The following is a 72,089-nucleotide window of genomic DNA, read 5'->3' on the forward strand; positions in this document are numbered from 1 at the left end:
TGCTCAGCTATATGGGTGGTATAATTCAGACGGTGACCTTTGAAGACATCCTTCAGTTAACAAACGTGACGTGAGCAATATTCGCCGGTTGAGTACTCATATAACTGGTTTAACTGGTTTAAACCTCCGGTGCACTCCTGTTTCACTGCCAAGGCGGTAACCCCAATGTTGTGGCAAGTGACAGGTTGAGTACTCATAAAGTAGTTAAAACCCCAGAGCACTCCCGATTCACTGACCGATCCAAGGAGGTAACCCCAATGCTGTGGCAAGTGACAGGTTGAGTACTCATAAAATAGTTAAAACCCCAGAGCACTCCCGATTCACTGACCGATCCAAGGCGGTAACCCCAATGTTGTGGCAAGTGACAGGTTGAGTACTCATAAAGTAGTTAAAACCCCAGAGCACTCCCGATTCACTGACTGATCCAAGGAGGTAACCCCAATGTTGTGGCAAGTGACAGGTTGAGTACTCATAAAGTAGTTAAAACCCCAGTGCACTCCTGTTCCACTGACAGATCCAAGGCGGTAACCCCAATATTTGCTAATAAATTCATTTTGGTCTGTGGTGTTTGTATGTGGTATGTTCGAGTTTTGAACATCCTGTGTACCTTGTGTAGTGTATGTTAAGCTCTGACCGTACATGACACTGAACAGGTTTTTGTAAAATGTTTGACTAATTGGCTTGTTTTGTCTACACATTTTTATAATGGATGAAATGCTTAAGATAAAATGCAAATTGCAAAGCTGCAGAGCCGATGTGCCATAAGTCAGGACTTACGTAAGCGATCAGACAATTTTTAAAGAAAAAAAGTAGTATTCGCTGCAATAAATCATAACCAGAAGATTGTTCGTATGAAATAAAATTTGATGCCATAAGGATCAGTGAATCACAGAAGGCCCGCAAAGTATGAAATACTGAACCGGCCCAATTCCAAGATGATTTTACCGCCTTTTTAGCCCAGTGCTAACATCGAAAATCCTGATGGGTATTTTCCTGGGATTTACTTCGGAAACACTCACTAGACAGAGCCAGTTGGGATATATTTTTCCAAGTAGAAAGTCGTACCATCGGCGGATTAACTCGATATGTAGACACGAATAATATTCGATAGCTTATATTTTTGTCATTGTTGTTTTATTCTACTGGCATGTTGTTTTAGTTCAAAAAGTATTTAGTCAGTAACATCACGAGTAATAAATCAGCATACATGTATTAGATGTTTTGGATCGGGGAACCAGCTGTACAACAGCTTATGTAAATCACTTTCCACCGTTTGGTATGATTACAGACACTTGGTAACTTATTTGAATTGGCCAAGATTAATATTGTATAAATTACTTTTGCTATTAAGCAACATACGCCGATATAGCTTTAGGTCAATATCTAACTAAATATGTACATGATTTTATTTTGTAAATTTAAATTTTGTGCTGCATGGTTTTAAAATTTGGAAAGGAGAAAAATAGAAAATGGAACGAAAGGATAAACGTAAGAAAAAGTTATTCTACTGCACGTGTGGCTTGTACTGTGTTACCAGCCATAATGTTGTGCTAACACGTTTTGAGGCAAGAATGTATTGGTGAATAGTGAGGTACAAACTTTATTTTTGCTCGAGTGTAAGGTGTTCATTTCCACGAAGAAGGTTGTCTTCTACTGTAACCGGACAAGAAATACCAAGTATATATTAATCCTTATTGTGTTATATGTATTACACTCCAGAATGAAGCATTTACAACTGACCGACATTCACGGAGATGCGAGTCATCTATTTATTGGCGATGTATGTCAAAACTAAGAGAAGTACATCCAAGTCGCAGGCGAGTATGGAGAATCTGTCCCATTCTGCGGCCAACATTTTAGTGTGGTGGCGGTTTACGATTGTTCACATTCAGTTTTATTCAAAACTTGCAATCGGTGGGTATGTCGTATATGGTGAGAATTGAACAACTGAGTCCTTGCGGGGATATGAGGAGTGTTGCTAGCATAATGCAGGCGATAGCGATTTTGAGTTTGGATCGGAATTAAATAAATCGATAAATTGGAAAAGTGCAGTGTTTCATTTTTTAGAAAAGAGGTTGTCGGTGTTTCCTTCGTCTCGATGTCAAAGTTTCCTACCCCAAATCAGAAAGAAGGTTTTGAATATTACATGGCTTCGTTGCACTGCATACTATCATGGCTGGTTAATTTTATACATTTGAATATCCTTTAATTCATTTTTACAGTTGTCCCAAACAACATCCGAGTACTCATGAAAGGGCCGAATGAGGTATTTATACATTCTTTCGAGATTGACGAATCTAGTTTAAACTTCAATGACCTCATAATACCGATCCTCTGTATTGCCTTTTGAAGAGATGTAGATATACATGTATCCCTTGCCCAACGCCCGTCGCCACTAATTGTGAGACCAAGATGTTTGTGGGATTTTCCTGTTGTGATTAGCAGTTGTTAAATATGAGCGGAGGATGATACGGCTGATGATTTCTTTTGAGAAGATCATAGAGTCAGTTTTGCTGGGTCTTTGGAGCGTAAACAATAATGTGCAAATTAGTATCGCCAGCAAAGAGACGTGTCTTAGACTGAATATAATTTACAATATCATTACTGTAAACCAGAAAACATAAGGGCCTGGGATCGGGCCTCGAGGAGCTCCAGCGGAAATAAAACACCATTCGGATGAGGCATTTGCAAAGACAACATGTTGTTCACAAGACGACAAATACGATTCGAACCACCACATATGGCTTCCCTGAATACCAAAGAGCGCAGGTTTCTGTAGAAGACCCTTGTGCCAAACCCGATTAAACGCTTTAGACATATTACAGAAGACTGCTCTTACCATCTTTCCTTGGTCAAGGGCAGAACACAAATCATTGTAGATATAAACCAATTAATTGATTGATGGTATAATCACCTTGAATAAAACAAGATTGGAACGATGTAAGAATGCTATTCGATATTAAATAGTTATAGACCAATGGCCTTACTTGAGTCCATGGACTAGATTGCATCTGAAATGTCCTTATGAGTGATATTTAATGAACGCAATGATGTACCTGAGATGGGAAGATCCGTTAGAGGGATGTCTTGAGCGTCTACATGACAATGTGCGCAGAAAAAAAAACATTGAGGCATTCAACTTTATCTTGGTCATTGTCTGCTTCTTTACCATTGTATAAGACTGTTGGTTTAATATTTTGCTGTTGCTTATTGGTTAATTACTTTGTTAATTTGAACCATGTCTTTACATAAGTTGTATATAAATTTATTTTATCCATGACTCTACTCGTATGTTAATATTCAGCTTAAGTTTTTTTTTATTAATTAGTAACTTCGTTGTGTACTTTTCGACAGTTTGCCCATAAGGTTTCAGATTTCATAATTCAATCATGTAGTTAATTTCGTTCTCTTATGAGTTCTCTGCTATCATAAATCATTCAATGACTACCTAACGGGTGGATTGTAGCTAATTTGTTAGTTATAGTCTCTCATGCGAATGTAAGTGTAGTGTCGGTTATATTTTGTTCTGTTTCTTCTGCATTTTCAATCAGTGGCAATGATTCCCAATTTGCTAGATGAAGTTTTTCATTATAGGCAGCTTAATCGCCTCTGCCAAATAGCCAGATGTGTCTTTTGAATATGGGGCAATTACTTTAATGACTAAACGATTGGACAGTGGAAGCGTATTAAGTCGGGAACAAAGGGATCTGCTACGAAGCTGGTAATAACATGAGATGTATGTTTAATAATGATTAAATGAATTAGAGATTCGAAGTGCTTTGTGAATTGAGTAGATGTTAAAATATGTTGATAAGCATTGTAAGATGTGATAAGATATTTATTTTGTTGCTTGTTGACTGATGTAGGTTGATGTTGAAATTTCCTACAATAATGCGATTGTTACATCATTCATCAATACTATGTTCAATTAGAAGCCAATCTTTGTTATTTGAGTCGGAAGGACGATAAAAGCCACCAACGAGCAGTTTCCGATGGTTGACAGTTAGTTCGACCCATAATGCTTCGATTCCATGGGGCACACATTATTTGTCATAATAAGTTATATTAGAGGTATTTCGAAACATTTAAGAATTCAATTTTCTCAGCCTGAGTCTTCCGAAGCATGCCGGAGACTACCAGTAGTTACGATTGTTTAACACCCTTATTATAAACTACATGTAAAGCGAAATATGTTAATTTTAATTTATAGCATTTAGTTGTCTGTTAACTATACTTCGTTACACCGAATGAAAGTGCGTCATACATGTATAGTACACATTTATTGTGACAATCGGCGAAATATGTTAATTTCAATTCATAGCATTTGGTTGTCTGTTAGCTATACTTCGTTACACCAAAAGAAACTGCGTCATACATGTATAATAACATTTATTGTGAAAATCAGGGTACATATTCACTAACGTCTTGCCTCGGAAAAAAAGGAACTAATTCTACTGTTTTGTGATAATTCAATATTTTATTACAAAAAAACCCATATCGAGTCCGTATAGTTGAAAGTTCAAGGTTCTTCTTAATCGTGACATGCATGGGGGATTTAAACAAAAACAAAATATAACAGTTTCTGTTTTATGTCAAACAAATGTACGCGCGGCCTTTGTATGTAACGGAGAAAAAAATATCCTGCTAACTAGATGGAATAAGCAGTTGTAACCACAGATGACGGGGGATATGTGATTTAGGGCCTCATATTGACTCTTGAAAAACCTAGCATCATTTGAATTTTCTAGTTCAGATTAAAGTGTCAGGGTATACACAATATGATTTTAGTGTTTTTTCAAAGAATAAGATTGTCTTAATTAAAACTCCAAACCTATCCTCAAACCACTGTGTTTGTGACCAACTCTGTTGTTGCGTTCAATTGGTCATCTAAGTGTAAATATATTTAGTCTGAAGTTCATTCCCCTTACAATATCGTTTATGAAATAACAAAGAAACCAGACAAGACAGAGCCCAGTTTTAAATGCACTCTTCAATACCATCAATCATTCAACTTTGTGTTTATATAAATCCGAATAGAAAATTTTGATATACCTGCTTTAATGGAAATTATGGCAAAAACTAAAGGGCATAAATTATGTTTAAGAAACACCTGGAAATTTAAGTTCAACCATTTACGTTATCACTTTAATTGGGATTGTTGGGATAAGAGTGAGGTTGTGCACACAAACTGGTTTAAACCCTCAGTAAATTTACATTTAACTGACCGTTCAAATGCGGTACCTAACCGTGAATCCTTGATAAACACCCCTAGTTGTTTTATTAAATATGTAATGTGTTGTTTATGGAGTTTTGTGCTGTTGTTCATTGTTTCTGGTTTGTGATTGTTTTTGTGTTCTATGTCTTTTGCGTCGACCCTGTAACATTAAACGGGGGTTATGTTTAAACAGTCGACTACTGTGCTTGTTTCTGTTGTTTTTAATATAGATAATGTGACCGATTTGTTTCTAAACTGCATCTCCTTCTTCTAGTATTCGGGACTGTTTTTTTTTCTGAAACTTTCATTAAAGTTAGCATACAGGAAACATAGGCAGCAAATACAAATACCTTGAAGAGTGGAAACAAAGCTTATATTAATTTTAAAAAGCACAAATGCGTTCTCTCTATATATAATCAGAAACAATACCCTTATATTTTTCACCAACAACATTTTATTTGAAAAAGATTGAAAATTCAACTGTATTAAAACAATGCTACAGTCATCATAATATGAAGTCTGTTTTACTTTAATATTTCAGTATTTCTAAAAGAGCTAGCATCAAAGTTCGCTTAGTGTACATTTCATGAAGATAAAAACCATATCAACCGACGCAAGTTAATCGCGAATAACAGCTTAACAGTTTGTATGACAATATAACAAACTTCTAACAGTTTCAGTTGATGATTGGAACTTTACAAAGATGTACGTGCTGTCAATTTATGTAAAGGAAAATAAATATACTCATAAATTAGTATAGGATAAACTGTTGTAACCAACTTTGTTGATGGGTTCAATGCTTTAATACAGTGTGTATAGAGTTCATCGACCAAGTCAAGCAGAGCCAAATATTAAATGCACTGTTATATATCATCAAATATTAAAATATGTTAATAAATGTGAGCCATGCAAATTGTGTTAAAAATTACTATGTATTTGTTATGGTATTGTTAATTATTCTTTTTTATAATTGTCATCCTCTGTTACCAACTTACCATGCTGTTTCCAATTATACAACATTACTGTGTTATAAAATTCAAATAAATCTAATATATATATATATATATACTTGTTTTTTTATTCTTCAAACATGCAATAAGAGTGATTGTTTTACCAAGACCTACTAGCTAGATGCGAAATGACACAAAAAGTATTGTTTTAAATTTTCGGATAACTATCGATTACTCGGATTATTGAGTCATTCTTCTGTCCGATTAATCGATGATATATTTCCAATCGATTGACCATCACTAAAAGTGAGACATATGCAAATGTAGCTAGACGAAATAACAAGTTCAGTGATACGCCAAAGTACTTCTCGTAGTTCATTGTTTTATAGACAATTTGATTAATATCAGTAGAACTTGAGTAATGTCTATACAAACTATTTAAGTCAAACTTCTTTTATTGTAGATAGTAAACCGCATTTTTTGTAAAGATAATGATAAGGTATTAAGTGAGCTCCGAATTAATCTATATAATGAGCCTAATCATACATATGTAAAATGAACGTTCACAAACGAATTTATACAGCTTGGTTTTTATATTTGTGATCAAATTTGTTAGGATTGTTTTAACATCATAAAAACAACATGGGCATGTAAACACAAATTCTCCGCGTTAGACATATTATTATTATTTTAACCATCGATACCTTTTGGTTGTACCCAGCTAATAGTGATTTCTTGAAGATGATTCATTATCCCTTTTTAACAGTTAAAGAGCCCAATGCAGATTATGATAGCGGACGTTCACCAGAAATCGGAACTTCAGGCCATGATCAATTATTTGGAAGAAGAAAATAGGTATGTTATACTTGGAGCATACCTGTGGCCTGCGACATTCTAAATTCAGCGGAACATTTATTTTACTAAATGAACATTTCAAGTAGAGAAAATTATAAATAAACATAAAACGTAATTGACCGAATCCCGATTAAGATTATTTTCTCATGGCATCTAAAAATGAAAAACTGAACTGTTTTCTACCATGTAGAATCGGAATAAAACGTGAAATACAAGCGATCAGCTTTAGAACAATCATGCTTCAGTTACGAGTCATTGCCGAATTATGTAAATAGAATATCATGTAAAAATATAAATAAACATTGCAAAATACGTTCTTAAAGAGCAAATATTGATTGTTTGAAAGCAAATTTCTTTTTGGACTGAAATATTTTATCTATTTTGCAAGCAGAAGACATTCCTATCAACCATCGACCGTAATTTTTTAATGTTACGAGGCCATGGTATAAATGTTTGTTACATCCACATGGTGTTATATTCTGTAAAAGGATTACACATGTACATTACCATAGTACTTTCCTAAATTGGAATGGCTCTATGTAGTTTGAATTATTAATATCAAAGGTAATAATCAAGTAAGAATTGTTTTTGAAGTAATTTACGAGGCATAAGTTACGAGTCACATGTGTTTCGTTTATACCATATAATTAATTTCTTTTCGCTAGTTGATTATTTTTCGGTCTAATGACGCAATATAGTGACGTCATATAAAGAAAACACAGTCATCCGCCATTTTTGTTATAGTTTACAGGCCGCCCAAATTTTGAACAGAAGGTATGTTTTTGTTTTATATCATAAAATTTTATTGTTAAATAATATTCAAATAATTTTGTGTACAAAATGCTGTGATTGTATGTTTATTTAAAGTATGAAGTCGATGTCAGCTGCATTTTACTGTTTCATGTTTACATGTTGTATTGAAATGTTGTCCCGTAACTTAAGTCATTGTCCCGTAAATTACCCATTTTCATTGATCTTTTAATAAAGTAATATTTCATGTTTCTACATTGGTACATGTGTTAAACCCACTGATCACACCAATAAAGACAATGGTTTGTATAAAACACAGGATATTATTAAGTTTTTTAACCTTAGAAAATTTCATTGCACATAATGGTACTCTATTTTCTAAATGACAATGTGTATTCAATGTTAATGTACTAAGAGTAAATCAGGTATGTTTTCTTAAAAAAAATTAATTAAACATTGTCTAATGTAACAGTATATGTGTGCAATTAAAAAGAAAATGATTATTTTAACTAAATGTCCGATATGGTCCATAAAGGGACGCTGTCCCGTAAATCACCCCCATTTGTCCCGTAACTTATTCATCTTTTTATTCCGAATTTTAGATTGATACGCACATTTTCGTTCTTTTAAACGATAGTTTAATAATCAGCTACATAATATATACATATATAAGTTATATTTAAAATATTATATTGCAAAATATTATCATAATTAATTAAGATATTTACATATTTGAAATTGCAAACATATTTTGCTAATAAAATAATCATACACTATTTTCAGCATGGCAAAGTCAAAATCACAGCGAATGAAGGAGTACAGGGCAAGGAAGAAAGCTATGTTGGGAGATGAATGGCTAAGAAGAGAAAACCAGAGAGTTAAAAGTTATTTTGTGCCAGTGTCAGAACTCCCATTAAGGAAACGAGAACACAAACGCGAGCTTAACAGAAAACATGCTCGGACACACAGGAGGAAGCGAAAGATAGACACAAACTACATTGAAGGCCAAAATGACAGAGAGGAAGCCATGTTGGAACAAGAACCAAGTACCTCACAAGAAAATGAAATCAATAGCACAACTGATATTAGAACACCACTGGCAATTAAGATGTCATTTTCTTCTTATCAGAAAAGTTCAAGAGAGTCGCGCGGCCGCAAAAGAGTATCAAGGGCCCTTGCAAAACAATATAGGACAAATGAGACACTGAGAGACCAAAATGAAGACTTACAGAGAAAGCTGAATAGTGCAAGAAAGAAACTTTATAGGCTTAAACAGAAGCAATTGGCAGCCCAACAGCCATCTACACCTAAAAGTAAATCAGAAAGTTTATTGCGCGAAGCAGGCATTGACCCGAGTGACCCGTCAGCATCTAAAGTCAGGCAAAAGGTGCTGTTTGCCGAATGTATTGGAAATGAAATAAAGGCAGCACTACAATCGAACAGAAAACATGTTGTCATGCGCATTGCATCAGGCAAAATTATAAAGAAATATAGAATGAAATATTCGCTTGCATCGTTGACGGGCCTTAATCGGAGAAAAATGAATGGGCTACAGAAAACCGCTTCAATTTGCAAACGAGCACGAAACAAAGTCCTTAATCAACGAGTAGAGAATGATATACAAATATTTTTAGAAAGAGATGATAACTCGCGATAACTACCTGGCAAAGCAGATGCTGTAAAAGTTGGTAAAAGCAAGGTACAAAAGCGCGGTCTCAATGACTATATGTACAACCTTTTTGACTGAGTCAAGCTACAAGGTGTCACATGCTACGTTTTGTAGGAAGAAACCGGCGAACATAACGCATGTTAATTTCTCCGCTCGGAGCGTATGTTTATGTCAAAAGCAATAAAACTTTGCGTTGAAACTGCGATGTCTAAAAAATAACAAGGTCATAAGTATCACAAGCCCTGACAAGTTCATGGAAACGTTCGATAGTGAAGACAAGCTGAAAGCAATGTTGCAAAATATTAATTGCACGACCATTAAGTACCAGGAATGGAAACGAAAGAAAATGAGTGACGGCAAGGAGCGTATGAGAGTTGTTGACATCGAGTTACCGAAAGGGGAGTTCATCAATGTAATGATAAGCACTTACAATGAGTTTGCAAAACACATTAGTAGAGTCATTGATCAATATAAGGGATTGAAACAAATGAAAGAAAAGCTTTCTGTAAACCACGTATTAGTACAGATGGACTTTTCGGAGAACTATACTAGTCAAAGTTTAGAAGAAATTCAGAGCGCGTATTGGAACGCAACAGCCATCACCCTACACCCTACGGTAATTTACAAAAAGGCCACGGACGGAAAACTTACACACGACAGCATTGTTTTTGTCTCTGAAGTTCTTCAACACAATGCTGCTATGGTCCAAGTAATAATCCAGAAGGTGATAAAGTACATCCAGGAATCAGATAAAAGTATTAAAGAAATTCACTTCTGGACTGACTCGCCCACGAGTCAATACCGTAATAAGACAGTATTTGACATTGTAAGTCGTCTGGAAACAAAGTTTGGAATCAAAGGGTCATGGCACTATTTCGAATCAGGTCATGGGAAGGGCCCCTGTGACGGCGTTGGTGGCACGACCAAGAGGAATGCAGATAATGCAATAAAGCAGGGCAAAGTAATCATTCAAGATGCGGAGGATTTTTACAAATGGGCAATACAGACAGAAGGTCAAATCAAATACAAAAAGATATTACCAGAAGAGTTTGACCAAAGTAAGGAGGCTGTGGATACGCGAAATATAGAGCTGAAACCAGTAAAGGGAACAATGAAGTTGCACAGTGTTATTGGTGTATCACCAATGAATATCCTATCGAGGTAGACCGTTTGTGTATGTGATGAATGTTTTCAAGAGGGAGGTTTCAGTGAAAATTGAAAAATGGTGAAATTGTATCTGATACAACAAATGAAAGCACTATCCAGAAGGAAAACCCAGAGATTGATATCAATGTAGAAGATTATGTTGTTATCGCTTATGACATGAAATACTACATCGCAAAAGTCACAGATATTGACAAAGAAGATGGTGAACTAGAGGTAGCATGTATGGAGTCGTGTGGTAAGACTGTAGGTCGATACAAATGGCCCAGAAACGAGGACAAGATATGGATTAATCGCCAAAGTATTTTGAAAAAGATCGCAGAGCCTGTAGCCACTGGAAAGTCTTGCAGAATTTTCAGCGTTGATGCAGAAATACTAACATTTATCAATACACAATTTTGACAAACGTTTGTCAGTTACGGGACATACAATGGCTATGCACTTATAGCGTATGCTGAATAGTTTATGACCTAACAATGGACAAAAATGTTCTAGTTAAAACTGAAATTAGCATGTGAAATTGACAAGTTAATGAAAAATCTTGTGTTGTTAATGTATAATAGTTAATTGTTCAAAACCTGTTTGTAATTGCTTACAACGCAAAATGTTATATCATGTTATGTATCTAGTCATATGTTAACCAGGTATATATAGTATGTATGTTAAACATGATACACCCTAGCCTCTAGTTTAATGTTTATGTATATATATAATGTTTAAATTCATTTTATGATGTTCAAATGAGATATCTTATTAAGATAATTTACGATACATTTTCTTGCAATTTACGGGACAATTTTTTAAATCAAATAGAAATTGATTGTTTATTGACAACATAATCCATGTTTAACATGTTAAAATAAAATGATTTGATGTATCAAAAAAAGCTACTGATATGATTTAAACATGTTTGTTTGATTTACTATTGTTATGTTACAGTTAGATTTTCAAATTAAAATTAGAAAAATAGAATAAACGAGTTCGGTTTTTTTTTTTGCCAGTTTCATCAAAATACACAATAAATAAACATAAAGTATATTGATTCATTTCAGAATATATATCTAGTTTCAGAATTTGACACAAAATGACACTCATTTAATAGGTAACAGTGGTTTACTTTGTACTTGTTTTTTGAAGGTGTGACTCGAAAATTACTGCAAGAAACTCGACAGTGGCTACCTTAAAATGGCTATATATTTAGTTTCAGAACACTTGTACTCATAAAATTTTGCCAAATGATCGGATATATACTTATTATCATTGCAAGCAATACAGATAATGTAAATACTGTTGTTGAAATTTTGACATTTTGCTGTATGCTATTGTCACCTTTAAGTGAGACTGACTCTTTAGTACCTTTAAAACCATCACAACGTTTGTGTAAGTGATAAAGTATATTGATAAAGTGTCTACCAACAGGTTGTTGGTCTTAGTCCTATATGTAACAGGGGACATGTTATTCTTGCCTCTCGCTAATGAAAACTGAAGTGCAATATATATATACAGTCGAAACTCGATGGCTCGATATTTTAGGGACCGGCCAAAGTGCTTCGAGCCTCGAGAATATCGAGCCAAGCGGGATTGCTTACAGAATGTTATTTTTCTACGTCATTTTTTCCACAAACTCATTATTTTAGGTATGCAAGAAAAAATATCAATCATGTTTTTCCGGTCCGGACTGAAAAATCCGACCCTCGGGCACGCTGCGTGACCGGTAACTCGGCAAGCCTCGTTACCGACTTACGCGCGTGCCCTCGGGTCGGATTTTTCTATCCGTACCGGAAACGCATGATAGATACTTATAATATAACCTTTGGTGGCCCACCACACTTATATGTATTGTTACTTATAAGGGGAAAAGTCACACAAGGTGTCGAGGGTTCACATATCTTTAATGTCCAATCAATACGTGCATGTTATAACAGTAATCAAACACTCGAATAGTCGAATACTCAAATAGTCGTAGTCGAATATGTCAACACAAGATTTATGGAATCAAGTGCCATCAACAACAACTCAGCACAACAACATCTCTGGCTCTCACTGTCACGCTACATCTCTCACAGTGCTGTTATGGTCAAATATAAAATGATCCAAGATCCTTATTAAAAACTCATAAAACAAACATGTCTGCCACAATGACATGTTCTGGACAAAGGCTCTCATCAAACTGGTTTTCTAAAAATAGCGTTGTCCACTCAAAACTGGTTTTGGAGTAAGTGGTCAATTTACAAAAAGGGAGATAATTGGTCAAAGGTAAGTGATAGGTTGTAAACCACTAAAATCTCACTGGGCTACAGTAACTAGGAAATCCAAATCAACAAACCTTACGCCAAAAAAGGCACACTCCATTTAATTGAACAATTAATGGCTTTGACTGAAATTTACTTCTTATAAGAAACGTAAGATCAAGATTAAGACAAAAATACAGATATCACATACAGTATACACATTTAAAAACTGGGATGCTGGCGCTAATCTTGACCGTAGTCTAAAAAGATCTTAAGATGAAAATTTATAAAAAAAAAAAACTGAGAGGAAAAAATAGCACAAGTGTGCGTGTCTTAAAAAGATACTAAAACACATATCAGCTTGAATCAGATTCAAGATGACCTGATTAGCACCAGCCTCTCAGAAGTTGCAGCAAACATTTATGCAGTGAACATGCAAGCACATAAATATAATGCAAAGCAAAGGATATCTATGACAAAAGCACTGATTAGAAATAGATATGATTGATGTAATACAGGCTAAGTAAGCACTAAGCATAACTAAACTAAAAAGCATGGCAAAAAGCAAAGCTTGGCAAAAATCAAAGCGTGGCATAATGACAAAAACAGTCGGGGTAGAAACAAAAGAGGGGAAGGTTTAACTATGAAAAGCGCAACAAGAACACCTGCATCTCTGTCCGTTCCATGCGTTGACCAAAATCCGAAACTGACTCAGGTTTGTTTCGTCACGAAAGTGCTGAGGGAGTGAATTCCAGAGTTTGGGCGCTGTTGAACGGAAAGAGTTGAGGCCATACTTTGTGGTCCTTACCTGGGGTACCTCTGCGGTGTTACTATATCTAAAAGAATAAGAGTTATTTTTTTATTTTAACTAAATCTTGAAGATAACCTGGTGTTTGTTTGTTTATGATCTTAAAAGTTTCTAATGCAATAGTTCTTAGTCTTCTAATTTTTAATGATGGTAGATGTGACTTGATTAATAAAGAAGAATATTTTGATGTATGGTCATTGTAGTTAAACCGTAATGTTCTCTCTTGAATCTTTTCAATCTTATTAGTATTTACTTCTCCAGAGAAATGCCAGGTTAAGGGACAGAAATTGAAGTTTGACATAATAAAAGAGAGTATATGTTAAGTTTACCTAATTTGCAGAGATTTTTCCCAATGCGTTTTAGCACATTTAATTGCCTTGATGCTTTCTTACAGGTGTTTGAAACATGGGTATAAACTGGGAGACGGATTTATTTGTAATTGGTTCCAAGCGAAAGAACTTGTTTCAAGCTTTCTGTCTATATATGGTGTTGGGGTCGTGAAGAGCTAGAAATTTGGTTATATGTTTGAATGAAAAAGATGCGTGTGTTTTTAAGTAGTGAGTAACCTATATACTCTTTTGGGATAATTGTTATTTAGTTTAATTTAACCTGTCTAATATAAGCGTTTGTTCCGATTGGTCAGTGTTCGTCCGTTCTATTTTTAGCAATGACATGTGTATCCCTGCAACAGAAACAAATAGTCCGTTAATAACTGTCGATATTCCATCCTATGCCTTGTCTCTATATGAATAAGTTTATTTCCAACGTAATAACATACAATTTTTATAAAATACTCATATAATTTTGAGTGATCTGAATAACAATCTTTTAAAAGTGTTTTCAATTTTCCGATGGATTAATACACACACGTTCTTCATACGATTTCAAAATGGCGGAGGTTACGGAACAAAAGCCAGGGGCAACAATGGAAAGAGACTTCAGTACTATCATTTTGACTCTAGAAAATGTGTTAATTCCAGACGAAAAACTATCCCCGACCCCTTCTTTGTTAGATGGACTGGATTTAGACACCGAAACGGATCTCAGAATCCTAGGATGTGAACTTATTCAGACGGCCGGAATTTTGCTCAAACTTCCACAGGTTCCGCCATGTTTAATCAACAAAACCTCTTCTGATTTTCCTATTTGTCTTGTTATGTTCATGATATAATCGCCCTGGTTGATCTGTTGTTTTAAATATTTAAATCTAAATAAGGGCACAGATAGTGAAAACATGTGAATAGTCTGAAACAAAGAAAAACATTGGTAGTAAAGCTCAAAGCAATCTAGTCTAATCTAACGGACGCTCAAGAGTCTTAAACGATTTTTGTTTTGAAGTGGAATGTAATAAATGTCCAAATGTTAAAAAGTTCCCTTATCCCACATAATAGTGCGGCTTGAAGCAAAGTAGCTAAAATTTTGCCAATCAATGAACTGTACACCTCTGGCTGGCAAAACGGGGAATGCAGGGGATTATTCCTTACCTCCCTGGTGCATGATATTGTTAATACATTTTTTTTACTTATTTCAGGTTGCAATGGCTACTGGACAGGTCTTGTTTCAGAGGTTCTACTATTCCAAATCTTTCGTCAAACACAACATGGAGGTATGGTTTATTTAGGTTGAATTTTACAGTCTGACAGTGATATTGGAGGAAGAAAGCAATTAAGAATCCTAGTAAATTAACAGTTTTGTCAGTAAAAAAGCTAGAGTGGAATTTTTTTTATCGAACTGGTGGTTCAAACCAGCAAATTGCAAACACATTTATTTCCAGACTTACAGAGCCAAGAATTAGGCTTAAAACAGTTGTCTTATGTTCAAAAGAAACAAATCAATGTTTAGTTTTTGGAACATCCAAGATTTTTAAATATTTCTTATCGGAAAAAACAACAACAAGAAATTTGAACAAATCATAACATTGTAAATGTGATTTTTTCCAGGTGCTTGCTATGGCATGCATCAATTTAGCCTCGAAGATAGAAGAATGCCCAAGAAGAATAAGAGATGTAATCAACACATTCCACCACGTCAAACAAATAAGAAATAAAAAGTAAGCAGTATTTCGGATATCCTAATTACAATTCAACAAGCCAGAGCCCTTAAATTACTATTTTGATCTAAAAAAAATAGCTATTTGTAATTTGTTTAAAAGACTTGATGCATACATACCAGTAAAACTGATATTTGTACTTCATTCAGGAATATGTAATTTTTTCTTTGCTTCAGGAATATCCATCCCCTTGTTTTGGATCAAAACTACATCAATTTGAAGAACCAAGTGATCAAAGCTGAGAGAAGAGTCCTAAAGGAGCTTGGATTCTGTGTACATGTCAAACATCCTCACAAGGTGTGTAGCATTTCAATTGTTGTGTTAAATATTTGGTATCATGACTAAACCTTGTATACATATAAATGGCTTAATCAGTGTTTGCATTAATCTTCTGGGTTTGTTTTGGTTTCTAGGTCTGTGTATTGGCTGTGAAGCCTGTTATGACTTCAAAGTTGATAACCTCAGTTATGATTTTCAGTTGTTTTTAAGCGAACAGACAGCATTGGATGTAAATGATTCAAATAATGTTTTACTTTGGTTTTAGATCCAAACTCTTCTGTGTCAAGGAAGCAGCCAACACACTATTATTGAACAGTCTTAAAATTTTTAGGTAGGGAGGGCAGTACACCATAGATACAATGGAATATCTACTTCAAGTCCATTGCAATCAAATCAAGGTCAAGGTCACATGGGCTGGTGTTGGGCTTGTGCGACTGTTCACATATAATCACTGTACTCCTGTATTTCAGGTGATTGTGATGTTCTTACAAGTGCTGGATGCAAACCAGAACCAAAAACTGGTTCAGTGTGCATGGTAAGTTGATAGCTTCATATTTCTATAATTCAAATGTGGAGATGTTCTGTATAGGGCATGATGGATCTGTACTATGAATTGTTTGTTTTTCGGTCTGCAAAAAATATGGGTAGGACAAAATTCCTGGACATTTTTCATGACTTTGGATGTGTTCTGTACCTTCTGTGTCAAATTGATGTTTTGATTCATTGACCGGCTGTGCTGGCCTTTGTCATGACATTCGTGTTGAAAGTGTAGATATCCATCATGGGATATACAAATCCATATACAAATACATATTCGTGTTGAAAGTGTAGATATCCATCATGCTTAAATTCCATTTAAACAGTATGATTATGGATTTTACAAGAATTGTGCTTTTGTTTTTTTCTAAAAGCAAGATTGTTGTGAAATCTGAAATTGTTATGTAAATATGGTTTAAATTGCTCTTTTCGCTTTAGCTTTGATGTTTAGAATTGCAGAAACCCTTTATATAGTAAATGTAAAAAAGACTGCAGTCGATTGGCAATATTGTGTTTGCCTTATTGTATTGTTAGAAATAACTTCAAATAAGTGTAAAAAGTAAACATTATATGGAGAGCATCGTAAGTACACAGTCTAAATTATTGATACTTTAAAAGTTTAAATGTCTTTGTTTTCAAAGAAGCTTATGCTATTATATCATAATGTTCATGCATTTTATATTTGATAAGGACTGAACCATTTTCACATGACTTTCTTATGACATTTGTATGAGTTGTTTGTATGGTATTGTACTGAATCTGAATATATAATTGTGATCTTGCGATAGATTTTGTATAGATGTACGCATAACTTGTAATGATTGTGAACTTGTGTGAACATATGTAATTAACATTAACTCTTCCTTTTTGCCTACCCCAGACTAGGTGGGGGTAGCCAATGTGCACTCAAAGCAACCATCAATTCCACTGCTCTTGATCAGAGCCCTGCCTTTCACCGCCTGTCAGCCCGACGGCCTGTCGACGCTCTTGTAAGAAGTCGGAGTGTGTAGAGCAGGGATGTGTCTCGTTGACAACTCTTGCTCGGCCTAACTTGCCTGCCTTGAAGATGTTAGCAATATGTGGACTGAATTTGGGACAGTGGTTGGAAGGTAGATCTTCGTTAAGCCATGTGTGTGTACTACTAGTGACAGAAATGTGGAGAAAATCATGTGTGGAGATTATATCTTGTTTGGAATGGGAAAGAAACTTCAGTGAAGCCAATACTGGATGCAAAACCCATTCAATTTTGCATACTTGCTCAAGAGTTTCCAATTAACTTTGATATTGATAAACATAAGTTTCCATTCTATCATTTAACTGTCCAAATGATCATAAAGTCATTTTCCATGCACAGTTATAATGGAACTTGAGTTAAAAAGGTAGATACATATATCTAACAAGGGCTGTAATTAGCACACTTAATATCAAGTGCTTCTAATCTTTCAGTCCTTAGATTTCAGGCGAAGATTTCAAGAAATGTGGATGGAGGAAAGGAAAATGTTCAGACAGGGAAAAGTTCACTAATTGATGGGACAATATTTGTGAGGTGGACAACGTATGTTCGGACATGACCAGGCAGCGTGGGCTAGTTAATATCATTTGTTTCAGTGATTTGTTGTTATAATACCTACAAAATTTGTTTTAGTTCATAAACTGCAGTTGTGAAATTGAAGGTAAGAATGTATTCTTGATTTGTTCAGAGCTCCTGATAAGGTTTTAGATTGGAGAGTGGCAGTATGTTTTTTTAGAAGAGCATACAGTAATACACCCTGAATAATTTTTTTCCAAGGAGAATTCATCAATTTTCAGTAAATTTATATCAACTAAGCTTAAACCTTTCAATAGCTTTTGGTTGTCCGCAACTTATTTTCGCTCCATTTAATTGGTACAAGGAAGGCCAGACTGGTTTCGGTGATATGGTATATGCACTGTTTTTCCCTAACACCCGTTTAAAGAGAAATAAAAGCTGCATAGTCTATTTCTAAGCTCAGATACTTTATTCCAAATTTGCTATATTATTACCTTGCGCCTGATACACACTGGCAGAGGGTAGCTTAAGCCCTCTTGTTTAAATGTTTCCCCCAGGCTTTCGCAAAATCTAGATTTTAAATAGCAGGGCTGGATACAAAGCACTTGTGCAAGAATTCAGGCTTGTTCATCTGAAAGTCTTTTTTAATGGCGATAATTGATTTGAGTTGGTTTGTGAGAAAAATGTTTTGACTGAACCAAAAGCATTTTATTATGCCGAATATTTACATTCAATAGGTGTTTCATAAGATTCTATTGACTTGAATGAACTGGAACACCTTATCTCGAGCTTTGTTGCTGAATAATTTGATAATTGTTTTCATCTATATGGTCATGGAATGTCTTGTGAGATTGGTTCAAAAAACCTTACTGTTAAGAAATTTTTCTTTAATGAATAGCTTTTTGAACTTTTGAAAATATTGTGATGATTTCATTGCAATTACAGTAAATTACTCAACTTGCAGTTGCGAAGGCAAAATTGTCAGCTCAGTCATTAAAGGAAAATTTCATATGATCAACATTTACTACTTACAAATTTCTTTTACAGGTATAACCGAGGCATAGAGCTTGTGTACTAGAGGGGATAATTTGTGTTTTTTCAGGAACTACATGAATGACAGTTTCCGGACGGACGTGTTTGTGCGTTGGCATCCTGAGACCATAGCCTGTGCTTGTATTTGGCTGGCTGCAAGGCAACTCCAGGTAATCAACTCAGAAATTAAGTTAATGCATAAGTAGTATAGAATGATTTTTTAACCCAACACACATCAAACAAATATTTCAAAATCATAAAAGCTATTGACGGAACTCATATACTACTACTGCATATTTATTATAAGAACTTGTTTACCCTTCCTACCTTATAAAATCTGTTTTGCAGTGCTGTAAGTAATCCTAAAGACTACCTTTAATAAATGTAATGTTCCAGTTAATGTCTGAAATTATGTCTTGTGAACCTAATTTTTATGTTTGTTTGTGTCAAATTTTATTTTTGTTTGTGTACAGTACTATCATTACAGTGATCAAAAGAAATGTTAGCACAATCCTTGGCTTGAAAACAAATGTGGATTACTCTGTCTTGTTAAAGAATATCTTTGCCTTGATGACTGTCATGGATGATGATCACATTTTAACAATTCTCAACTACTTTCTATCAACAGGTGCCCCTGCCTAACAGTCCACCTTGGTTCGAATTGTTTGGTGTTGATGAAGATGAAATCAAAGAGATCTGTCTAACAATCCTCAGACTGTATGCCAGGAAAAAGGTAACTAGTATGGCTGACTGATTTGATGACGTAAAGGCATCAAATGTACCAGTAAGCTTATTGTTTATTCGGAATATCTCGGCCATTTTCCATCGAAAATATCCTTGAATGTATAGAGCCAAGGTGTCAGTAATCTTAACATTTAATTACACTGCAATAATAATATCAATAACAATTAATTTTGAGAAAGTCCTTTTAGTTTAAAAAAAAAAACTAGTAGGCATTTGTAACTGTAGCTCTTGTTCCCCATTAGAAACAACATGTTATGTTCAATACTTGTCTCACGTTTCAGCCCAACCCAGAAGCCCTGGAGAAGAGGGTGACAGCTGCCCGCAATCTACAACTAGAGGCAAAGAAGAAAGCTCGGGGTCTGTTCTCTGAGGCTGACACTCCAACTTCTTTCTCCAGAAATGGTATATAGTTTGCACAGATCAATGGATCTGCATATCAAAATGCAGAAGCTACTAAATTCTGAGTTTTCAGTAGCAACGTTTTTGGCATTTTCCTTGGAATTTTGATCCCACTTTTACTATTTACAAAATGCCGAAGTTAAATTTTTTGGAGGTTGGACACTTCTGTTACTCTGTAAGATGTCCAATCATGGTTTGACATTTTGATAACATGATACATCACCATTTTTAGCTCAACTATTCGAAGAATAAGGAGGGTTATCCTAGTTACCCGAGCGTCGGCGTTGGTGTCGGCGTAACCACTCATGTTAAAGTTTGCGTACCACCTCAAATATTTTCAAAGTCCAATGACATATGGCTTTGAAACTTTGCACGCTTGTTCACCATCATGCCCCCAACCTGTACACATGAGGGGAAAACTCGATCAAGCATTTTGACAAATTATGCCCCTTTTTCGACTTACAATTTATGTTAAAGGTTGCATACCACCTCAAATATTTTCAAGTTCACCATCATGCCCCAAACCTGTACACAGGAGGAGGTCACTATATCAAGCATTTTGACAGAATTATGACGCTTTTTCGACTAAAAATTTACGTTAAAGTTTGCGTACCACCTCAAATATTTTCAAAGTCCATTGACATCTGGCTTTGAAACTTTGCACACTTGTTCACCATCATGCCCCGAACTTGTACACAGGAGGGGTAACTCTATCAAGCCTTTTGACAGAATTATGCCCCTTTTTCGACTTAGAATTTACAATAAAGTTTGCGTACCACCTCAGATAATTTCAAAGTCCATCAACATAAGGCTTTGAAACTTTGCACACTTGTTCACCATCATGATCTCAACTAAAAAGCGGCAGAAAAGTCGAGCGCGCTGTCTCTGTGACAGCTCTTGTTTATCGGACTATTTATTCGGCATTTTGCAATTAGAGTATATGTGGCTTATCTCTATTATTTTAGCAATGTAAACATGCTGAAACAGGGAAAAAATGCAGCTTCAGCATTTTGAAGTGAGGCCATCAATATTTAATGGTACTAAGTCTTGTTCTGGAAAAATGTGATTATTCTATCTAAAAGAAATATAATATTCAGGACACATGAAACTGTCAATGAATTATAAGTTTTTCAAACAAATGATGTCTTATAAAGGGTTGTAAAGTAAGAAAACTGGTAAATCAGATGTCTTAAACATGGTTTAGATGAGTTTTATATGTTTGAAATTTAAAAAGTTCTTCGAAATCTAAACAGAAAGTCTTGGAAGCAGAGCTCCAATTAATAAGATTTTTCAATGCATTGGGAATTGACAACTCACTTTCTTTAAAATTTGGGTATGCAGTATTTTGCTTTGAGAAAGTGTTTTTTAGCTCTACTGGCCAAAGGCCAGAAGAGCTTATGCGACGGTAATGTGTACATTGTATTAGGGTCCGTGCCTCTGTAAACAATTGCTTGTGAACACGATACAGTCTTCAGTTTTGATTGTATCTCGATGAAACTTGTACAGTATCTAGATGTCCATTAAAGCTCGGTTCCTTTCGAAAACCAGCCAGATCCTCCCATGCATGCCTAGATTATGGCCCTTGATAGTATAAAAAAATTTGCTATTGTGTAAACTCTAGTTTTTAGCTCGTCTGTTTTTCGAAGAAAAAAAGTCGAGTTATTGTGATAGCCTTGGCGTCGTCGGCGTCGTCTGCGTCTGCGTCTGCGTCGTCGTCGTCGTCCAAAAACTTTAACCTTACCTCATAACTCAAAAACCGTTCAACATTTTCACATTAAACTTGCTACACGTGTTCCTATTAACACTATGCATGTTTATAGCAGGTCATATAATTTTGCCTTTAATTAATATTGAGTTATCCCCCCTTTTCGACTTGGAATTACAGACGAGCGTTGGCACCCACTCCGCGGTGCTCTTGTTTACCCTGTGATTTGAAAGCCAAATGGGTAAAAGACGAGACTTGCAAAATTGTATTTCTTATGTCATTAATTCTTAACTTTAAGTTTGTATTAATCCTGTAAGTGATATTTTCAGGGTCACCCAAGAATGTTAGCCCCAACCCCCACACCCTGATAGGAGAACTGAAGAAACGCATCAAGAAGGAGGAAGAGGAAAGAAAGTAAGAATCAACTATTTATATTTTTTATCTGGGGAGCTGTTTTATTAAGTATACTAGGAATGACTTCGTGTCTTACAGATTTTTTCATTGTGAAATACTATTGATGAAAATTATTTGTAAAGCTACAATTTGCTTCCATGATTCTTGATGAAATGACCTCATGGATTGTTGGAATTTATTCTTGGAACTTTAATCAAAATATATATACAGTGTTGTTTTTTCGACTGAAAATTGGGGCGAAATACATGATCTATAAGGACCCTATACTATTTTGCTTGATGTATCCTATGGTTGATTAACAATGTTGCCTTTTTCACAATTTTATGGGCCCTGATCTCGTTCACAAAAAGGTTGAAAAAAAGCCACTGACATATATAGGCTACAATTTAGTTTATTTTCATGGCTTTCCGATACGTCTATATACCAAAATGTTTTGTTGGACATAATAACTTGCCAAAATCTATTGTTATAGGAACTTATGTTACATTGATGTGTTTTTTTCGTTTCAAGTGAGAAGTCAAAGAAGCGAAGAACGAGAAGTAGATCAAGGTTGGTCACTCTTATTATTCTGTTGCTTAGTAGAATTTGTTTGTGTGTATTTACTTGCATCTGTGATTAAGAATGAAAACTGGAAATTGCAAATCTTAATTTGATAGTACAATCTTTACTAAAACAGGCAATGATGGTATACCTGGTAATATAATATGATGTAATTACAATGCAGGGTTCTTGGTGACCGTCCCAAATAGTGAAGTAACCGAGCAGCTACTACTTAAACACCTTAAAATTCTTTTATTAACTTTGAACTGGCCCAATCGCCATTTGAACTGTCCATTTAGGCCGGCAGCCTGCTCTTATTGAGAACACTGCAATTTTTAACAATTATTTACATATTTTCCGTCAAAAAAAAAATAATGTATGAAAATTTAGAATTCACAGATATGAAAAATTGTTTGCATATAGATTTAAGTTCAGCATGACTTGAAAATCATGAATGTCTAGGTAGGGTCATTATATCAAGAAAACCTTTACATTTTGAAAAATTGTCCAGTAATTTTTGATTCAATTGCTACATGTCCCAACTTCTTGTTTCCACAGGTCATCTCATTCCAGTAGAAGCTACAGCCCTGCACCAAAAAAGCGGAAACACAGATCTCCTGAGGGCGGATCTCGCAAGGTCAAGAAGGAGAAATACTCTCCAGAGAGGCGCTCCAAAGACTCGCACAAATCGAGGAAACGTCGACACAGATCGCGAAGCCGAAGCTACTCTTATTCCCCAGCGGAGGATTACAAATCAGGACACAAGAAACGTGCAAAAGACAGAAGCTATGATTACAAGGATAGAGATTATAAGGAAAATAAAGACAGATATTACTCTCCAGACAGGCACACTCGGAAACATCACCGGAACGGACACTCGAGTCCATCGCGGCTTGATAAATATGAGAAGTATCGAAGATGATGTTGGTTTTCATGTTTAGTTGCTGGTGCCTTAAAACTTTTTAAGTGTCATTTTAATCATGGCTAAATGAAGTGTCTGTATTTATGTGTTCAGGAAATGATTTCAAGCATATAATGAATTGCGGGTATTTCTAATTTACTTCCAAGTTGTATTTTAATGTCAGTTTGTAGGGATGTGATATCTCATGGCTGCATGGCTAAAAATACTAAACTGATTTAAGAAATTTGACTGGTTGCCCAAGGGTGTTACTTTAACATATGTTTGTATTGGCACTCTAGTTTGCTTCAAATTAAGTTAGGAGAGACCACAAAAGCGCATCTGAGAAGCCAGTTTTGCTCAAGTTCTGTGACGGTGCTCCATTTGGGACCTGAAGCTCCGCCCAACCCAATCGCCAAAATGGTTTTAGCAGTTAATCTGCCAGGTCAATCACATCCCTGTTTATTTGTGTTGGAAAAAAAATGGGAAGAGCAATTTGTCAATTTTACTTGTGTATACATCGATCATGATTTTCATCTACAAGTCATTTTTATAATGTAATTATGGAGAGAAAAATTAATTAGAATAAAAAAGGTGGATAATAGTGTTGAAATAAAAAGATAATTGGAAATGTCATCGTAGACAAACTATTTCTCTTTCACTTGTTGAAATTATTGTATGATGAATGTGTACATAGTGAAGGTCTGTGATACAGAAATTGATGTGTATGACTTTAATAAAGTTTCTGTGTTTAAGTGCTGCACATGGATGTTGTGTTAACTGAATGTCTGGGTATCTTGGAAGATGCATATTCTGAATGTTGATTCAAAAGCTTTATTGTATAGTTTGTTTTATTTGTAAGTATAACACCTAGATGGTTAAATATTTAAATCATGTGTATATGAAATGTACAAATATTTTGCTATTTGAAAAAGTATGAAATAAAAAAAATACTTTGTATATAGTGATATAAAAAAATAAAATAAAAACATGCCAAGTTCACAAAAGTCTGTATTGTATGTAAAATTGATATCGGTATATTAATTGGAAAATGGCAAAGAAAATAAACCATTTTGCAATAACCTTGCACACTGTTCAAATACACCTGAATAAAACAGTGTATTATCATTAATGTGAATTTGGAAGGAATCGAAGAATATGAAATAAGTTTTGGTGGGGGAATTGAGGGAAATCGATGATAATGGATAAATACAAAGAAAACGAAAATGTGTTTACTAAAATACAGTGTCTTAATTTCTTCAAATAGTCAAAATGTCCTCGGTCTATATCAAGTTTATTTTTGTGTCACCTGAAAAGGTGGCATATAGGGGTTACTTTTGTCAGTGGCTGTGGCGGCGGCCACTAACTGTTTTCACTTGTCCGGGGCATATCCCTTAAACTATTAGTGGTATCACCTTGAAATTTCATATGTATATAGATCTCATATAGGGAAAGTGCAGAGCATAAGAACTGTTACTCTTGCTTCCATATTTTCGGAGTAATTTTCGCTTTTTTTTTCCAAGCTTGAAGTTTTGTCCGGGGCATGTCTTGTAGAATATAAGAGTTATCAACTTGAAACTTCATATGTAGATGGATCTCATGGAGGGCAAGTGCAGTGCATAATAACAGTAACTCTTGCTTTCTTAGTTTTAGAGTTATTGCACTTAGTTAATTTTCATGCTTAAAGTTTTGTCCGGGGCATATTTTGAAGAATATAAGAGGTATCAACTTGAAACTTCATAGCTAGATAGATCTCATTGAGGGCATGTGCAGTGCACAACAACCGTAACTCTTAAAGGGCTATGTTTAGAGTTATTGCCCTTTGTTAATTTTCAAGCTTAAATTTTGTCAGGGGCATATCTTAAAGAATATAAGAGGTATCAACTTGAACATTCATATGTAGATAGATTTCATTCAGGGCAAGTAAAGTGCACAAAAACCGTAAATCTTGCTTCCATTTAGAGTAATTGCCCTTTGTTGGCATCCGCTTCCCGTTTTCACTTGTCCGACGCATATCTGGTAAACTATTAGTGGTATCAACTTGAAATTTCATATGTAGAAAGATCTCATTGAGGGCAAGTGCACAAGAACTGTTACTCTTGCTTCCATATTTTTAGAGTAATTGCCCTTTGTTAATTTTCATGCTTCAAGTTTTGTCCGGGGCATATCTTGAAGAATATAAGAGTTATCAACTTGAAACTTCATATGTAGATAGATCTCATGGAGGGCAAGTGCAGTGCATAATAACAGTAACTCTTGCTTTCTAAGTTTTAGAGTTATTGCACTTTGTTAATTTTCATGCTTAAAGTTTTGTCTGGGGCATATCTTGAAGAATATAAGAGGTATCAACTTGAAACTTCATAGCTAGATCTCATTGAGGGCAAGTGCAGTGCACAAGAACCGTAACTCTTGCTTCATATTTTTAGAGTTATTGCCCATTGTAAATGTTCGTGTTAATTTTTTTCTGGCTTAAGCTGTTACCTTCAGTTCAAATGCCACCTACACTTGAAAGTTAAATGGGAACATCAATGTCTATATTGTATAAAATGCCAATCTTACAGCTATAATGTCGACAGTAAATAATTCATCAGGCGACACATCCGACTCGAGGAGTTCTAGTTTTTTCTAACCTGCGCGATAAAGTATTCTTCATATATCCTAGTACATAAAGGTTTATCAGTTACTGTTATGAAACTAGCTAATTGTATGATACTATAAGTATCTATCATGTGTTTCCGGTACGGATAGAAAATTCCGACCCGAGGGCACGTGCGTAAGCCGGTAACTAGGCTTGCCGAGTTACCGGCCACGCAGCGTGCCCGAGGGTCGGATTTTTCGATCCGGACCGGAACACATGATTTATATTGTTCTTGCATATCTCAATTTATCAATTTGTGGAAAAAAATGACGTAGAAAAGGAACTTCTGTACAATTACACCAAAAAGCGCGTTCGACGTTTACTGACGTCATATAGCGCAGTAATTTTAAATAACTAAAAATAGCGTCTTTGTACGATTATTTATTTTCAAATTTTATTAAAAGTCTTGCTTACATATATATTTGATTGCGCTTTATTGAAATGGCATAATATATTTTTCATAAATCATATAATAAAAAAGTGGCGCGTTGTTGCACGTGACTCATCTTACATGGGGTATGTAAGATGGGTTTTTCCAGCACTGGTCACATGACCGGAAACACGTCCGGTATGCAAGAAAATCATCGATATACATGACCTATTCTTAGATGAAGACAGGCACTTGTCGATTACTGTTTCGGGCCACTCAATATATTTTTTTGTTTGATTTTTATTGCCTGTAAACAGAATTGTATAAAAGTAATATAACGCCTTCAGCCTTCTTTCAGCGCTTTCATTTTAACAGCAATGGGATTTGCAGCTCGAAATCCAGTACCTGAGCATAGCAGTGGCACAGGCATATGTTATAGGGCTCATGTTGTCTGCTGTTATTGACCACTCGTACCAAGCGTCCATGTACAGGGATGGGCGGTATCTAGTCGTTGCACGATAATGTATCCGGGCATCGCTCTGTACCGGTTACAGAATATTTACATCACACTCGCTAGATTTGCACCATCTACCCTAGAGCCGAGGGTCATATTTATAAAAGTCCTGAAGTCATATCTCAACATGATTCGATTTTGAAGTCATATTTAATTACACGAAAAGGACACGTGTTTTAACATAAAATATATGTATATTCAATAAAATCAATGTAAACAGAGTATTTCTGATCAAATTAGAAATTGACTTAAAGTAGAAAAAGAATTAAGATATTTTATGAAAACCGTCCGGCTCGCTTCAATAAAGGTCTTATGCCATGGGATAGTAAATTTCCAGGCGTAGCCTCGTCAGTGTGTGTATACCACGTGATATATTACGTCATGCTACGTCGGAAGGCAATGTTTTGCTTAAAATAAAGACTTAAATCAAAGATAACTTTTCGCTTACTGCACCATTTTAAATGAAACAAAGGCCAATCTATGCCGCTTAAAGAGCCCCACCTTTGTTTTATAACCGGAGTTTGATAAGGTGATTAGATTCATCAAACACTTCGACAAACCTGTTTCCAAAACAATGTTTTGACAGTGCTCCGTCAGACGGCCGTATTGTGAAAAGGTCTGTCGAAGTGTTATAAGAAACTAAACTCTCAATCAAAATTTGGTAAAAGACCGAAGGCGGGGCTCCGTAAGCAGCATAGACTGCGCTATGTTGCATTTGAAATGGTAACGATAATGAAAAGTTATCATTGTTTTAAGTCTTCAATCGAAGCTAAATATTGCCTTCCGACGTAGCATTTATGACGTCATTTATTACGTGGTATACACACACTGCTCGTGTTTGGAGATAACTGCGTTTCAATAAAAAAATATCGTAGGTATATAAATGGCAAAGATTCTGCTCGTTACTTGACAGTTGTCACTGAGCACTCTTAAGGTTTCTGACTAAGATGTTTTATTGAAATGGGTACCTAATCTATTAATTTGTGGCCTGGGGTTAAACCCCCATACCAACTCGTGTCATCGCCGCCTTGTGAGACGCTTAAGACCGTCGGAAGTGCCATATACCATATAAATACTACCAACAATGGTTCAGACTGGATTTCATTGCTCAAAAACTATGCGGATGCCAAGGTGGAATGCGGAGATTTAAAATCACATCTCTGCCAAGACATCCTTATTTGGTCACCCGGCAATACTAAGAAAACGCTCCTCGTGGCAATTCTACATTGTTTTCATTAACAAAAGCTAAAATGAAAAATATCAAAAGCGATGACCTCGGACGATTGGGCGGCACCGGCGATTTACATCGATTTATAAAAAAATAATACCAAAGTTGAATATTTCATTCAAGTATTGAAAACATAATAAGTAATGTCGTCGGATGATTGGGCGGCATCAAGAATATTGAACTGTTCATTTAATACCAAGTGCAATGATTTATAAAAATATTAATAACCTTAAAAGTGATGACGTCGGACGATTGTGTGTCACCAGTTATTTAAAGCTATTTAAAAACATTTCATACCAAAGTTGAATGTTTCATTTAAGTATTGACACGTTATAAGTGATGACGTCGGACGGTTGGACGTCACTAGTATTATCTAGCTGTTTATAAAATATTTAATACCAAAGTTGAATCAATGTTTCTTTAACATATTTAACAAATCAAAAGTGATGACGTCGGACGATTATGCGCCACCTTTTAATTATGGCTGTTTAGAAAATATTTAATACCAAAGTTCGATGTTTCTTAGATATATTTAACACATCAAAGGTGATGACGTCGAACGATTGGGCGTCACCAGTTATTTACAGTTGTTAATAAAATAGTTAAGACCGATGTTTCTTAAGTATGATTACCACATCAAAAGTGATGACGTCGGAAGAATGGGCGTCACTAGTTATTTTCAACAGTTTATATATTATTTAATAACAAAGTTGAATGTTTCAATAAGGTATTGAAACCATTAGAAATGATGACGTCGGACGATTGGGCGTTACCAGTGATTTCTAGTTGTTTATGAAATGTTTAATGCCAAAGTTCAATATTTCATAAACAGGCGCTAATCATAAGTTAACACATGTGAATTCTACTGTGTTTATTAAAAACATTGAAAATTATAACGTCCGATGATTGGGCGTCACCAAGAATATCAAGTTGTTATTGAAATAGCAAATACCAAAGTTCAAAGTGTTAACCGAACATTCAATGAAGGTAAAATGAATAATATTTATAAATGCTACACTTCACAGGAAATTCTTATTTAATGAATTATTTCAGCAGCCTAGGGGAGTGTAGTCTTATAAATGAAAAACTCTTGCATCAGAGGAATGCCCGCTAGGTATAGGAAAGTAATCTTAAATTCCTAGCCTGTATACTTGAAATGCACTTGGCAGTAATCTTTAAATATACCTTATAAAATAAGGCTTATTTGGTATAAAGCAACACGTACGTGGTCTAGAGGACACTGGTATAGGTCGATGTGAATCTTGGGGTAACACTGAACACGTGGTCTAGATGGCACAGGTATAGTTCGATGTGAATCTAAGGTGGAACACTGAACACGTGGTCTAGAGGACACTGGTATAGGTCGATGTGAATCTTGGGGTAACACTGAACACGTGGTCTAGATGGCACTGGTATAGGTCGATGTGAATCTTGGGGTAACACTGAACACGTGGTCTAGATGACACTGGTATAGGTCGATGTGAATCTTAGGGTAACACTGGACACGTGGTCTAGATGACACTGGTATAGGTCGATGTGAATCTTGGGGTAACACTGAACACGTGGTCTAGAGGACACTGGTATAGGTCGATGTGAATCTTGGGGTAACACTGAACACGTGGTCTAGATGGCACTGGTATAGGTCGATGTGAATCTTGGGGTAACACTGAACACGTGGTCTAGATGACACTGGTATAGGTCGATGTGAATCTTGGGGTAACACTGGACACGTGGTCTAGATGGAACTGGTATAGGTCGATGTGAATCTTGGGTGAACACTGAACACGTGGTCTAGATGACACTGGTATAGGTCGATGTGATTCTTGGGGGAACACTAAACACGTGGTCTAGATGGCACTGGTATAGGTCGATGTGAATCTAAGGTGGAACACTGAACACGTGGTCACTGGTTTAGGTCGATGTGAATCTTGGGGGAACACTGAACACGTGGTCTAGATGGAACTGGTATAGGTCGATGTGAATCTTGGGGTAACACTGGACACGTGGTCTAGATGACACTGGTATAGGTCGATGTGATTCTTGGGGGAACACTAAACACGTGGTCTAGATGGCACTGGTATAGGTCGATATGAATCTGAGGTGGAACACTGAACACGTGGTCTAGATGGCACTGGTATAGATCGATGTGTATCTAAGGTGAAACACTTAACACGTGGTCTAGATGGCACTGGTATAGGTCGATGTGAATCTAAGGTGGAACACTGAACACGTGGTCTAGATGGAACTGGTATAGGTCGATGTGAATCTAAGGTGAAACAATGAACACGTGGTCTAGATGGCACTGGTATAGGTCGATGTGAATCTAAGGTGGAACACTGAACACGTGGTCTAGATGGAACTGGTATAGGTCGATGTGAATCTTGGGGTAAACACGTGGTCTAGATGACACTGGTATAGTTCGATGTGATTCTTTGAGGAACACTGAACACTTGGTCTAGATGGAACTGATATAGGTCGATGTGAATCTTGGGGTAACACTGGACACGTGGTCTAGATGGCACTGGTATAGGTCGATGTGAATCTTGGGTGAACACTGTACACGTGGTCTAGAGGACACTGGTATAGGTCGATGTGAATCATGGGGTAACACTGGACACGTGGTCTAGATGGAACTGGTATAGGTCGATGTGAATCTTGGGTGAACATTGAACACGTGGTCTAGAGGACACTGGTATAGGTCGATGTGAATCTTAGGGTAACACTGAACACGTGGTCTAGATGACACTGGTATAGGTCGATGTGAATCTTAGGGTAACACTGAACACGTGGTCTAGATGGAACTGGTATAGGTCGATGTGAATCTTAGGGTAACACTGAACACGTGGTCTAGATGAAACTGGTATAGGTCGATGTGAATCTAAGGTGGAACACTGAACACGTGGTCTAGATGGCACTGGTATAGGTCGATGTGAATCTAAGGTGGAACACTTAACACGTGGTCTAGATGACACTGGTATAGGTCGATGTGAATCTAATGTGGAACACTGAACACGTGGTCTAGAGGACACTGGTATAGGTCGATGTTAATCTTATGGTAACATTGAACACGTGATCTAGATGGCACTGGTATAGGTCGATGTGAATCTAAGGTGGAACACTGAACACGTGGTCTAGATTTCACTGGTATAGATCGATGTGCATTTTGTGGGAACAATGAGCACGTGATCTAGATGGCACTGGTATAGGTCGATGTGAATCTAAGGTGAAACAATGAACACGTGGTCTAGATGGCACTGGTATAGGTCGATGTGAATCTAAGGTGGAACACTGAACACGTGGTCCAGATGGAACTGGTATAGGTCGATTTGAATCTTGGGGAATCACTGAACACGTGGTCTAGATGACACTGGTATAGTTCGATGTGATTCTTTGAGGAACACTGAACACTTGGTCTAGATGGAACTGATATAGGTCGATGTGAATCTTGGGGTAACACTGGACACGTGGTCTAGATGGCACTGGTATAGGTCGATGTGAATCTTGGGTGAACACTGTACACGTGGTCTAGAGGACACTGGTATAGGTCGATGTGAATCATGGGGTAACACTGGACACGTGTTCTAGATGGAACTGGTATAGGTCGATGTGAATCTTGGGTGAACACTGTACACGTGGTCTAGAGGACACTGGTATAGGTCGATGTGAATCTTAGGGTAACACTGAACACGTGGTCTAGATGGAACTGGTATAGGTCGATGTGAATCTTAGGTGGAACACTGAACACGTGGTCTAGATGGCACTGGTATAGGTCGATGTGAATCTAAGGTGGAACACTGAACACGTGGTCTAGATGACACTGGTATAGGTCGATGTGAATCTAAGGTGGAACACTGAACACGTGGTCTAGAGGACACTGGTATAGGTCGATGTTAATCTTATGGTAACATTGAACACGTGATCTAGATGGCACTGGTATAGGTCGATGTGAATCTAAGGTGGAACACTGAACACGTGGTCTAGATTTCACTGGTATAGATCGATGTGAATTTTGTGGGAACAATGAGCACGTGATCTAGATGGAACTGGTATAGGTCGATGTGAATCTAAGGTAGAACACTGAACACGTGGTCTAGATGACACTGGTATAGGTCGATGTGAATCTAAGGTGGAACACTGAACACGTGTTCTAGATGGAACTGGTATAGGTCGATGTGAATCTTGGGGGATCACTGCACACGTGGTCTAGATGACACTGGTATAGTTCGATGTGATTCTTGGAGGAACACTTAACACATGGTCTAGATGGAACTGGTGTAGGTCGATGTGAATCTAAGGTGGAACACTGAACACGTGGTCTAGATAGAACTTGTATAGGTCGATGTGAATCTAAGGTGGAACACTGAACACGTGGTCTAGATGGCACTGGTATAGGTCGATGTGAATCTTAGGTGGAACACTGAACACGTGGTCTAGATGGCACTGGTATAGGTCGATGTGAATCTAAGGTGGAACACTGAACACGTGGTCTAGATGGCACTGGTATAGGTCGATGTGAATCTAAGGTGGAACACTTAACACGTGGTCTAGATGACACTGGTATAGGTCGATGTGAATCTAAGGTGGAACACTGAACACGTGGTCTAGATGACACTGGTATAGGTCGATGTGAACCTAAGGTGGAACACTGAACACGTGGTCTAGATGGAACTGGTATAGGTCGATGTGAATTTAAGATGAAACACTGAACACGTGGTCTAGATGGCACAGGTATCTATAGGTCGATGTGAATCTTGTGGGAACACTGAACACGTGGTCTAGATGGCACTGGTATAGGTCGATGTGAATCTAAGGTGGAACACTGAACACGTGGTCTAGATGGCACAGGTATAGGTCGATGTGAATCTTGTGGGGACACTGAACACGTGGTGTAGATGGAACTGGTATATGTCGATGTGAATTTATGGGAACACTGAACACGTGGTCTAGATGGAACTGGTATAGGTCGATGTGAATCTAAGGTGGAACACTGAACACGTGGTCTAGATGGAACTGGTATAGGTCGATGTGAATCTTGGGGTAACACTGAACACGTGGTCTAGATGGAACTGGTATAGGTCGATGTGAATCTTGGGGTAACACTGAACACGTGGTCTAGATGACACTGGTATAGGTCGATGTGAATCTTGGGGTAACACTGAACACGTGGTCTAGATGGCACTGGTATAGGTCGATGTGAATCTTGGGGTAACACTGAACACGTGGTCTAGATGGAACTGGTATAGGTCGATGTGAATCTTGTGGGAACACTGAACACGTGGTCTAGATGGAACTGGTATAGGTCGATGTGAATTTAAGATGAAACACTGAACACGTGGTCTAGATGGCACAGGTATCTATAGGTCGATGTGAATCTTGTGGGAACACTGAACACGTGGTCTAGATGGCACTGGTATAGGTCGATGTGAATCTTGTGGGGACACTGAACACGTGGTGTAGATGGAACTGGTATAGGTCGATGTGAATTTTTGGGAACACTAAACACGTGGTCTAGATGGCACTGGTTTAGGTCGATGTGAATCTAAGATGAAACACTGAACACGTGGTCTAGATGGAACTGGTATGGGTTGATGTGAATTTAAGATGCAACACTGAACACGTGGTCTAGATGGCACAGGTATCTATAGGTCGATGTGAATCTTGTGGGAACACTGAACAATTGGTCTAGATGGAACTGGTATAGGTCGATGTGAATTTAAGATGAAACACTGAACACGTGGTCTAGATGGCACAGGTATCTATAGGTCGATGTGAATCTTGTGGGAACACTGAACACGTGGTCTAGATGGCACTGGTATAGGTCGATGTGAATCTTGGGGGAATACTGAACACGTGGTCTAGATGGCACTGGTATAGGTCGATGTGATTCTTGGGAGAACACTAAACAAATGGTCTAGATGGCACTGGTATAGGTCGATATGAATCTAAGGTGGAACACTGAACACGTGGTCTAGATGGCACTGGTTTAGGTCGATGTGAATCTAAGGTGGAACACTGAACACGTGGTCTAGATGTAACTGGTATAGGTCGATGTGAATCTTGGGGAATCACTGAACACGTGGTCTAGATCACACTGGTATAGTTCGATGTGATTCTTGGAGGAGCACTGAACACTTGGTCTAGATGGAACTGATAAAGGTCGATGTGAATCTTTGGGTAACACTGGACACGTGGTCTAGATGACACTGGTATAGGTCGATGTGATTCTTGGGGGAACACTAAACACGTGGTCTAGATGGCACTGGTATAGGTCGATATGAATCTAAGGTGGAACACTGAACACGTGGTCTAGATGACACTGGTATAGTTCGATGTGAATCTAAGGTGAAACAATGAACACGTGGTCTAGATGGCACTGGTATAGGTCGATGTGAATCTAAGGTGGAACACTGAACACGTGGTCTAGATGGCACTGGTATAGGTCGATGTGAATCTAAGGTGGAACACTGAACACGTGGTCTAGATGGAACTGGTATATGTCGATGTGAATCTTGGGGAATCACTGAACACGTGGTCTTGATGACACTGGTATAGTTCGATGTGATTCTTGGAGGAACACTGGACACTTGGTCTAGATGGAACTGATATAGGTCGATGTGAATCTTGGGGTAACACTGGACACGTGGTCTAGATGGCACTGGTATAGGTCGATGTGAAACTTGGTGTAACACTGGACACGTGGTCTAGATGGAACTGGTATAGGTCGATGTGAATCTTGGGTGAACACTGTACACGTGGTCTAGCGGACACTGGTATAGGTCGATGTGAATCTTAGGGTAACACTGAACACGTGGTCTAGATGGCACTGGTATAGGTCGATGTGAATCTAAGGTGGATCACTGAACACGTGGTCTAGATTTCACTGGTATAGATCGATGTGAATTTTGTGGGAAAAATGAACACGTGATCTAGATGGCACTGGTATAGGTCGATGTGAATCTAAGGTGGAACACTTAACACGTGGTCTAGATGGAACTGGTATAGGTCAATGTGAATCTAAGGTGGAACACTGGACACGTGTTCTAGATGGAACTGGTATAGGTCGATGTGAATCTTGGGGTAACACTGAACACGTGGTCTAGATGGAACTGGTATAGGTCGATGTGAATCTTGGGGTAACACTGAACACGTGGTCTAGATGACACTGGTATAGGTCGATGTGAATCTTGGGGTAACACTGAACACGTGGTCTAGATGGCACTGGTATAGGTCGATGTGAATCTTGGGGTAACACTGAACACGTGGTCTAGATGACACTGGTATAGGTCGATGTGAATCTTGGGGTAACACTGGACACGTGGTCTAGATGGAACTGGTATAGGTCGATGTGAATCTTGGGGAACACTGAACACGTGGTCTAGATGACACTGGTATAGGTCGATGTGAATCTTGGGTAACACTGAACACGTGGTCTAGATGGCACTGGTATAGGTCGATGTGAATCTTGGGTGAACACTGAACACGTGGTCTAGATTGCACTGGTATAGGTCGATGTGAATCTAAGGTGAAAGACTGAACACGTGGTCTAGATGGAACTGGTATAGGTCGATGTGAATCTAAGGTGAAACAATGAACACGTGGTGTAGATGGAACTGGTATAGGTCGATGTGAATCTATGGTGAAAGACTGAACACGTGGTCTAGATGGAACTGGTATAGGTCGATGTGAATCTTGGGTGAACAATGAACACGTGGTCTAGATGTTACTGGTATAGGTCGATGTGAATCTAAGGTGAAACAATGAACACGTGGTCTAGATGGCACTGGTATAGGTCGATGTAAATCTAAGGTGGAACACTGAACACGTGGTCTAGATGGCACTGGTATAGGTCGATGTGAATCTAAGGTGGAACACTTAACACGTGGTCTAGATGACACTGGTATAGGTCGATGTGAATCTAAGGTGGAACACTGAACACGTGGTCTAGAGGACACTGGTATAGGTCGATGTGAATCTTGTGGGGACACTGAACACTTGGTGTAGATGGAACTGGTATAGGTCGATGTGAACTTTTGGGAACACTGAACACGTGGTCTAGATGGCACTGGTATAGGTCGATGTGAATCTAAGGTGGAACACTGAACACGTGGTCTAGATGGCACTGGTATAGGTCGATGTGAATCTTGGGGTAACACTGAACACGTGGTCTAGATGGAACTGGTATGGGTTGATGTGAATTTAAGATGAAACACTGAACACGTGGTCTAGATGGCACAGGTATAGGTCGATGTGAATCTGCTCGCTACATTTCCTACATAGCTGAACCGGCGTAAGACGACCTGCCAAAGTTAGAATTTGGGTTAAGATATCTACTGCATACATAACATGTAGATTCTTTTGAAACCTGGTTATCCCTTTTCATTTTTGTATCAATTGTGCAGAAAAGGAAAACAAACACCTTATATACCTTATATTATATATATATCAGTGTGGTATTTCAAAGATTGCAATATGTGTGTTCCACGTCCGATATTAGTTGTAATAAAGTGCAATTACATACAAACTGTAGAAATTTAGTGAAAAGCCAAAAAAGTGTTGTTGTTTTATTCTTTTTTTGAGAACCCGGATAACGTTTCAAATTTAAAATGGTCAAATTTAAACATGTTCATTCATAAAACCACCCTACGGCAATAAAAAGGTTGGGTCGGGAGAAAAAAATGGGTCGGTCGGGTAAATAAAAAAACAAAAACATTATTTGTTCACGTGTAATGCATTTTCGTCATTTATTTTACATTTAGCCAGCAATAACCTTTCAACTGATACAAAAACTACATGAGTTACCTGGCATCAAGATGAATCATTACTTTTGAAAATCTGGTCCAAATTTCTCGAAACGTCTTAAGTCCCTTTCTAAAGGATTAAGCAAAGCTCACATTTTCTGTGTTGGTATAATTTGTGCAATATTTACATTCTTAACAGTTTTTGGACATCAAAAGGAAATGATATGTAAGCTTACCACCATAAGCTATGTTTTATTTAGTAAGGTCATAATTAAGAAAAGGTCAGAAATTTGGCTTAAAGATATAACCTACTTAATTTGTTTTTACGCTTAAGAGGTTTCCAGAAATTGGGGCCAGATTATGTGTGGGTTGGATTCTTTACGAAAAAAATATAACTGTGAAAACCTCTTACCACGTGTGTTTAAAGTGAACATATAATTATGTTCAAAACTTACAGAGTTGCATTTTGTGGACGTAATATTGACTAAAAAGTGATTTAAACACTTGCTTATGCACCAGTCAATTGTAACCACGGCCCCCACAGGTTCGGGGGTATACCGGGGATAGCCGGGGAAATGAGCCGTGTTTTTACCTTCCAAGTGGCACCTCAGTGCCGGGTGAATGCGGTGGTTTTGTCTTTGCGCCAAACTCGCGGGAAATGATCCTTACCTGTGGACCCTGGGGTTCGGGGGCATTTGGCGGGGATTTGACTAGCAGTTCGTCTCCGCAGGGCGGGGATTTTTCCTGGGCTTGACTGGACCGAAAGTCAAAGCCCCCGCTATTCCCCGGACCTGGGGGAGCCGTGGTTACAGGTGACTGGAGCATTACAAAATTATAAACACATTTGATTTTTTTTAGACTTTAAAATGTGATGTGACCTAAAACTCAAACATTACCAGTACACATCGGACAGACGACAGTGGCCTCGTGCGCCAAGCAAGAATCACACTTCCGGTCCTCGTGCCGCACTGCGCTCACGTGATTATTACATGCGGGATGGTAACGGCGATGGCAAGATTCGCAGAAACTGATCTCGCCTGGAAATACATAGTTGTTAATGTTATTTATCTTCTTCACGAATGTAAAGTGTAGTTTTCAGTCAAACATCTGGACTGGTATTCAGTATTAGTCTTAAAGCTGCACTCTCACAGATTTACTGTTTTGACAACTTCTTCATTTATTAATAATCAAGTGGTTTTAATTCGTTACTGAAAAGAAAGATAACCTTTAAGCTTAATTACACCGTCAAACTTGAGTAACAGCCCTTTGTCTGATCGCATTGTTTTCTCATACTATACAGGCATTTTAGTGAAGCATTTATAGGGGAATCCATGTCATATAAAGAAATGTACAGGGGTGGATCCAGGATTTGACGTGAAAAGGGGTGTATCTTACGGGCGTAACCTTTCGACTTGCGCTCCTCCCTCAGAAATTGTGCATTTTGGGCGCCTTTTATTACTTTTTTCTCATACATTGAAATAAAAAGTAAACTTGGACGATTTTCGGGTGACGCGCCCCGGCTGCGCCCCGTGGAATCGCCAGTGGTATGCATATCTTTGATTATCTCCAAAGATCAATTAAAAAATATAGAGAAACATGAACATGAACATTCGAAACACCGGAACCATCGGATCGGACAGCAATCCTCAATTTTAGACATTCAACTTTTTCATGAGTTGTAATCAATTGCTGAGAAACATACAATTTAAATCAATATTACCTAAGACTCTGCTGCAACACTTTACAATGTTCACATTCGGATAAAAGGCATGACACGCCCTGCAGTTTAATCGACTGTGCTCCGGCATTTCCGTGAAGTGACCAAATGACGCAATACATGACGTCAAAATGAAATATTACGTCGACGCACGTTGAATTTGGCGATAATAAACGCGCTGTTACAGTCTGAGGTGGCTTTAGGCCAGCGCCATGCAAAGTTAACTATTTCATTTTTACTGACCAAGATGTGAAAAATATTTATTGAAAACTATGATGGCTGAATTATTCAATCACTTTCTGGCATGTTGTCACCAACAGACGCCAACATAACGGAGCGCAAAAACGCCTTTTGTAAGGCAACAAAACGACAATATAACTGAAGTGTCGTGTTGTTGATCTGTCTTATTTTGCCTTTAAGCGTGTGTGTTTGTACACCAACACGCCAGAATGAGAAATATGGCGCCAATACAACAAAAACAGAACCTTACAGCTCAAATACAGTAGCTTGCAGCTCAAATACGGTATCCTACAGCTTAAATACAGTAGCTTGCAGCTCAAATACAGTATCTTGCAGCTCAAATACAGTATCTTGCAGCTCAAATACAGTATCTTGCAGCTCAAATACGGTATCTTGCAGCTCAAATACAGTATATTGCAGCTCAAATACAGTATCTTGTAGTATCTTGCAGCTCAAATACAGTATCTGCAGCTCAAATACAGTATCATGCAGCTCAAATACGGTATCTTGCAGCTCAAATACAGTATATTGCAGCTCAAATACAGTATCTTGCAGCTCAAATACAGTATCTTGCAGCTCAAATACAGTATCTTGCAGCTCAATTACAGTATCTTGCAGCTCAAATACAGTATCTTGCAGCTCAAATACAGTATCTTGCAGCTCAAATACAGTATCTTGCAGCTCAATTACAGTATCTTGCAGCTCAAATACAGTATCTTGCAGCTCAAAAACAGTATCTTGCAGCTCAAATACAGTATCTTGCAGCTCAAAAACAGTATCTTGCAGCTCAAATACAGTATCTTGCAGCTCAAATATAGTATCTTGCAGCTCAAAAACAGTATCTTGCAGCTCAAATACCGTATCTTGCAGCTAAAATGCGGTATCTTGCAGCTCAAATACGGTATTTTGCAGCTAAAATACGGTATCTTGCAGCTCAAATACGGTATCTTGCAGCTCAAATACGGTATCTTGCAGCTCAAATACGGTATCTTGCAGCTCAAATACGGTATCTTGCAGCTCAAATACAGTATATTGCAGCTCAAATACGGTATCTTGCAGTATCTTGCAGCTCAAATACGGTATCTTGCAGCTCAAATACAGTATCTGCAGCTCAAATACAGTATCATGCAGCTCAAATACGGTATCTTGCAGCTCAAATACAGTATATTGCAGCTCAAATACAGTATCTTGCAGTATCTTGCGGCTCAAATACGGTATCTTGCATCTCAAATACAGTATATTGCAGCTCAAATACAGTATCTTACAGCTCAAATACAGTATCTTACAGCTCAAATACAGTATCTTGCAGCTCAAATACAGTATCTTACAGCTCAAATACAGTATCTTACAGCTATATTCTCACAGATTGACAGTTTAGACATTAAGAAAAACACAATTTCACAGGATCAGCTTATTTTGCATCAATGCCTTCAAATCAGTAATGTAAGATAATTCACAATAGCATTGATCTGCCTTAAATTTCATTTTTCTTAAAACATAAGTAACGATTTCAGAAAACATCATTTTTGAAAGTAAATATAAAAAAACTGCGACTGAGCATGTATTCAAACCACCTTTAGTCTTTGCAAACTTAAACCATTTTCCTAAATTAAGTATCTCGCTAGTCAGTTGATATTATCAATATCTTAAATACTTTATTTCATTGATTTTATTGAATATATACATACCATTATACCTTTAAAACAACTATTTTTTTGCCTTTAATGTGGACTTTAATTAATCGACTTAAGTTAACCAATGGCTTAAGATGTTTTATGAATTCCGGCCCAGATCATTTGTCAGCAGTCAATTTGCGAGAGTGCAGCTTTAAACAAACTTTAAATGCTAATTATAACAATCCGTCATGTAAATACTATACTAAACACGAAATCTGTTTTTAAATATATTTAGTATACATCTTTTAAATTGCCAGTAAAGACTGATGCTGGCGTTGTATACCGCATAAAACTCATTGCGCATGTATCCTACATGTGCTCCATGCATATGCCTGGTTCAACAAAGTTGCAGGGAAACGCTGTTACGGGTATTGAAAATAAAATTGAAAAAAAAATCACGGAAGCACATCCATCCTGGACGGACTTGTAACGCACCTGCCCACAGAGACTTGAATGTATGATGCAGATCCCAACAGCAAAAAATCCACTAGGGTTATATAATTGACAATTATATAACCCTAGTGGATTTTTTGATTTTATAGAAAGTTGAAAAATCGTCGACAAATCATGTTTAATAGTTGAATTGTGTTCCATGACGTGTTAAGCAGCCCATAAAATGTTGTATTTTTTTATTTTCAGGGAAAAGACTGATTTTACCCAACTGAGGCCACAGGCAACTATTAAAAGTAAGCCAGGGGCAGCTGTTGGGATCTGCATCATACATTCAAGTCTCTGTGCACCTGCCTACTATGTCCGTGTGTTCTTGTCAGCATTTGTTATATAATCACCAGTTATTTTCATTCCTTTAGGCCTCGCTATCCCTGACATGTTTAAATTATTTAGACTAATTCATAGAAAGCACGACATACATTCATATTATTCGATTTTGTTCAGTGGTTATTTTTTATCAACATATCATTTTTATACAACATATCTAAGGTCAATATCAAGGTCACATTCAGATGTCAAAAACATGATTTGACACTTCTTACTATACGTCATTTAACCGCGATACGCATACATAGGTCGTGTAGTGAATGTGACGTCAGTGTGAAAGATGCTGTCAAACAGAATGGAGGCCCGAATGTAACAAAGGTCAAGGATACTTGCACGATTATTTATATTTCTTTTGTCTTTGTTATAGTTAGATGACCTGAATTAAAATGTCATTGATTAAGAATGGGCGGAATGAGCGTTCAATATGAATGACTGACACATTGTCAACACAAAATCTGACGCAGGGAGTGTATATCAGATGATTGGCAATGGGCGGACATTTGAACACCCGCGAATGTTGAAATTCTTTATGGTTAACCTTAGTACGTAATAATTGCCTATCTGCAATTTCATAGGCTGTAAATTTAGGTTTCATTCTTAAATTTATTTGGCATGTCATGATGATAAAAACTGACTATATCAGCAATATATGAAACAATCCATTTATGATTGTCGCGGTTCAATAAGTCGTTAATGTATCCAGTAGCCACGGCGCCTTTACAGATCAGATGGGATTTTGTAATTTTGTCCACATTGTTGTAATATTACGGTTTTTCTTTTTTTCTTTTAAGTTCATTTAATACAACTGGCAGTTTAACGAAAATGACATATCACTTGAATCGGTTTTTAAAGCGCACTGAACCATTTTTCGAAGTTCTAAAATGTTCCTAAGCGTACCAAACTTAAGTAGCTTACTTCAATGAGCCAATATTTTAACTTATTCTCGATTTTACCTAATAAACTTATTTTATAGTGATAATCATAAATATATTTCCTTTAATACAGTCCAAAACCTTTTAAGTATATAAGCATTACAAAAACCAAACAAAAGCAGAAATAGTGAGCTTAACTTGATCCTGTTTTAAAGGACTTAAGATGGTTCGAGAAAACATTCCTGTTTTAAAGGACTTAAGATGTTTCGAGAAAACATTCCTGTTTTAAAGGACTTAAGATGTTTCGAGAAAACATTCCTGTTTTAAAGGACTTAAGATGTTTCGAGTGAACATTAAGCCTTTCTTTCAATCATAGGTCTGAACCAATCTGACATTTCTGTTTAATTATTCTTAAAAAAACTGGACTACATTACATTGTATGAACTACTACCGTACTTCTAATGCACCAGTCAATTGTAACCACGCCCTCCCCCAGGTAAATGGGCCGTGTTTTTACCTTTCAAGTGGCCCCGTAGTGCCGGGTGAATGCGGTGGTTTTGTCTTCGCGCAAAATATAGAGGGGAATGGGCCTTACCTAGGGTCCCTTGGGTGCGGGGGCATTTGGCGGGGGTTTTACCATCAGTTCGTCCCCGCAGGGCGGGGATTTTACCCGGAGTTGGCTGGACCGAAAGTCAAAAAGTCCCCGCTATTCCCCGGACCTGGGGGGGGGGAGGAAGGGCCGTTGTTACAATTGACTGGTGCATAACTGAGCCAGTGACTGTTTATATCCACCCATTCCTATGATTTAACTCAATAACGGCCGACTGCTGATTTACTTAAGTAAATGTATTACAATACTTGTGAGTGCATGTTAAGTAAACAACCGGTATGACGACTTCAAACTTTGAAAAAAAAAACATTTTTAGACATTTCATAAAACGGGCAAAAATGGAAACATTGGTCGTTCGAAACATCGGATCACTCGAGGTTTCAGTTCGGGCCCCGGCGTCCTTGAATGATCGCAGATTTATCGTACTGTCTCCCCATTGGACAACATATAATGTTGACCACTAACAGTTGTTATACATGTAGTTTCTTCGCTCTTTTGATAATATGTTTTCTACGTGGTAAACCACTGACAGTTATAGCTATGCGTTTCATTGTTATGCGCTCAAATTGTCAATAAAATCCAATATTTCCACTCTAATATCAATAATAAATGATGAGTAAAACGATATGATTCATCGAAACATATATGATAATCTACTCTGATGAGGAAATCCACGCATGTGAAATATGAATACCAAAACTACGAAAAAGTAGTAGAAAGTTATAACATGCCGCTGTCCTCAATATTTAATAGCTCAATTTTTATTAATTCTTCCTCTATTAATGACTCTCCTTACTGACTGTTCTTGTTGTGTTGAAATTCACAGTATTCCTAAATAACATTTGGATCACTCACAATCTGCTTTGATACTTTTTCTTGATTTTTACGATCTAAAAATCGCCGTTTTATCAAATGAAGGAACCCATTGTTGTTGTTTTGTTGTTGGCGACGGGATATTTATAATTTGTTGTTCGTTATAACCACTTGTTGTGCCACTGTTTTGAATTGTGTCTGCTTAACTACCATATATACTTGGAGAAATAGAAAACGCAAGTCTTAAAATATAAGAAGATAATAATTATATTGTATCCCTTAGCATACAAAAACGCATGCATTTTTACACAAAAACAACACATGAATGTAAGTTCTGTTTGTTAATTTTAGCAAATACAATGTTCTTTATATACACACATATCATTATATACATTATGTACACATATATAGATACATATTCTTATTTCTATAAGTACATGGGTTGAAGAACACTTTCCACAAAATAGCATATGAGTGTTCAGTAACTAATTGTCATTCTATAAACACGATAATAAAATTTTCATAAATTTGTTTTTATCCAACATTTTTTTAGCTTTAAAAATATCTTTTAAAAGTACACTTATTTATATAAATGTTACTTCTAGAATTAAAACGGAGCTAAAATTAATAAATGCTTCTTATACATTCTTAAGAAAAAAGGTATTGGTTTCAATAACGATGATAAAATTAAAGAAATGAAATAAAAAAGAACGGAAAAGGCATAAAAAGAGAGAAATATATACAGAGCAAATGTGATAAAAAGTTAAAGTAAAAATACTTTCGGAATCCGATCGACAAATGAGGTAGTTTTTGAATAGCTCCAGTAAGTGTAATGGACATGTTACATTGTAATCCCTGTTGACCTCATATCAAACGTACTTGCTTGCTGACTATTAATACGTAAAGTCAATAACTTAAAGTACATCAAACCGAAACTTTGTACAAAGATTAAAGTCCGTATGTTTGGTCTTAATATTAACTGCAATCGGGCGTGAACTATCCGTTTTACAATCAAAAATACCCATTTTGCAATCTTTAAAGGCCGAAAATCAACAAAAACGTTTTTTTATTATAATACTTTCGTTTGAATTTTGACATTTTCTTTTTCTGCTCAAGAAATCCATTATTATGAAAAATAATGGTCACAAAGAATAAAAAATGCACATATTTGTGGGCCTGATACCTTGGGTATGAAAAAATAATGAACACATTAATTACTGAAGTGTTAAAAGCAGCTGCCCTAAATTTGGTGATAACAATGAAGAAATATAGAGTCGTTCTATATGACATAATATACAGGTAAATATATAATAAAAATAATTCATCATTAACAAACTTACAATTGATATAAAAATGTTTTAAACATGTTTCAAAACTATATTTATATAGTATGGTTAAGCAACATTGAAATGTCATAAACATTTGGCACTGAAAAAAATTCTTCAAATGACATTTGGGTCACATTTAAACTACTCTAAGAATTTAGAAAATCACGTTGAAGTTTTTTAAAATTGAAGGTAAAACCCTTATGTCAACGTCAAAATTCATTGAGGTTACTAAATGGCTGTCAAAGGTTATCGAAATGTGTGACGCCGAGATAGTCCGTTTGCGCTCTGGGGTCTGGCCTGGCCTTGATTAACAAATACAAATGGATCATGAATGTTTTCGAAAGATTCCACTTTTTCCATAATTCCAGGCGTCATATATTTGCTACCTTTTTTGAATTCACCCGGCATTTCTTTCGAATTGGCAAATTTTCCATAAAACAGGTCTCTGAACGACCCCTTAAATGGGCCAAAGGAAAGTCTTCGATTCTTTTGGTTTTCCAAAATAATACCGTTCCCCGCATGCGCAAGTTTGACGTTACCCGTTTTAATAATAAGCGTCGATGGCGGCGAAATGTTAGGGGTCATTTCCAGTTGCGCATGCGTAGTTGACTTGTGTTTTCGACTAGTCTGCATTGGAGCGTACGGCTTGTCCACGTGCTCTTCCGGAAGTTGGAACGACACAGAATTATTTTTTCTCTTCTCGCTTCCGGTGGACATCCGATTTGAAATAATTCCCGAACGAGAGCTACCGGACTTGTCACTGACGCTTGATGACCTAGATGGAGGTTGATCAGAGTCGCTTGGACGCAGTTCTTTCTCCTCGTCAAATGATTCATACACACCAGGCGGTAAGACATCGGCAACAATTGTGGGAGACACACTTTCGTCATCGCTATCAGTTTTGTATTTGTCTATCGTATAGTCCAACTGGGCGATGGCCGCCATCTGTTTGGTGGAAAAGGATTCAGTATCGCTGTCGTTCTCGTGTGCAAAATTAATTTCGTTTTTTCCTATCACAGTCCACGCCGGCGTGCTAGTCCTTGCCAATTCGCCGTGTGTTTTCGCATGCTGCGGTTGGCTTGGTTTCCGGGTATACAGCGGCACTTTTACGATCCTGTAACTCCCCTCGACGTATCCCGTAACCCTTTGCTGAAAGCCCGCCAGTTTTACGTGCATGTCATTGTGAACGTTTGTCACGTGCTTTACACGTGGGTCCATGAAACGCTGGTTTGCGTGCAGCATGTTCTGGATACGGGTGGAGTCTGGCCGCTCCCCGGAGCGAGCATGCATGTTGTTTGGCTGGTGAATATATATCGAGTCATGAAGGGTGGCATGTGACTTCTTGTCTGAAAATATAAAAGATAGTATGAAGTTAATAACTCAAATAAATTAATTTATAACTTCTGTTTAAACTAACCTTATTTCTGATCATAGTTGAGTGTGTTTTCTTTGTGTTCTTTCTGCAGTACAAACGATAACAAATAAAGCGACGTATACCCACTAGCGGATCCACCCGGTGCACCCCACCCCTCCCCTTAAAATCGTTCAAGTTTACTTTTTATTTCAATGTAGAAGAAAACGAGTTATAAAATACGCTCAAAATACAGCATTTCAGACTTGAAATTGTAAAAAAATTCTTTGGGGAGATTCGGAACGCATGGCTAGGGACAACAAATAAGCAAAACATAATAAATACAATCTGTGTTCCGTAATTCACTTTTGAACAACAAGAATCTATAACACTGCAAATCCAATATCTTTCGAATGGCGTTCTATAATAATTTTGCCTATGTCTTCTTCAGGTGGTTTATGTATTATATTATATAGTTTTCCTAAGAAACACACATACATGCACACAGTTCCTAACATGTAAAAAGGACGAGAGTGGTCGAGTGGAATAAGTGCCCGCCTCTCACACTTGAGGTTGGTCGTTCTATTCCCACTAGGGATACTGGTTTCTGTCCAGGAAACGGATACGATAGCTGTTTTCATAATCAAGTTAAATAAAATGTGTATACACTAATATGTTTTGCCAATCTTTGGTACATGTAGTGTCAGCCGTATAGGGCACTTCCAACAGCCTCGCTGTTAAGCTAGCTTTTATGGCAATGCCGTTGTGGTGTCGGCTGCAGAACGAAATGTACGGGGTTCAAACCCCCGTTCAGGCATGAACTCTTTCTTTCACAATAAACATATCAGTTGTCTTCATAATCAAGCTGAACTAAACTAGTATAAACTAACATCTTTTGCCAATCTTTGACGTAAAAAGTACTACTAGTCTAGAGTATATAATGAAAAAGATACCTAATTATTTACTGACACTGTCTGTCACCTAGGTAACATCTTACTGTCATGTTTACACGTAATTTAAACCGCTTAACTGTAATCACAATTTAACAAAACGAGAAGAAAAACATGGACGCAATCTCAGACTTTGAACTGGAGGTGTCAGCTTTTAAGTTTAATCCGTTCTTGAAAGCTTGCTTTATCCCACTTACGTATCTTAAAACGCTTGAAAGGGATAAATGTAATGCAGTGACACAATTGGCTTACGAAGCATAATCAACTTAAGAAAACAATGAATAGAAAACCACTTGATAGTTATAAGTACCCAATAAGGTTGAAATACCGTTTTGCAATATGATCAATTTAAATGCGGAATCAAATTACACTACGAAAGTGACGATATCCCTTTGACTATCATTGCTAAAATGCCCATTGTCCATCAGAAATAAAAAAACACATATGTTTCAGTGGTTAATATTATATTTTTTTTCTTATTCGAGAAGGCAGCATTTTTCAATACAATTGTGTCTGTAAATCAGACATTATTGATTTTTTGATCAGGTGAAGCGGTAGATATAACTAGTGGCTGGTCTAGTAAGTGAGTAGTTTACAAAATAGTATGATGACCACTTAAAGATTGTTCTTATACATAATAAATGCTTATACGACTGCATCGTCGCATCAAACTACTTAGTTTGTATGAAAATACGAACAATCTAAAACCGTTCCTTAATTCCAAACACTATCTATAAAATTCTATGCAAGCCGTTGATGAATTACGGATTAGTAAGAAAAATAGTGCAGTGTTGAAAAAACATAGTTTCAGGCCAAATATGCTTTCACGATTTTGAAAAAATATACATTGCTGAACTATTTACATTACACAATAACCAAGTGTTATTATTATCATCATAAAAGTGAAAATAGTATGTACACCCCTTTTAATATGCGACGTCAGAATAAAATGAAAAATATTACTTCACACTTAAAAATAATGTTGATAAAAAAAAAAATATTCAGAAATTCATGTTTACAATTTATGCAAGTAACGAACACAATAATATATCTAAATTGACAATGAGTTTATATGTTTATACTAACCGTATATTAAGCCAAAAAAAGAAACACAAAATACAATATTACTTTGTGCAAACACTATGGTCTCATGTATTACTTTCAAATAGCCAAACGTAACACAAATAATGACCTAATATTTGGTTGCTGTGGTTCAAAGCTTACTCGCTTTTGTTTAGGGACGACTGCGGGACACTTAATGGTTAATTAAACACAAATATTTTTAAAATTCGATGGAGCATTTGAATCGGAACGAAGACAAATATTTTTATAATCTGCCAACGTTTTTCACTAACTGTTCTATTCATTTTCGTAAATTTATGAGAAAATATCGGATGATTTCTGCTATCTTTGTATCTGTTACAAATAGGTCGCACTTTTTATCTGTACTTCAGCTGAACCCTGATAAAACAGATTAGGAACAAAGTTTCAACGATAGGGGATTGTGTATTTGTCCATTTACTTATTAATATTTAAAATTGAATGTCTATATATTGTTTGTATGTTATTTGTTTTATTAGCATTATATTTTTTCACATGTCACATGTTATTATTTTGTTATTTATGACGATGAACTTGGCGTAAAAAATGTGTTGATTTTGTATTCGTAATTTCCAAAAAAAGTGAACATGTTAAAATTTGACCATAGAATACTTCATTTTTCTTTAATAATGAAATGCCCTGATAGAGGTGGGTTTGGTAACAATTAATTATAAGCAATTTGCTAGTGTCCCAAATGTCCTGAAACTAATATGAATACAGTTCGATGAGATTTGGATGTTCCAAGAGTACCATTCAGTCCCTATATCGCTCACCTATACTCAATCCCTTGTGCAGACGACCGGGTAGCTAGATCGGGGCAAATGTCCCAGAGGTTGTGTCCGAGCCCCACAACAGGGACGGTATTCATAAACCATCTGAAGTCGTATCTTCAGACAGATTTTTAAATAATTTAGGTGTTTTTTTAACATATTTTTTTTAATCAAATCAATAAAAATAATGTATTTCAGATATTATGAAGTGATTCTATGTTTTGACAAGTGACATACTTAAGTTAGGAAAACTCTTGAGATGTTTAATGAATACCGGCCCTGTAACATTGTTTTCTTGTACATGTAGGTACACTTTAAGCTTAACATCAACCCGCTTAAGGGAGTCCAAACCAAAGACGATGGCATAATGCACCAGTCAATTGTTACCACGCCCCACCCCCAGGTCCGTGGGTATACCGGGGATAACCGGGGAAATGGGCCGTATTTTACCTTCCAGGTGGCCCCGAAGTGCCGGGTGGATTTTGTCTTCACGCCAAATATTCCCCGGACCTGGGGGGGGGGGGCGTGGTTACAATTGACTGGTTCATAAGTAATTCAACACCCCATTCTTCTGAAAGGATCTACGTCTAGAGAATGGGTAAATAAATTTCTCCTCTTCCTGAATATGTTTTACCACAAGGCGACGGGTATTTATAAGCTCATTCCCAAACAGTCTACATGCTCAGATATTTACACACGTACACACTCACTCGTAGCCTGCATATACTTACCATCCGGAAGTAGTTTCTCCTGTTTCCGTTTCTCCTTCCGGCTGGGTTCTGCCTCGTCTAGACACGGGGGACCACGACAACAGAACATTGTCACACGTTTTCGCGACTGTGACCGGAAGTGGACTTTTTACTCGTCTGCTTTTGGAAATCTTGAGTTATGTAATAAGTTTCTGAAAAAAATATTTAAAATAAAAAATCAATATATTTTGCATATATAAATACAAAAGAAGCATTACCAGTACGCCAAAACAAACAGTAATTTAAGTATCAACATCATTTCATTTATACATTTTTTTTCTATTCATAAAAAAACAATCTAGGCTTACTTGAAATATATCTAAAAACAACTGTGCATTTACTTAAAAGTCATTTAGCACAATCAGATTTAAAAACTCAATGGCGCGATTCAACGACATATTTGCCGGCTCATTGACAAAATGACAATATTTTCCTTACCTGGAACTAAAATCTCCTCTTAGTATCTGTATATCCTTCAGATATTCATTGGTCTTTAGTTTTAGTAATACGCCGCCATAAAAGTTTACAATATCTTTAAAATCTAATAAAATAAACGCGTTCTTCTTTTGTCAAGTTATACCTCCCCGGTCAGAGCACGCACTATATATCAGGTCAATTTCAAATGATCAAACATTCGCATCCAGGTATTTTTCACAACAAAAGGCAAACAACACATTTCCCTCGTAATTTCCAATCACCTATTGTCCACTTAAAATTAACAACAATCATCTTGATAAGTACTCTATTGTGTCAAGGTTCTTTCTTTCTCAACAAAACGCCAGGAATGTGTGAAGACATTCTTTGTTATAGTGATCGGCTTATATGTTATGGCGCTACTCCGCATTGAAAGGTATTACCTGTGGCCTTTCTGTTTTCCAGCTTGGAGCCATCGATTTTTAAATCCTGATTACAATGTATGGTCCGGTTATTCTGACATAATAATTACTGTGGCACGATGTGCTCTTAGTAGCTTCTTTGTAATTAGCGTTTGGTGTCCACATCTTAGACATTTGTGTATTGGTTTAGCTTAAGTGAATGCTCCCTTGGGCCTGGGGAACAGAAGCGACCCCTGAAAAGCCGCCGAATCTATTCGATTTCATTGTTTGGGGCTGCCCCAGCCAGGATTTGAAAAGCGCAGAGTGCTAGATAAAAAAGGGCACCATTGAATCTTTAAGGGGCACTAACAAGGGCCAATGTTCAATTCTTATTGATTTTGTGTTGTAACTAATTTTGATACTAATGGTTTGATATGAATACCTTTGATGTTATCTTTACTTTAGTGTCAAAATTATGTATACTTATTATTTCTGAAAATTTACTCTTTCAAACAAAAGGACACAGCAGGTTGTAGTAAAATGCAGCAGGGTGCTGGAAAAAGCAGTGATTCTCCACCCTGCTATTTAGGCCTAAGGGGAGAACTATTTATTATTTAAAATTTGCATTGTCAAATTGTGGAAATGTTTTTAACATTGATGTATGAACTTTCAGTAAGGACAATGAGATTAAACAAAACACCGCATCACTCGACACTGTGGGGCCACCTGGAAGGTAAAAACACGGCACATTTCCCCCGATATACCCCCTGACATGGGGGTGGGTGGGGCGTGGTTACAATTGACTGGTGCATTAATAACACAAATTACATGTACCTGTTGCCTTCAATGGAACTGATCCTGTGTTCGTCGAGAGGAATATGGAATATAAGAATTGTTCGCGAAGTGTTGTATTAAATTAAACTGGAAATTTTATTTTGAATCAGGAACATTTGAATGGAACAGCCCTTAACGTTGCACTCTCACAGATTGAATGTTTTGGCAACTATTGTTTTATTTTTGTCTTAGAACGAGCCAATTTATGCGAAAAATGGATGTAAACCAGTTATATAAGACTGCTGACCAAAAAGTAGATCGCAGGTTTTTTATATTTAAGTTAATGATGTTTTATGCATTTTTATTTAAAGCGTTACGGTTTAGGCCATAAAACATTAATTTTCGAACGTAAATATGAAAAACTGCGATCTGATCTTTTGTCAGCCATCTTTTATCATTGGTTTGCAGATATTGACGCAAAAATTTGCTCTTTCTAAGATAAAAAAATAAAAAAGTTGTAAAAACGGTATATCTGTGAGAGTGCAGCTTTAAGGCAATGAATGTTTTGTTTTCAAATGTCGCGATTATTATATTAAACCCAATATTATATGTCAACTTTTTAATACCTTTGTTGGTTCCATCTTAAATGACTCAGCAGAGGTATGGGGATTTACTAAATCTAAAGAAATAGAGAGAATTCACTTAAAATTTTGTAAAAGATTATTGAGAATTAGAACTTATACTTGCAATGCATGTGTTTATGGGGAATTAGGCAGATACCCTTTATATTTGCATAGATACACACATATATTAAAATATTGGTTCAAGATTGTTACCACTGACAATATTATTTTTTAAAACAGCATATATATATATGTATAATCGGGCTGTGTATTACTGCACTTAAGGTTGTTTCAATTGGGTTTATAATGTTAAAAAATGTTCGATGATTTTGGCTGTTGTCTTTGATAATGTTCCCAATACTGATGAACATGTATTCTTTGAAGCTTTCAAATTCAGATTATACGATACGTTTAAACAAGATTGGTTCAGAACAGTAGATAATAATAGCGTATTGGACATATATAGAACAGTCAAATATTGTTTAGCATATGAAACTTACCCGTCGAAATTTTGTTTTCAATTTTAAGCATTGAAAGACCAGATTTCCAGTGAGTTCAGGTTATAAATAGTCACAATAAATCAAACACATTTAATACATGACTATGCACACTTAGTCGAATAATCTAAGCACTATCATTCAGAACTTGCACTCCAAATCCAGGTGTGTCGGGGCTCATCTCCTTTTTCAGTTCTTCAAACTGTCCGTCACGTTTGAATGAGAACTTCACAAGCTTAGATATCGCACATACTACGTCCAATGAGAACCTTATGCACCAGTCAATTGTAACCACGCCCCCGCCCAGGACCGGGGGTATACCGGGGATAGCCGTGGAAATGGGCCGTGTTTTTACCTTACAGGTGGCCCCACAGTGCCGGGTGAATGCGGGGGGTTTGTATTAACGCAAAATATAGCGGGGAATTTGCCTTACCTAGGGTCCCTTGGGTGCAGGGGCATTTGGCGGTGGTTTTACCATCAGTTCGTCCCTGCAGGGCGGGGATTTTACCCGGGGTTGGCTGGACCGAAAGTCAAAGTCCCCGCTATTCCCCGGACCTGGGGGGGGGGGGGTGCGTGGTTACAATTGACTGGTGCATTACTGCCTCGTTTTGTATCACCAACAGCCAAGTTGAGAGCATGCCCATAGCAGTGTGTATAGATGGTCCATTATTCTTCTGCGGTGATGTTTGCAGCGACCACACGCTTTGCGCCTGACATATTACTGGTTCCGGCTCCGTCACAGCACTGCCCGTGGCACTTGGATAGTTGCAGTCTCATGCGTACTAGAGTGTCCTTAATAATATTGGTGATGGTCTGAGCATGGATAGATGGCACAACATATAGTCCGATGAAATCTTCCTGCACATTTAGCTCACTGTCTGCTTGTCTCAGTACTAGCACAACTTGCTCTCGGTTGGATACGTCCGTGGTTTCATCCACCATGATCGTGAAGAACGCATCTTCAAGCACGCTATTGACGCCTCTCCGGATTATTCATAGTGTCATGATTTGAATAATCTCATTCTGGATTGTCGGCGAAGTATATATGCCAGCTTTCTTCTCGACCCATGACAGGATGGTAGGGTCCGCTTGACCGTGCATTTCAGTAGCTGCATGAAATTTGCCCTCTTCATCGTCGTGTCCGCTGAACGCCATACCACGTTGTGGGAGGAACCGTATGTTGTGCACTATGGTCATGAGCTGTGCCCTGTCGTGGGCTTTCTCTTTCAAATGGGCTGCGGAAATTGTTTCTCCGATGTCTTTAGTCCGTGCAGGTAGGGTAGCATGTCTCTCTACGGCCACTTTGTGACAATCGGACTGTTCATGTTTTCGGATTTTTTTCGTTGCATCTCTCGAATTGGTGAAGCAGGTGCTGATGCATCGTGCTCGCCAATTGTGTGGGTAGTTATTGTGCTGATTTATACTCGCAGTCGGTAAGATTGTTAGTCATATTAGGTTCTTGGAGCATAGTGTACAGTCAGAATGTAACCCTGGTTAGTGCTATCCCGGTTCTTTAACGTGCGGCAGTGCATAGACCTGTCACACGGGCTCTTCTGAAAGACGACTTTTAAGCTTTAGTGGTGTGGCGTGAAATCGAACGTGCGACCCCTGAATTGACAGGTGTGTAACCGCTAGACCACGGATCCGCCACAAAACAAATCTAGCAGTAGTGCCCTATAGGACCATACTTTTCCAAGATCACAATATTCACAGGTGGGAAAAATAGGATCCCGTTTGTCCCTTATTTCTAACACATATGTCAGCCGGTTTTTGATGCACAAAGAAATCATGTTTTTCCCATGTCAAAATCAAGATGCATCATTATCAATTTTCACATATTGGCATTTATTTAATTTTAAAACCTTTTTTATTCCTACCATTCTGAGAGTCGGTGTAGACATTTTTGTTTTGAGAGATGTTATATTAAATATATCAGTTTTAACTTTCTGGTGCTGTTGTTGTTGATGCTGTGAATGTAATTGATACAATTCAAGTCACCTTGACTGCGGTTGTAGGCGTAGCTTAGATTCCCATATTTTTTAAAGTTAATGCTGCCATAGTCTTAGTTATTTTTAGTTTTGTACAAAAGAAAGACCTGATTTTTTTCATTATAATGTTTTCCCACTGAAGGGATACAATATGCCTTTGTCATTATTATTATTAGTATTATTATTAGTATAAGTATAAGTATTAGTATTAGTATTAGTATTATCATTACAACTTATATTAATCTTATTATTGTTTATTTATTATTATTATTATTGTTATTATTATTATTATTATTATTATTATTATTATTATTATTATTATTGTCATCATCATCATCATCATCATCATCATCATCATCATCATTATCAGCAGCAGCAGCAGCAGCAGTAGTAGCAGCAGCAGCAGCAGCAGGCAAGATTACAAACAAATCATTTTATTCAAATAATAAATATTTCACTCCCTCGCAGATAAATTTGCTCATTCGCAGATAAAGTCCAATGGCCACGACATTAATTGTCTTGTTATTGTACATTTAAAGCTGGAACATCATGTTTACTTAATATTTCACGATTTTACTCACTTGAACGAGGTCGTGACGATGTTTGTCCTTAGACGTGGACCTAACTCAAATGCTGATAAAGAAAACTCAGAGATATGACCGATATGATTTCAAATGAAGACAAATAATCATCAAACTACAGACAAGCCCCGAGTTTCATTGATAACCCAATACGTATCCACAGTGTCACAGCATAGCACATGTAGTTACGGAGTACTGGGATTGAAGAGGGATTTTATCAGGAGTCAAAGGGATATTGTGCGCAAGGTTAAAGCACACAGCGGTAGAACACTAGGTGATACTTTTATTAGTGCATGCGTGCATCGTCCTTGGGTTAGTGAGTGTTCAGTAAGGCGATCATGAGTTTGAGCATCAATGATACACGTTTTATCACAGTGTGAACAGAACAATGCATGATAATTATTTAGAATTTGATCGGATTAACTCCATGATTTTATAGCTAACATTATACATAAACATGATCGGATGATAAAAGAATAGTCAGTATTCAAGACATATTGCTGTGCGCGTGGATCTTTATAAGGAGTGTAGATAAAGCTTAATTTTAGAATCACCATTTAAGCTTTGTTTTGGACTTTTGATTACAAGAACAATTTGTAAGGAATTACAGTCGATGTACTTAAAGAACAACAACAAGAACTGGTAGTTTCTTGGTTTCTAAATTCAGTATGAAGCCTCCAAGATTATCAGTCGTGTTTCTGGCTTGCGTCGTGATTATGTTGTCGGCAAATACGGCAAAATCCCAATTCGGCGGAATAGATATTCGTCAAGTCATAAACAGTTTTGACGACATTTCTTTGCTGAAGTTAGTTATGGGACTCGTTTATGAAAATAAGCCCTTACTTCAAGACTTGAAAGATGTTGCTATATCAGCGATTCCACTTCTGTCCCTGGACCATGACCCCAACTACTTTTTTAGCTTCGTGTTACCATGGGCTTTCCACAAGCTCCCTATCGTGCTCGAAAACGAAGAATTTCTGACAATACTGAGAACGTTCATCGATGAAGTTGAGAGTAAAAAACCACAAGCAGATTGGAAATTGGACTCTAATGATACAACAGCGCAAAATCATTACTTTGCCGCAAAGCTTGTTGGAAGTATAGACTTCGTACAGTTGCTGCTTGATATTGTCAGAGCGCGCAGTGTGAGTGACCTCTTCCCGTACACTTCTACAGACAGACAGCTGGACGAACAATGCTACAACGATACAATGGCATTTGTGGACAGACTTTTCATGGGCGACACGTGGGCCCTTGACAGTAAGTTTTTTCCTAATTTAAAAAAAACGTTATCAGACTTAAATGTTAACCCCAAAGAACTTCAATGCTTTCGATTACAGGAATAAAATTATGATTATTGTTGGTCTGACCTTCGACCATAATCACTAATGTCTTAAATGTTTCAAAATAGTTATATTATAATTAATGACTTTTGATGTTATTGTGAAATGCTATTATAGGAGCAAATACGGTAAAAATGGCATATGCGTTACAAATAATATGTTCTATAATCAAAAACACATATTTTGTAACGCATATGCCATTTTTACCGTATTTGCTCCTATAATAGCATTTCACAATAACATCAAAAGTTTGCTTTTCTGAGGCTAAGCCCCCCCCCCCAAAAAAAGGGTTACATCCTTTTCAAAAACAGGTAGGGAAGGTAGGCTTTTCATTTTTGATAATAGGCTTTATATTAGACCTTTATTGTCATCGAAGGGGAATTGTGTTAAAGTAATCTTCTGTATATGGCTTTAAAGGTTTTAGGCTACAAATTAAAACAACCACTTTGTTTTTTTGTTTTTTTTACCAACTGACTGTAACAACGGTAGGGCCGGCGCCTATTTCTTAGATAGGGTTGGGTTACCCGAACCGAATGTACTCTTTTAGGCCTAAGTCTCAAAGTCGGACTCAATGACGTTGGTAAATAATGACCCTGATATTTCAAAGTCATTTTGGAACCTAATAATGACAAGACAACAATTTCGGACACAAATAGTTATATTGATCTTTTTTTTTCAAACGAGTGCATTATTTTTAACTAAGGCCAAAACAAAAAGATAAGTCTGTTTTCGGTGACTCGATGGAGGTCGACCCTGATATTATTTCTGAAATAAAAATATAAAGCAAAACGTTGACAAACGTGTTAACTTTCTTAAAAGGGGAGAGGTAGTGTGAGACTTTAAACCAATTGTTGAACTTTACTGCATATTACAATCGTTTTGCATAAATTATCTGTAAATATAATATTGTAAAAGTCCCTGTACGTTTGAAGTTCACTGAACAATACCAAAGCGATGATGAAATCTTAAGATGAGTTTTGAAACCTGGTTATTATAATGACATACGTACTTTTTCGAGCTGGCGGCGTCAAATTCACCTATGAAACTGAATATCTTTAGTTACGGTCGATATATTGTGACCAAACTTTGTATGTAGAAAGTGTTTATGAAGACCTTTCATGGAATTGCGTTTCGAGCCCCTTGGGCTAAGGTCAAGTTCACTGTTAATAAAAATAGGAAAACGTTTGAAACTAAATCTCATTTGTTTGGGTGGAAATATTGTGACCAAACGTCGTATATAAATGAGTTTATGGAAAACGTACATGATATTATGTTTTGGAGCCCCTTAAGTGACGAGGGCTGTGTTACTAAAAATAGAATAACGACTGAAACTGAACATCTTTAGTTTGTTCGGCATATTGTTACCAATCTTAGTATATTTGAATAGTTTATGGATACATTTCATGGGATTGCGTTTGGGGCCAATTGGGTCAATGTCAACGTCACGTGTTACTTTTCAGTATTTTTTTAAAGGAAACATAAAGTCCGACCAATCTAGGGCTACATAAGTGTATTTTTCACCTAAAGATGTGTTCATCTGGCTCACAGATAAAGCTTGTAAAATTTGTGTGTATATTTTCCTTACGTTGCAGTGCCCTTGTTTAAAAGATGGTTTACGATACAATATCAATTGCAAACTCTTTACTTTCTGTATGCATCAGCATCTTAAAACGTTATCAGTTTTCCATCAATACCGCGAACAAGACTCTGTTTGTTTTAGGCTGGCACTGGAAACTGGCCTAAGACCACAGTTATTTTTACTATATGTTTCATATAGACACTAACCTGGCCTTTCACTTTAAAACAGTCCCAATTGAAAAAAAACCACAACAACAACAAGTAACTGGTTGCTGTAGAACAATCCAAGACACAATATTTAATCCTAAGAAAACATAGGGTTGACCAATGCGGTGCCTTAGAAAATTGAGTAGTTATACATGACCCTGAGGTCAAGACGGAATAAAGCTACAAACAACCAATTTACATAGTTCCACAGGCAATGATTTTTCCAATTTTTACACATTTTTTGCAATACAGAGTCAAATTATGTTAAGCTCTATGCAAAAAAGTCCACCTGTTTCTTCTCTTTCATTCAACTTTAATCAAAAATTGATACTTGAACACAAGCACTCTTTTTTCTGTATTTACATCCGGTCAACGGGGGGCTGATAACTGTCTTGAGTTAACTGGACAATTTTCATGAGTGCAAAATGAACCAACAGTAATTTCCATATGTATTAAAAGGGCTTTTCCGAGGCATTTTGAAAAAAAAATGTATTTGGACAGTCATTATTAATTGATTATAATTTCCCTTGATGCAAGGGCCGTTCCGGGAATTGCCGTTATAAGCGGTGAAACTTAAGGGCACAACCTATTAACATTCGCCCCTTGCTCAGAACCAAAATTTAAATTGTTTAAACTTAAAAGTATGATGCAGATCCAAACAGCTGCGCATGGCTTACTTTAAATAGTCGCCTGTGGCCTCAGTTGGGTAAAATAAGTCATGACCCTAAAAATAAATATTTAATGGGCTGATTATGACGTCATGGGACACAATACAACTATTAATCATGATTTGTCGACGATATTTCAACCTATTATAAACGCTAAAAATCCACTAGGGTTATATAATTGACAAAAGACTGATTTAACTGAGGGCCCTCCTGATGACAAGGATATAACATATTAGAGGATATAAACTCTTAGGACACGGACATGATCGCTTTGGCCCAGGAACTAAACTCTTAGGACACGGACGTGGTCGCGTAGGGCAAGGAATTAAACTCTTAGGACACGGACATGATCGGGTAGGGCAAGGAACTAAACTCTTAGGACACGGACATGATCGCGTAGGGCAAGGAACTAAACTCTTAGGACACGAACATGGTCGCTTAGGCCAAGGAACTAAACTCTTAGGACACGGACATGGCCGCGTAGGGCAAGGAACTAAACTCTTAGGACACGGACATGGCCGCGTAGGGCAAGGAATTAAATTCTTAGGACACGGACATGATCGCGTAGGGCAAGGAATTAAACTCTTAGGACACGGACATGGTCGCGTAGGGCAAGGAACTAAACTCTTAGGACACTGACATGGCCGCGTAGGGCAAGGAATTAAACTCTTAGGACACGGACATGATCGGGTAGGGCATGGAATTAAACTCTGAGGACACGGACATGATCGCGTAGGGCAAGGAACTAAACTCTTAGGACACGGACATGGTCGCTTAGGCCAAGGAACTAAACTCTTAGGACACGGACATGGCCGCGTAGGGCAAGGAACTAAACTCTTAGGACAAATACATGATCGCTTAGGGCAAGGAACTAAACTCTTAGGACACGGACATGATCGCTTAGGGCAAGGAACTTAACCCTTAGGACACGGACGTGGTCGCGTAGGGCAAGGAATTAAACTCTTAGGACATGGACATGATCACGTAGGGCAAGGAATTAAACTCTTAGGACACGGACATGATCGCTAGGGCAAGGAACTAAACTCTTAGGACACGGACATGATCGCGTAGGGCAAGGAACTAAACTCTAAGGACATGGAGCTAAATTCTACGGACAAGGAAATACATTAATTGGAAACATACATAAAACCATAGGTAACATAGCAATTACGATAATGACGTAACATATTAGGGCATGGAGATAAACTGTTAGGACCAGAACATGAATTGTCAGGGCAAGGAATTAAACTCCTAGGACAAGGACATACACTCATAGGAGAAGTACATACAAATTTAGGGCACAAACATAACACTTACTACAAGGACGCAACAGCTTAATGCAAGAAAACAACTATTACGACAAGGAAATACACTCTTAGGCCAAGGACATACATTTTTAAAACAATGGCATGCAATCTTAGTACATGTAAATATACTCTTAGACCAAGGATATACCATCTTAAGGCAAGGGCATAAACTCTTAGGTCAATAACATGAACAGTGCAAGGACTTGAACGCTTACGGCAAGATATTAAACTCTCAGGAAAGGACATTAACTCTTTGGACAAGGACGTACAATACCAAGGTCATGTAATCTTAGGACAAGGAAATACACTCTAAGGACAAGGACATACAATTTAGGACAAGGAATTACAATCTTAGGACAAGGAAATACACTCTTAGGACAAGGACATACACTCTTAGGACAAGGACATACAATCTTAGGACAAGGAATTACAATCTTAGGACAAGGACATACAATCTTAGGACAAGGAAATACACTCTTAGGACAAGGACATACAATCTTAGGACAAGGAATTACAATCTTAAGACAAGGAAATACACTCTTAGGACAAGGACATACAATCTTAGGACAAGGAATTACAATCTTAGGACAAATACATACACTCTTTAAACAAGGAAATACAATCTTAAGACAAAGACATACAATCTTAGGCCAAAGATGTGTAATCTTAAGGCAATGACTTATACTCTAACGTCAAGGACATACACTCTTAGCGCAAGGTCATGATATATTGAGGCAAGGACATATGAAAACTACAACAGTCACAACCAACATTTTAAATTGAAGTCACCGCGACGCGTTGGTTTTCTCATCTCTGCCTGTTGTTGGCTGTAAGTTATTTAAGACGCACCTCCACATGCTTTAAATGGCAGTCTCAGAGCTTTCTTTCAGTACTAAACTTAGCGTTTTGTCACGTGATACTTTTGATGTTCACGATGTCAATTATGGAGTGCGGCGTAAATATCGTCTCTTTTTAATGCTTCAAAATCTCGAAGCGCTTATTCAATTTACAAACAGTAGAATTAATTCGTTGTATTTTTCCATTTACTATTATTTACACATGATAACACAATTTAAGAATATGATATCACCAAGGTTTAAAAGATACGAACGCGATATTTTATTGGGAAGACTGAGTTTATCTTATCAATGTGGGATAAAGGGTGTTCTGTATATGGTGACACATTAATGTTATCAAGTGTTTTTTTGTAAACTGAATCTTTTGAAAGTGATTTATTTGAAACTGATGTTACATTTTCACCTAGTCTCGCACAGACATGCAACTCGTTTAAAGTGACACTCGTCACAGGCGAGTTGTTTATTGCAAAAATGCATTTTTTTTAGGAAATTTGGGGGTTAAAAATGTCAAGAAGGTTAAAGTGACATTCTTATTTAAAACCAATTCATACACATGTATAACACAAACATTAACTTTGAGTGCTTAACCTTAAAATTTTTACTAAATGATGCATTTATGAAAAAATAATTATAACTGATTAGAAGATTGTAACCGTGCATCTTTTAACCTTGACCGTTTACGATCTCCGTGAATTTAATAGCTGAAAACGCACACATATTAAATGACTGGTGGGTCCTAAAATATTGACCGGGATCAACTATCGTCTCATAAGGTAGAAATACCTTCATAAAAACATTGTTGTCGATATTCATTCATCCTTTCGGTAATAAAAACAAATGTATCAATTGTGGTACATCTCTTTGGGAGTAAGGGTGCATCTTTAAATCTAAACTTTTTGTAAATGCACCGTTTCGGGTTCTTTCATCTATTTGGGTTTCAGCCGCTGTTGCTCTACATGTTTTTAAAGGGGCTGTACTCCGTATGATGAAATAGCGATTTTTTTTGTCGAAAACTGACATAAACTTGGTATGAATGTGTACAATGCATTGAAACTTACTAAGTGAAGTACCACATAGTTTACAATTTATTTATTTTTCGCAGTTTCTTCGAATTTTTTCCATTAAAAAAGATGACTACGTATGTCTACCTAGTATAATTCGTTCATTATGCGTATCTGGCTAGTCGTTGTATCACGGGATATTACAAAGTAAGGAATATAGCTTAAATATTCCAACCATTTCGGGTAAGCCTTCGTAGCACAGTGGATACAATACTGAACTGCAATTTTGGCGACACCGGTTCGAACCCGGCCTCCGACTAGATTGTTTTTTTATATTTTGGTATTTATTTTACAATTATGCTATCAAAGAGTAAAACATTTTATTAAATAATTGTCCTCAGATTCGTTACAGAAAAATCCTTTTTGGTGCCAATCTGGTGTACAGTCCCTTTAAAGGTTTAAATTTTAACAGTTTCATGTCGAAGTACATTTGGAACACCTCGGCATTTTCCTTCGAAATCAACCTATGACATATGGCGGTACATCAGTAGAAGTAGTACGCAATAGTTTTACTAATATTATTATTAACTGTAGTGTTTTAACGTGTGTTTCGTATTTGTAATCTTAAATTGATTGCCACTGAAGTGATTGATTGCACCGATAATTAAGATTCCCATGGGAAAAGTCATTTAGTTTAAGTGCTGAATTGAAATTACTACGCAATGTACTTGCAGCGTAGTTAAATGCAAACATTTCTGACATTGAAAAAACATGCAAATACATCCGCGGGCGGTTGTTTTCGATGGAAAATGGCCGAGTGTTCCAAATGTCCTCCAATATTAACTTTTTTTCATTACATATTTTAGAAGATTCATTTTCTAATGCTATTGTTTAAATATGTGATACTAGTATGTGGCATCTGAATTATGATAAAGACCCTTACTGTTATTCTGAAAAAAGGATATTAGGCTCAATGCATTGAAAATTGAACAATAATGGCTTTTTTAAAGTTGGTCCAAACAGTCATACATTGAACATTGGTCTCTACAGGATTACTTTGACAGTAGTCCATACAGGTTTACATTAGACATTACTATCAAAAGGATTACTTTAACAATGGTTCATTCAAGCGCTTAAATTGGGCATTGATCTATTCAGGCCTACACTTAAAAATGATCCATATGGACCTACATTTGACATCTATCCACACGGATTTACGTATGACAATGGTCCATATACAGGCTTACATTTGACATCGATCCACACGGACTTACATATGACAATGGTCCATATACAGGCTTACATTTGACATCGATCCACACGGACTTACATATGACAATGGTCCATATACAGGCTTACATTTGACATCGATCCACACGGACTTACATATGACAATGGTCCATATACAGGCTTACATTTGACATCGATCCACACGGACTTACGTATGACAATGGTCCATATACAGGCTTACATTTGACATCGATCCACACGGACTTACATATGACAATGGTCCATATACAGGCTTACATTTGACATCGATCCACACGGACTTACATATGACAATGACAATGGTCCATATACAGGCTTACATTTGACATCGATCCACACGGTCTTACGTATGACAATGGTCATTATACAGGCTTACATTTGACATCGATCCACACGGACTTACATATGACAATGACAATGGTCCATATACAGGCTTACATTTGACATCGATCCACACGGTCTTACGTATGACAATGGTCCATATACAGGCTTACATTTGACATCGATCCACACGGACTTACGTATGACAATGGTCCATATACAGGCTTACATTTGACATCGATCCACACGGACTTACGTATGACAATGACAATGGTCCATATACAGGCTTACATTTGACATCGATCCACACGGACTTACATATGACAATGGTCCATATGGACCAATGTTACACTAAATGCTTTATGGACTAGTGTTGAGTATTTATGGACCAAGGTGAATTGTTAGTCTTAATGTAACAATGTCACATGCAAGAACTCATAGAGCAGTGTTCAACGTAAATCTTCATGAAACAATGTTCAACGTAAGTCCGTTGTCAAATAAAGGGCTACATTGAATATTGACCCATAAAGGCTTGTATTGCACATTCGACTATAAAAGCTTTCGTTGCACATTGATCGATTAAGGCTTTCAATAAATATTGACACTTAAAGGCTTTTATTAAACATTTATCGATTAAGGCTTTCAATGAACATCGACCCACAAAACCTTACATAGAGCATTGACCCATAAAAGCTTTCACTGGACGTTGACCCATGAAGGATTTTATTGACTTACAGAGCCTGAAATGGAACATTGACCAATAAAGACAATAACATTTCAGGGTCAAGCACACAACATGGTTTTAATGACATCAGGTACTAAGCCATGTTAATTTATCGAAGGTTTTGGTGCTCTCTAACTTTAACGCCCCTATAAAGGAGAAAACAAGGCGATGCAAAAACAGCTGCACTTCATTTTTATATCAGCCGATATCATTTGTTTGATGTAACTTATTTACTACTATTTACACATGATAACACAAGTTCAACATATAATATTAATTAGATACAAAAAGATACTACTGTAAATGCATTACTTTAAATATTATCTTTTGGGAATATATCGGTGAATTAATTGGGTAATACATTAAGGCTATCAAGAGTTTTTTTAATGAACTATCTTATTTGAACGTTCGTTCGCACTTGACTGATATTTTACGAAGATTAATATGGATCAAAGACATGCTATCGATATTGAGCTTAACCGTTTGAAAATGCACCATATTTGGTGCTTTATGTATTGTGTATTTATGTATTGTGTATTTATGTATTGTGTATTTATGTATTGTGTATTTATATATTGTGCTGTATATCATTATATGAGATTTTGCAAACACTACATGCAAAACTTCGAATGTTGAAGGAGTAAAGCTTATTCTGTAAAAAAATAATTTGAATATAATTCCGTTAAGATAAACACAAGGTACAGGCCATTGCTGCTATTCTGAAAATGGAAATGTATGGCTTCCAAAGAACATTGCCTTATAAGGGCTTTTACTGAATATTGGAAAAGACACCGGCTAGTGTGAGACGAATAAAACGGTAAATAAAACATTGAGATGAACATTGTTTCATGAAGACTTACGTTGGACTGTGTCTCATGTTGATTAACATTGAACATTGGTTAATAAAGGCTTACGTTGAACATTAATCCATTAAAACGTATGTTGGATACAAGTCCATGAAGACAAACGTTGGACATTGGTCACTCAAAGAAGACGTTAGGCAATAATCCACGAAGAATTACGTTGGGCATTTGTCAGTGAAGACTTACGTTAGTCAATAGTCCATAAAGACTAACGTTCGACAATATGTCCACGAAGACCTGCGTTGGACATTGGTAAATGAATACTTAGGTTGGACATTGGTCAATGCAGACTTATGTTGGATTTGAATCAATGAAGTCTTATGGTGGACATTGGTCCATGAAGACTTACGTTGGGCATTGGTCAATGAAGACTAACGTTGGACATTGATCAAGAACGACTTACGTTGGACATTTGCCCATGAAGACTTACATCTGACATTGTTCAAAGAAGACTTACGTTGGACATTGGTCCATGAAGACTTACATCTGACATTGTTCAAATAAGACTTACGCTGAACATTGGTCCATGAATAAATACATTGGACATTGGTCCATGAGGACTTACGCTGAACATTGCCCCTTGAAGATTTACGTTGAACATTGTTCCTTAAAGACTTACGGTGGACTACGATCTATAACATTGGTCCATAAAGATACTCGTTGAACATTTGCCAATGAAGACGTCTGACTTTGTTCAATGAATACTTACGTTTAGCATTGGTCCATGAAGACTTACGTTGGACATTGGTCCATGAATACTTACGTTGGACATTGGTTCATGAATACTTACGTTTAGCATTGATCCATGAAGACTTACGTTGGGCATTGGTCCATGAATACTTACGTTGGACATTGGTCCATGAATACTTACGTTGGACATTGGTCCATGAATGCTAACGTTGGACATTGGTCAATGAATACTTACGTTGGACATTGGTCAATGAATACTTATGTTAGACATTGGTCCATGAATACTTACGTTGGACATTGGTCAATGATTAGTCCATGAATACTTACGTTGGACATTGGTCCATGAATACTTACGTTGGACATTGGTCCATGAATACTTACGTTGAGCATTGGTCCATGAAGACTTACGTTGGACATTGGTCCATGAAGACTTACGTTGGGCATTGGTCCATGAAGACTTACGCTGGGCATTGGTCCATGAAGACTTACGTTGGACATTGGTCCATGAAGTCTTACGTTGGACATTGTCCATGAATACTTACGTTGGACATTGGTCCATGAAGTCTTACGTTGGGCATTGTTCCATGAAGACTTACACTGGGCATTGGTCCATGAAGTCTGACGTTGGGCATTGGTCCATGAAGACTAACGTTGGACAGTGGTCCATGAAGACTAACGTTGGGCATTGGTCCATGAAGTCTTACGCTGGACATTGGTCCATGAAGTCTTACGTTGGGCATTGGTTCATGAAGTCTACGTTGGACATTGGTCCATGAAGACTTACGCTGAGCATTGGTTTATGGAGACTAACGTTGGACATTGGTCCATGAAGACTAACGTTGGGCATTGGTCCATGAAGACTTACGTTGGACATTGGTCCATGAAGACTAACGTTGGGCATTGGTCCATGAAGACTAACGTTGGACATTGGTCCATGAAGACTAACGTTGGGCATTGGTCCATGAAGACTAACGTTGGGCATTGATCCATGAAGACTAACATTGGGCATTGGTCCATGAAGAATTACGTTGGGCATTGGTCCATGAAGACTACCGTTGGACATTGGTCCATGAAAACTTACGTTGGGCATTGGTTCATGAAGTCTTACGTTGGACATTGGTCCATGAAGAGTTACGCTGAGCATTGGTTTATGGAGACTAACGTTGGACATTGGTCCATGAAGACTAACGTTGGGCATTGGTCCATGAAGACTAACGTTGGACATTGGTCCATGAAGACTAACGTTGGGCATTGGTCCATGAAGACTTACGCTGGGCATTGGTCCATGAAGACTAACATTGGGCATTGGTCCATGAAGAATTACGTTGGGCATTGGTCCATGAAGACATACGTTGGACATTGGTCCATGAAAACTTACGTTGGGCATTGGTCCATGAAGACTTACGTTGGACATTGGTCAATGAAGACTAACGTTGAGCGTTGGTCCATAAAGTCTAACGTTGGACATTGGTCCATGAAGACTTACGTTGGGCATTGGTCCATAAAGACTTACGTTGAGCATTGGTCCATGAAGACGTCTGACTTTGTTCCATGAATACTTACGTTGGACATTGGTCAATGAAGACTTATGTTAGACATTGGTCCATAAAGTCTTACGTTGGACATTGGTCCATGAAGACCTACGTTGGGCATTGGTCCATGAGGACTTACGTTGAGCATTGGTCCATGAAGACTAACGTTGGTGATTGGTCCATAAAGTCTTACGTTGGACATTTGTCCATGAAGACTTACGTTGAGCATTGGTCCATGAAGACTTACGTTTGTCATTGGTCCATGAAGACTTACGTTAAACATTGGCCCATGAAGTCTTAAGTTGAACATCGGGCAATGAAGACTTACGTTGAACATTGGCCAATACAGATTTACGTTTGACTTTGGTCCATGAAGACTTACTTAGAACATTGGCCAATACAGATTTACATTGGACTTTCGTCAATGAAGACTTACGTTTAACATTGGCCAATGAAGATTTACGTTGGACTTTGGCCAATCAAGATTTATGTTGGACATTGGTCCAAAACGGTGTACGGTGAACACTGAACCAGAAATATTTACAATTGACATTTTTCCATATGTATTTAAGTTGAACGTTGTGCCTTGAAGATTAACGTTGAAAATTGTCTCTTGAAGACTCGCACTATACATTTCACTATATATTACACTATATCTTGGTTCATGCAAACCTGTACTGAACATTGGCCAAGGAAGACTTGCGCTGTACATTATTTCGTAAGGACTTACACTGTTGGTACATGCCAATTTGCCTTGAACATGGTACATGAATACTGCATAGGCAATCGATCCATAAAAAACTTGCATTGGTAATTAGTCCTTGAATACTTGCATTGGCAATCGTTCCTTGAATACCGGCATTGTCAATCGGTCCTGGAATACCTACATTGCCAATCGATCCATGAATACTTGCATTGGCAATCGGTCCATGAAAACTTACATTGACAATCGGTCCTTGAATACCAGCATTGTCAATCGGTCCTTGAATACCTACATTGGCAATCGGTCCTTAAATACCAGCATTGTCAATCGGTCCTTGAATATCTACATTGCCAATCGGTCCTTGAATACTTGCATTTGCAATCGGTTCATGAATACTTGCATTGGCAATCGGTCCATGAAAACTTGCATTGACAATCGGTTGTTGAATACCAGCATTGTCAATCGGTCCTTGAATACCTACATTGCCAATCGGTCCATGAATACTTGCATTGACAATCGGTCCATGAATACTTGCATTGGCAATCGGTCCTTAAATACCAGCATTGTCAATCGGTCCTTGAATATCTACATTGCCAATCGGTCCTTGAATACTTGAATTTGCAATCGATCCATGAATACTTGCATAGGCAATCGATTCATAAAAAAACTTGCATTGGTAATTAGTCCTTGAATACTTGCATTGGCAATCGTTCCTTGAATACCGGCATTGTCAATCGGTCCTGGAATACCTACATTGCCAATCGATCCATGAATACTTGCATTGGCAATCGGTCCATGAAAACTTACATTGACAATCAGTCCTTGAATACTAGCATTGTCAATCGGTCCTTGAATACCTACATTGGCAATCGGTCCTTAAATACCAGCATTGTAAATCGGTCCTTGAATATCTACATTGCCAATCGGTCCTTGAATACTTGCATTTGCAATCGGTTCATGAATACTTGCATTGGCAATCGGTCCATGAAAACTTGCATTGACAATCGGTCCTTGAATACCAGCATTGTCAATCGGTCCTTGAATAACTACATTGCCAATCGGTCCATGAATACTTGCACTGACAATCGGTCCATGAATACTTGCATTGGCAATCGGTCCATGAATACCAGCATTGTCAATCGGTCCTTGAATATCTACATTGCCAATCGGTCCTTGAATACTTGCATTTGCAATCGGTCCATGACTACTTGCACTGGCAATCGGTCCTTGAATACTTGCATTGGCAATCGGTCCTTGCATACCAGCATTGTCAATCGGTCCTTGAATACCTACATTGCCAATCGGTCCATGAATACTTGTATTGACAATCGGTCCATTGAGTGATTGCATTGGCAATCGGTCCATGTATACTTGCTTGGACATTAACCCATAAAGGTTTACACTAATCTCTTATTATCTCTTGTTATATTGAAGATAACCATTTTTTTTAAAAAAATCAGAGAAATGCCAATGAATGCCGGTGCATCATTAGAAATACATGTAGTTCGTAAAATCTTAAATAATAGTGTAAATTAATTGTTGTGTAATAATGTGAATTTATTACATCTTAATTGATTCTGAGTGAAGTGTATACTTGCATTAATAAATTAAGATTCCCAAGACTAAAGTCATTAAGTTTAACTGCTAAATTGAAATTACTACGCGATCTACTTGCAGCGTCGCTCCATGTTAAGATTTTTGACGTAGAAAACCTCCCAATTACATCCAGGGTTGTTTTCGATGAAAAATGGCCGAGGAGTTCTGAATGTAATGGTTTGCTCATTAAAGCCAACAAATGGTCCACCCCATGGCTAGGTAATGGGTTGAGCGCTTCAGTCCTCATAGGGTTTTGCGTTAGTGTGATCTCATAATCTAATCGTTATCATTGCATTTAGAACAAACGTGGTGTTGTTATTCATAAAGTAAGTTCACCTGAACGCTTTTAAAAAGTGCGCGAAGCGTTTTTTATGTTCTAATTTTGATCTGTTTACTTCAATTGTTTGCTAGACCGTCCCCGCTTTAAAAACTGCCAACTTGCTAAAGATAACCATTTTGAAGTCACCTTGATATATCTTTAAATTGAGGTATAAGTCTTACCTTAAGATAAATGATTTGGGAAATGGGTTGATAAATATTCTTTTAAGTGCGTATGTGAAAGGCTAGCTGTTATCAGATGAAAGTTTGTATTACAACCGAGTGAACTTAAAACTTATCTGTATAATTTAGGACATTGTAAAATGTAGGTCACACTGTTACGACGAATGAGTAATAGTTGCATCATGGGCATGGAGTGAAACATTTATTAAACATTCTGCTACAACCTTCCAGAAGAATATAAGTATCTTCCTCGGCCGAGAGAGTAAGATAGGTTCATCCCAACCCATGTGAAGAGTGTTCTGTTAGAAAGAAGTTTACCGAATGTCCTCGGAACACTATGCGCGGGAGTTGGGATTAACCTATTTTACCCGAGCGGCAATCGGAGTTTACCGAATTTCCTCAAACACCAAGCGCAAGGGTTGGGGCGAACATATCTTACACGAGCGGCCATCGAAGTTTACCGAATTTCCTCAGAACACCATGCGCGAGGGTTAGGGTGAGCCTATCTTACGTTAGCGGCTATCGATGTTTACCGAATTTCCTCAGAACACCATGCGCGAGGGTTAGGGTGAACCTATCTTACACTAACCGCCATCGAAGTTTACCGAATTTCCCCCAAAACATCACGCGCTAGGGTTAGGGTGACCCTATATTACACGAGCGGCCATCGAATTTTACCGAACATTTCCTCAGAACACCATGCGTGAGGGATGGAATGAATCTATCTTACATGAGCGGCCATCGTCGATGTTTTTTCTCCGACCTCTGTTTAACAAAATATCGTGAAAAAATGTATTTTAATTTATTGTTTACCTTTGGGTACTTGTTTGTTTTTACCCGTTGGCAAGATAAAGAATTCCAGCCTGGCATATAAATGGATCTACTTATCTTGGGTAGGAGAATGAGGGTATCGGGATCCCTGGCATTACATTTATGTTTAATTGCACAACTTGTGTAAATAAGATATGAAATCCTTTAAAAACATATTTGCTGAAAGGTGTAGCTATTTGTTTTACGAAATGTACTGGCTGGCCGACATAATAACTTGGGTGGTATTCAAGGACGTGAACACATTAAAAAAAAACATATTTACATTCGCACTTAACTTTCTGTTCTGTACGATAAAATTTGCTATCATTTTGCATGAACCGGTCGACCTTATCTGACCTCTGTAGGCGGAATTTCGCAATACAGACCTTGATCGTGTATATGTAAAACAAAAACGAGTTTAAAGATCTCGATAATTTTCTTGATAAACGCGAGACTTATTACAACCAAATCATTGTTAGCACAACAAATACAGTTATGAAAAAAAGAAAAATTGTTATGTCAGTATAAAGATTGATTCTTGATTGATTCAAATTTTGAATGCAGGAAGATGATATTTTAATTTGACACAGTTGTCTCCCTTTAAGATGCGAAATGCTTATATCAGACTATG

At 37.3% G+C, this 72,089-nt stretch overlaps 4 protein-coding genes across 4 annotated transcripts in view; 2 read left to right on the forward strand and 2 right to left on the reverse strand.

The window, feature by feature from the left end:
• Positions 1–14,516: 14,516 nt before the first annotated feature.
• On the forward strand, positions 14,517–24,775 carry LOC128246815 (cyclin-L1-like). Its single transcript, XM_052965270.1, has 11 exons — positions 14,517–14,744; positions 15,174–15,248; positions 15,583–15,692; positions 15,869–15,989; positions 16,442–16,506; positions 19,139–19,238; positions 19,697–19,801; positions 20,094–20,214; positions 22,246–22,330; positions 22,841–22,879; positions 23,429–24,775. Exons 1-11 carry the CDS (start codon positions 14,532–14,534, stop codon positions 23,790–23,792), a joined length of 1,398 nt encoding a protein of 465 aa, XP_052821230.1. The 5' UTR covers positions 14,517–14,531; the 3' UTR covers positions 23,793–24,775.
• Positions 24,776–36,714: 11,939 nt separating this feature from the next.
• LOC128246054 (uncharacterized) lies at positions 36,715–39,064 on the reverse strand. The gene is made up of 3 exons (XM_052964262.1): positions 38,977–39,064; positions 38,153–38,293; positions 36,715–36,815 (listed from the first exon to the last, which is right to left on the reverse strand). The coding sequence occupies exons 1-3, from the start codon at positions 39,062–39,064 to the stop codon at positions 36,715–36,717; spliced, it is 330 nt and encodes a 109-aa protein (XP_052820222.1).
• A 6,386-nt stretch (positions 39,065–45,450) lies between these two features.
• On the reverse strand, positions 45,451–50,310 carry LOC128246542 (uncharacterized). The gene is made up of 2 exons (XM_052964804.1): positions 50,193–50,310; positions 45,451–46,635 (listed from the first exon to the last, which is right to left on the reverse strand). The coding sequence occupies exons 1-2, from the start codon at positions 50,278–50,280 to the stop codon at positions 45,536–45,538; spliced, it is 1,188 nt and encodes a 395-aa protein (XP_052820764.1). The 5' UTR covers positions 50,281–50,310; the 3' UTR covers positions 45,451–45,535.
• Positions 50,311–55,650: 5,340 nt separating this feature from the next.
• LOC128245550 (uncharacterized) overlaps positions 55,651–72,089 on the forward strand; it is a 36,078-nt gene continuing 19,639 nt past the window's right edge. The window contains exon 1 of the mRNA XM_052963749.1: positions 55,651–56,748. Within this exon, the coding sequence (XP_052819709.1) occupies positions 56,157–56,748 (592 nt within the window). The 5' untranslated portion in view covers positions 55,651–56,156. The remainder of the gene's footprint in view (positions 56,749–72,089) is intronic.

Source organism: Mya arenaria, chromosome 9 (genome assembly GCF_026914265.1).
Source record: "Mya arenaria isolate MELC-2E11 chromosome 9, ASM2691426v1".
Classification (NCBI taxonomy): Eukaryota; Metazoa; Mollusca; class Bivalvia; order Myida; family Myidae; genus Mya; species Mya arenaria.

Bases quoted from the DNA above. Each gene is read 5' to 3' on its own strand.
- LOC128246054 (XM_052964262.1), bottom strand. From the start codon at position 39,064: ATGCCGGAGCACAGTCGATTAAACTGCAGGGCGTGTCATGCCTTTTAT. The intron at 38,294-38,976 runs GTAATATTGATT...ATGTATTTCCAG, and splicing joins GTGTTGCAGCAGAGTCTTAG to GCGAGATCAGTTTCTGCGAA. The intron at 36,816-38,152 runs GTAATGTTTGAG...TAACTTTGGCAG, and splicing joins CGTCTGTCCGATGTGTACTG to GTCGTCTTACGCCGGTTCAG.
- LOC128246542 (XM_052964804.1), bottom strand. From the start codon at position 50,280: ATGTTCTGTTGTCGTGGTCCCCCGTGTCTAGACGAGGCAGAACCCAGC. The intron at 46,636-50,192 runs GTAAGTATATGC...TTATATTTTCAG, and splicing joins GGAGAAACTACTTCCGGATG to ACAAGAAGTCACATGCCACC.
- LOC128246815 (XM_052965270.1), top strand. From the start codon at position 14,532: ATGGCGGAGGTTACGGAACAAAAGCCAGGGGCAACAATGGAAAGAGAC. The intron at 14,745-15,173 runs GTTCCGCCATGT...TACTTATTTCAG, and splicing joins TTTTGCTCAAACTTCCACAG to GTTGCAATGGCTACTGGACA. The intron at 19,239-19,696 runs GTAATCAACTCA...TTCTATCAACAG, and splicing joins TGGCTGCAAGGCAACTCCAG to GTGCCCCTGCCTAACAGTCC.